The 72,089-nt window shown below is 39.2% G+C and overlaps 3 protein-coding genes and 1 long non-coding RNA gene across 4 annotated transcripts; 3 read left to right on the top strand and 1 right to left on the bottom strand.

The window, feature by feature from the left end:
- Nucleotides 1–5,693: 5,693 nt before the first annotated feature.
- On the top strand, nucleotides 5,694–7,260 carry LOC134806609 (uncharacterized). The gene is made up of 2 exons (XR_010146548.1): nucleotides 5,694–6,017; nucleotides 7,169–7,260. It is a non-coding gene; the product is annotated as an uncharacterized LOC134806609 (long non-coding RNA).
- A 32,775-nt stretch (nucleotides 7,261–40,035) lies between these two features.
- LOC134806607 (2-oxo-4-hydroxy-4-carboxy-5-ureidoimidazoline decarboxylase-like) lies at nucleotides 40,036–42,984 on the top strand. The gene is made up of 3 exons (XM_063779930.1): nucleotides 40,036–40,271; nucleotides 40,806–40,959; nucleotides 41,463–42,984. The coding sequence occupies exons 1-3, from the start codon at nucleotides 40,085–40,087 to the stop codon at nucleotides 41,641–41,643; spliced, it is 522 nt and encodes a 173-aa protein (XP_063636000.1). The 5' UTR covers nucleotides 40,036–40,084; the 3' UTR covers nucleotides 41,644–42,984.
- A 1,368-nt stretch (nucleotides 42,985–44,352) lies between these two features.
- On the bottom strand, nucleotides 44,353–46,824 carry LOC134806608 (proteasome maturation protein). The gene is made up of 4 exons (XM_063779931.1): nucleotides 46,673–46,824; nucleotides 46,402–46,560; nucleotides 45,750–45,851; nucleotides 44,353–44,618 (listed from the first exon to the last, which is right to left on the bottom strand). The coding sequence occupies exons 1-4, from the start codon at nucleotides 46,673–46,675 to the stop codon at nucleotides 44,457–44,459; spliced, it is 426 nt and encodes a 141-aa protein (XP_063636001.1). The 5' UTR covers nucleotides 46,676–46,824; the 3' UTR covers nucleotides 44,353–44,456.
- A 14,340-nt stretch (nucleotides 46,825–61,164) lies between these two features.
- LOC134806606 (uncharacterized) lies at nucleotides 61,165–69,452 on the top strand. Its single transcript, XM_063779929.1, has 10 exons — nucleotides 61,165–61,285; nucleotides 61,473–61,667; nucleotides 61,976–62,080; nucleotides 63,065–63,320; nucleotides 65,591–65,718; nucleotides 66,225–66,419; nucleotides 66,568–66,839; nucleotides 67,366–67,459; nucleotides 68,453–68,620; nucleotides 69,193–69,452. Exons 1-10 carry the CDS (start codon nucleotides 61,253–61,255, stop codon nucleotides 69,358–69,360), a joined length of 1,614 nt encoding a protein of 537 aa, XP_063635999.1. The 5' UTR covers nucleotides 61,165–61,252; the 3' UTR covers nucleotides 69,361–69,452.
- The last annotated feature ends 2,637 nt before the right edge of the window (nucleotides 69,453–72,089 follow it).

Genomic DNA, 72,089 nt, shown 5'->3' with positions numbered 1-72,089 from the left:
GCTGATCTACTTTTGGTATTGGGTGAAGCATTCCCTGTCGCTTGCCTGCTGGGGTTTTGTAATAAGAGCACTCTAGACATGACTGTACATACTTTTTGACGAACTTGTTCATTTTGGGAAACCAGTATAGAGCTTTTATCTTATCTAGAGTCTTTTCAACTCCAAAATGACCAAGTTCGTCATGGTTTTTCTTAAGTAATTGCCACCTAACCCCTTTAGGGACTAACCATTTCAATTGACCGTCTATGACTCTATACACCTTTCCATTTTTTATTTGATAGTTCTTATGAATGTCTACCACTTTGGGAGATTCAGGGTCTTCTAAAGTGCGCTTAATTCGCTTAACTTCCTCGTCAGTTCCTTGCATTGTGGTCAACCAATCTTCAGTCTCTACTAATAGTACATCGAACACAGGCTCGGGCTCTTCTAACATTGGAACAGCATTGCGACTTAATGCGTCAACATGACTCATGCGATTCCCTGGCCTGTATTCGATAGTACAGTCGTATTCCTGTAACTGTAACCACCATCTGCTAATACGAGGTATCATATCTCTCTTCGATAAGGTAGTGCGCAATGCACTACAGTCCGTTACTATGGTAAATTGAATACCTAACACATATACTCTAAACCTATTCAAAGATGCGATCACTGCCAGGGTCTCTAATTCGAAAGAATGATATTTCTGTTCTTCTGGGGTAGTTTGTCTACTATAATACGACACTGCACGCCATCTACCTTGGTCGTCCTGTTGCAACAAAATCCCTGCGATACCAGTCTTACAAGCATCAGTGTGAATTTGAGTATTAGCTTTAGGATTGTAAAGAGCAAGGATAGGTCTTTTAATTAGTTCTGTCTTCAGTGAATTAAACGCATTTTCTTGCTCCGTACCCCACTCCCATTTGCTATCTTTTTTTAATAAACTAGTTAAGGGGTTGGCAATTATGGCAAAGTTCTTAACGAAACGGCGGAAAAAGCTCGCCAAGCCTATGAATTGTCGAACTTCATGTTGATTTACTGGTCGCTTGAAATTCTGTACAGCATCAGTTTTTCTTAATCCTGGCCGTACACCTTCTTTGTTTATCTCAAATCCTAAGTAATCAATCGTCCTACAAAAGAACTTACATTTTGATAACTTTAATGTTAAACCCGCCTCTCTAATCAATTTCAAAACCATTTCCAATCGCTCCATTCCCTGTTCTACACTATGAGCTGGAATAATTATGTCGTCCATAAATGCAAAAGCTTCTTTATTTTTGAGGTCCTTGAGCATAGTATTTATAGTTTTTTGGAACACTGACGGCGCATTTGCCAACCCAAACGGCATACGCGTAAATTGGTACTGACCGTCAGGGGTGACAAACGAAGTCTTATCCTGTGAGCCTGGAGCGATTGGTATTTGGTAATACCCTGATGCAAGATCGAGGGTAATAAAATATTCATATCCTCCTAACTGATCTATCTGGTCCTCTATTCTTGGCAAAGGGTAGTGTTCTTTAATGGTTTTTGAATTTAAGGCTCTATAATCTACACAAAGTCGCTGGTCACCTGTTTTCTTTTGTACTAATAATATAGGACTAGCATAAGATGAAGTGGATTCAGTTATGATGCCACAATCCAACATTTCTTTGATCATTTGTTTTACTTTGTCTTTTTCTGAATATGCTAATCTATAAGGTCTATAAACCACAGGAGTATTATCTTTAAGCGTAATTGTCATTTCATTTAAATTAGTCAAACCTAAATCCTTCAAACTGAATGAAAAACAATCCTTGTATTTTTGCAATAACAGCTCTAATTTATTGTGATTTTCCAAATTTAATTCTGTCTGCAAAGTATCTGTTATATTTTTATTTTCCTCTACATCTATTTTATTAACTTCAGCGCAATTATTTTCTTGAAAAACATAAGCTCTCGTCAATAACTGCCCTTTACAAAAAGCAACCGGTAAAGAGTTTAAATTCACCACCATTACACACCCCTTTCCATTTACCAAAGAATAGAGACCAGGTAAAATACAATATTTATTCGTGCCAATATTTCTTATAGATTCGTTCACATACACCTTGCAAGTAAGATCAGACTCAGCCTCGATAGGTACCATATCCATACACTTAATAATTACTTCAGAGCTTACATTTAATTTCAATTTAATTTCTTCAATATCTTGTTTCATCGAAGGTAATTGTTGTAAAATTAAATTTTCATGCGTTTTGATGATTATTAAACCATCTCGCTCCGTAAAAGTATGTCCGAGTAATATAGGATGCTTTAACAAATGATCTGACACTATCAATACTTCAATCGAGGCTTTAACCGACTGTACTTGCAATTGTAAAGTGCATTTACCTATAGGCTTTATATAGCCATCGCCAAATCCTTTTAAAAACTTCAAATTGTCCGTGGAATGACTTATACCCAATTCTAGAAAATCACTATGTCTAATCAAGGTAGGTTGACACCCTAAATCTACATAGCACGTCTTCGGTTTGTCGTTAACTAATATAGGAAGAACAAACTTCTTGTCTACTTCTCCGGCAAATTTAACTTCTAACACCGACTGTTCTGCCTGACTATTTTTATTGCTATCGTTGTTTGTCTTGGCTAACCGCCTGCAATTAATACTCTGATGTCCTAATCGTTTGCATATAGTACACGTTATCAAGGGTTTTGAACATTTAAAACTCGGGTGACCAACCTCATTGCAATTAAAACATTTAATAGTACTAGATCGCGCATTATCTTTTTGTGGTTCACTCGATTTCTTGATGAACGGGAAACGCCTATCCTTTGAATCCTCAATTTTTATAGACTTTAGGTATGCTAACAACTCTTCTGGTTCATTAAATTTACCAGCCTGGGCTCCTAACCTAATACCTTTATCGTCTAACCCGTATATGATACAATCTACAGCTCGTTTGTCAGTTATTCCACATCTATTAAGTAAATTAATTTTATGATAAAAGTATTGCTCAAGTGATTCATTATGCCTTACTTTTCTGTCCAACATTTCATGTAAAAGTTGCGCGTAATTTTGAACGGTGGGAAATGTTTTTGTTAACTTTTCTTTCCATTCTGGCCAAGTGTAGTTAAGTGAAGTTAACCCTTGGTACCAGACTTTTGCAACACCACCCAATTTAGGCAAGGCATAATGAATCAATTGAGTTTCCGTCCATTTGTACAAAGTCGAACACTCCTCTACTTTCCTAATCCACGCGTCTATTGTTTGCTCTTTGCTGGCCGGATCAAATTCCGGGACCGCGTTGGTATTCATTGAAAAATGATTCTGATGCTGAGATGTAGATGAGGGCAACGATTTCATCAGATCCATGACATCTTGCAAGGTAAATGTATTAGCGTTCCTATTTAAACTATGTTTACTACTACTACTTCGGCAACTCCTAATCATATCGTCTGTACAAGAACTGGAAGCACTCACGGTTGACCGGTACTCGCGTCGTCTTTCCCGTCGACTTGTAGACGGCGTGTTGTATCGGCGGCGCCTGGTCCGCTCGCTGCTGCCCGGCGAACGCAAACGCTTCCTCGACGATCGTGCACGTTCACAGGATGAAGGTGACCGTTCCCTTAGCGCCCGAGAGCGCTTGAACGGTGTCCGTGAACGCTTTCTAAGCGTCCGTGAACGCTCCCTTGGCGACCGTGAACGCAGCCTCGATGGTCGCTTGCCTCGCGGCCGGGACCGGGTCCTGCTGCGTCGTTCACTCCGTTGCCGCGTGACATGTCGTCCTCGTTCCGGCAGCTCCTCACGGCGCCGTGCTGTCACGCCCAGGACAACTGAACCCTCGCTCATATCGTCATCGGCATGTTCCTCCGACATAATCCTTCCTGTTTCAAACAAACCATCCATTAGCTAAAAATAACCTTAACACTTTTTTTATGTTATTTTTATATTTATCAGTTAAAACAATGACTTTTAAAAATACTAGATTAGTCTACACACTATTAAAAATGTTATTAAATAATTTTAAATTACATTAAAACTGTGACCGAATGGTGTGTGGGCTTGTAAATCCCCATTTCTGAACTAAAAGCATATATTCAAGAATAGGAAATAAATCATACTCAATTTAACATAATTACCTTTTATTTTCAACAACTGAGAATAACAAATATATTTAATTACAAAATACGATAACAGAGTTACCTTGTTAACTCGTTGAACTCCGAACTAGAAGTGGCCTCCTTCAGAATGACTGGCTGTATTTATACCCCGGTGACCGATAGAAAATAATACTAAAGGAAGGTAGAATCACATTGCTTAATTTACATCTACCCGATAAAATATTCAATAAAACGAAGGTAATTTTACTTAATTTGTTCACAACTACCCATTATTTGTATGTTCTTGTAAATCGACTCAAAACAATGCTTACAAAATCTTATTTCCGTTGGCAAGATGGTAGACAAAGGACTTGAGGTGCTTTTTAAGAAGCAAAAGTGCTATATTTACTGTGGCAAAGACGTAATTGCCACTGCTACGAAAGTGAACGGCGTCTATGAACTGGACATGGCGAGTCAACCGTCACATGGATGCGAGCTAGCTGCGGCATGTCACTCTGAGGATTTGGGTGAGCGAGTGCCTGAGGTTCTATCAAGGGTTCCGGAAGCTGCTAATCTGTGTGAAACGAAGCCATCCCAGGAGTTGTGGCATCGCAGACTTTCACATCTGAACAGAAGGAGTATGGATTTACTGAAACAAGGTATGGCTAGTGGAATTGATTACACTAATGATAAACATACTCCGTGTGTAGCATGTCTTGAAGGGAAACAAAGTCGATTACCATTCCCTAAAAGGTCTTATACCAGAGCTACTGAGAAACTTGGTCTGATTCATACTGACTTAATGGGACCTATGCCAGTTTCCTCATTCAGTGGCAGTAGATATCTCTTGACTTTCATTGATGATTATTCTAGAATGACTTTTGGATATTTTATTAAAAGTAAAGATGAAGTATTGTCTGTATTTAAAACCTTTAAGAGTTTTGTTCAGAATCAAACTGACTTAAAGATAAAAGCAATTCGTTCAGATAACGGCACTGAATATGTGAATAAACAGTTCCAGATGTTTCTGAGAGAGCACGGCATCCAGCACCAGACAACCATACCATATTCTGCAGCCCAGAATGGAGTCGCGGAACGCGCCAACCGCACAATTATGCAGGCAGGACGCTGCATGCTGCAGGATGCTGGAATGGACCCGAGGTTCTGGGCCGAGGCGTTGAATACAGCAATATACATTAAGAATAAGTCACCAAGTAAGGCGGTAAGAGGGACCACACCTGAAGAGCTATGGTCAGGTAATAAAGTTAATTTATCCAATTTGAGAGTATTTGGCTGTGTTGCCTATGCAATGATCCCTAGTGAAAAACGTAAGAAATTAGATGCAAAGAGCAAAATGTATGTATTTGTGGGATATTGCGATGGATCAAAAGGATATAGACTGATTGACCCTCAAAACCCGTCTAAATGTATTAAGTCTCGAGATGTACAGTTCTTTGAAGAGAAAATGTTTAAAGATATAAAACTGAATCAGCAAAATCCTACTACTGATGGTCAGTTACATTTACTTAGTGATGGCATGGATAATACTACTAGAAATGCAGAACCTTTACTTGCAGATCCTTTGCCAGCTGATCCTATTGAGGAAGTACCTGAAGTATCTGAAAATCAATCGAGCACTTCTAGTTCCAGTTTTGTGGATGATCCTAACGATGTCACTTGGAATCCTGATATGACTACGGATCAAGGCTCCAGTGAGTATGAGGAAATGACAGACTCCGCTAATGCTGCGATTGCAATGACAGCTGCTTGTCAAGGTGCTGAACCAAAGACAATTCATGAAGCGCTGTCAGGACCTGAAAAAGAACATTGGAAGGAAGCAATTGCGGATGAGTACAAGTCATTTGAAAAGAACAGAGCCTGGACATTGACAACATTGCCTGCTGGAAAGAAAGCTGTAAAATGCAAATGGATTTTCAAAAAGAAACTTGGATTGGAAGGTCAGCTACTTCGTTACAAAGCTAGACTTGTAGCTAAAGGATTTACCCAGGAATATGGCGTAGACTACAATGAGACCTACTCTCCTGTGGTAAGATACTCAACCATACGTACTTTACTTGCCCTGGCAGTCAACTTAGACATGAAAGTTGATCACATGGATGTGAAGACAGCCTTTCTTAATGGTGATTTAAAGGAGACTGTGTATATGGAACAGCCAGATGGGTACAAAGTAAAAGGTAAAGAAAACTACGTATTCAAGCTTAACAAAGCAGTCTATGGACTGAAACAGGCGTCAAAGGCCTGGTACGACAAAATTGATAATGCCCTGAAGGTTCTCAAGTTCAGAAAATCACTCAGCGAGCCTTGTGTTTACATAAAATCGAATGATAGTGGTAACCTCATTATATTAGCACTATATGTTGATGACATTCTGATTTTCAGTAAAGATACACCAGAGAAGAAAAAGCTGAAGGAAGAACTGATGAGAATATTTGAGATGAAGGATCTTGGTCGTGCTACACATGTACTGGGCATGAGATTGACTCAAGATAAAAATAAAATTACTCTTGATCAGAAAAATTACATACAGAAAGTATTACAACAATTTAATATGGCGGACTGCAAACCTGTGAGCACACCTTTAGAGACCGGCTTGAAATTTGAAAAGGGAGAACAGACTGATCCTGACTCAAAGTTCAGAAGCCTGATTGGATGTATTATGTATTTAGCGGTGTGCACAAGACCAGATATTGCCCATGCAGCAAGCCTATTAAGCCAGTTCAACAACTGTTATTCTGAAACGCACTGGAAAGCGGCGAAGCGTGTTCTTCGATATTTAAAAGGAACAATGGATTATTCCTTACAATATGAGAAATCAATATTATCTGTTACAGGATATGTAGATGCTGATTGGGCATCCAACCCGCTAGACCGACGTTCGTATACAGGGTATGTGTACAAGATTAGCGGCTCAGCTGTGTCATGGGAGAGTCGTAAGCAAAGAACCATTGCCTTGTCTTCAACCGAATCTGAGTACATGGGGTTATGTGAAGGAGCGAAGGAAGCTGCATTCATAAGGACCTTTTTACATGAATGCCTAGGTAAATACTTACCCATTACTCTATACAACGATAGTCAGTCGGCGCAGAAGATTTGCAATAGTCAAATTAACCATAGTAGAAGTAAACATATAGACATTCGACATCATTATGTGCGGCAAGTCGTAAGTGATAAAATTATTAACTTAGAATACTTGTCTACTGATCAAATGCCTGCGGATGTTTTGACAAAGCCTTTAAGCAAGGACAAACATTTTAATTGTGTTTCTAATCTCGGTTTAAACTGTTCGGTTTAAGGGCAGGTGTTAGAACATATAAACCTATCAGGTTGTAAACCTTACGCCACGAGCTGGCGACTATTTTGTTTTGTCTGTGGTTTTCTATTTTGTCAGTTTACTTGAACAAATGAATATATATATCGTTTTTCTGTCTGCACAAATAATGTTTTACTCTATTCAATCCTGGTAGAATTCCACTCTAAACCCAATAGAACCCTTCGTGCGCGAGTCCGACTCGCACTTGCCCGGTTTTCTGATATAATTTTGCCTACCCAGTCCCAAATCTCTGTGCACGCTACTGTAAGTTAGTCTATGAATTTACTAGAGTCGGTAGTGCTGCACTCTGGCGGCAGAACATTGCAGTAATATCCCCTATTACTAGATTCCAAAAATATATAATATAATGTCCATTCCATTAATGCACAGATGATAGATAATTTTCCACTAAAAATATTCGGAGAAATAATTATAGTCATTTTAATTTTTAACAAGCAGAAACGTCTGCGACCGATGCTATTAAGCTTAGAATAAATCTAAAAGTGGAAAAATTACTGTCTTGGGTGAGAATTGAACTCACGGCCTCTGGATCGATACTCCAGCGCACTGCCATCTGAGCCACCAAGACCTCATCCATAGCCAGCAAATCTTTCCACCATATTACGGGTCAAGGGGACCCTTAGCGACATCTACCGCAAGAGTGTTGCACTTCTTAAACGGCTACCGGAGTTCCAAGTCATATTGGAAATTCACCAGTTACGATGTGCTACCCATACTAATTTTAATTTTTAACAAGCAGAAACGTCTGCGACCGATGCTATTAAGCTTAGAATAAATTTAAAAGTGGAAAAATTACTGTCTTGGGTGAGACTTGAACTCACGGCCTCTGGATCGATACTCCAGCGCACTGCCATCTGAGCCACCAAGACCTCATCCATAGCCAGCAAATCTTTCCACCATATTACGGGTCAAGGGGACCTTTAGCGACATCTACCGCAAGAATGTTGCACTTCTTAAACGGCTACCGGAGTTCCAAGTCATATTGGAAATTCACCAGTTACGATGTGCTACCCATACTAATTTTAATTTTTAACAAGCAAAAAACGTCTGCGACCGATGCTATTAAGCTTAGAATAAATTTAAAAGTGGAAAAATTACTGTCTTGGGTGAGACTTGAACTCACGGCCTCTGGATCGATACTCCAGCGCACTGCCATCTGAGCCACCAAGACCTCATCCATAGCCAGCAAATCTTTCCACCATATTACGGGTCAAGGGGACCCTTAGCGACATCTACCGCAAGAGTGTTGCACTTCTTAAACGGCTACCGGAGTTCCAAGTCATATTGGAAATTCACCAGTTACGATGTGCTACTCATACTAATTTTAATTTTTAACAAGCAGAAACGTCTGCGACCGATGCTATTAAGCTTAGAATAAATTTAAAAGTGGAAAAATTACTGTCTTGGGTGAGACTTGAACTCACGGCCTCTGGATCGATACTCCAGCGCACTGCCATCTGAGCCACCAAGATCTCATCCATAGCCAGTAAATCTTTCCACCATATTACGGGTCAAGGGGACCCTTAGCCACATCTACCGCAAGAGTGTTGCACTTCTTAAACGTCTCACCCAAGACAGTAATTTTTCCACTTTTAAATTTATTTTAAGCTTAATTATAGTCATGTTGTATGCAAGTTACCAGGAAATGCACTCATTTTATTTTATTTACTATTTACATTGATAAAAAATTAGGCTGCAGTCGATATCGATACTTCGTATCATATACTTGTAGTACATCCCTAGTGGATATGAAATATCTAATTTTCGATGTGTTTATAGCCTGCTACACCAAAATAAGGCTAAAAGTATCTAAAGCAATACTTACCGGTCTTCATCTAATGGAAATTTCGCCATAAACTTCCTTGTTTGCAATTTTCGCGAGCGTATCAATTGCCACATATTTCGCACTGAAATAACTTAGTTTTCGGTGGCATTTAAACAAAATCTATTGACTCACTGTATGTTCTTATCACGTTTGACTGTTTTGGAAAATAACGAAGGCTTTTAAAAAAGAATGAATGAGAATGAGAATGAGAATGAGAAATCGTTTATTATCAATTTAGTGGTTACATCTTTTTATTCCCGTAGGATTGTGTCGGCTAACTTGTGTCTATGGAAGATCTGTGTTAGCTGGAGGTGTTGTGTCACAAGTGTAGAGTTAAAGATGTCAGTAGTGTATATTTACTTAATTCTAAGGGGACAAGGAGCCGCTGCCCCTCGGGGCCAGCGTCTCATGTCTTTATTTGGTGCATATAAGATTTCGCCTATTCTATTATTTGTTAATAGTGGGTTATGTTCGCCGTGAGCTAGGTAAGCGTCCCCTGGTGTGTCGAGGTCTTCAATACCAAGAGCTGCGATTCTGTCCAGCATTCTGCGATTTAAATCAGCGGCGCGAAGGTGCCACGCTTCAAGGTCGCTAATTTCCCAGAGCGTTTCTGTGGGTAGACGTCTTGAGAACTGGCCAGCATTCTTGAGCGCCATCCTATATTGTCTCTCAATTTTTTGTAAGTTTGAATTGCTGTACCTTGATAATAGCTGCACCACTCCGTAATCCATGATAGGAAGGATGCAAGCTTGGATGATTGCTAACTTAACTTCTACATTGGTTTTGGCATTAAAGCCTATGATGGGTCCCAGAGCACCTCTAACTTGCTTTAACCGTTTGACAACTTTGTCTGTTTGCGGGTTCATTTTGAGCGTTTTATCAAAGATGACTCCTAGATACTTTATGCATTTTTTATAAGCGAACGTCTGGTTTTTTATCTTAACCATTGGTTTATATTTCTTCTTCTTCGTGAACATTATACATTCTGTTTTGTCAACGTTGCATTTCAAACCCCATCTATCATAGTAGTTTACAATGGTTTCTGCCGCCCACTCCGCTCTCATGGTAGCGTGATCGGGGTTCGTAGCTCTGTTTAGGATACATAAGTCATCCGCGTACTGGGATAGTTTTAGACCTCGAATCCTATCGTGACTTTTTAAAAAAGAAATTGCAAGAAATACGTAAGTAAAAGCTACGAACCGCCATGACAAGCAACAAAGCAATGTGGCTGACAGTTGACATGACAGATGAATAGCACTGACGTTTTATTTTGCTTTTTTGGCTATGGTTAGGTCACTAACTTCCATACAAAACTTTTTTTTGTTCCTAGTTGCGTCAGCCTGCGTGACACCACTAGGTATACCTACTCAAAACGTAGGTACAACAAAATTATTAAATTAGCGATAGTCGGCCCGATTCGAACTTTAAGAGAAACGATGTAGATTAGATATATTATGTTAAATTTTGAATCGGGCAGATGGTATACATGTTATCTTGTGTAATTTTCATGAATGTAGGGCCCCAGTAGATTCAATATTATATCGTTGGCATTTTTATCGAAATTACCTGAGGGGCTACCGCGAAAACCGAAATTCGCAAATTGCGGGGATCTTACTCTTTTACTCCAATGAAGGCGTAATTAGAGTGACAGAGAAAAATGCCCGCAATTGACGATTTTCGGTATTGGCGGTAGCCCTACTGTTGTGTTCGACTCGTTGATGTCTTTTTTACCTATTTCAAAGTCAGCAACACATTTTCCGTCGTGTTAAGGGTCATAAATAAAAAAGGCCCGGCCACATTCTTACAATAACCACATCAGCATTAGGTACAGTAATCCCGTTTACATAACAATAGATAAAACCTTTCCGACATCATTAAGCATATTAACGAAAACAAAACAAACAGCTTAAACGAATTTGGGTTGAAGATAACAGATTTTGTATTTTCTGCAAAACTTATCCTTTTGGTCTTAGTGACTAGATTATCGTAGGTTTTTGTTCATTTTTTGAAACCGAGCGGTAAGCATGAATTTGTTTGAACTTTCGTTATACCTGGCCGCGGAAAAGCATGGTCATTATTAGCAAATTTCAAGGCCGCTTGTTACAAATATTAGTACGGTAATTGTAATTAAGTTTTGCGACAACAATTAGGCGGTGCCGACAAAGGGATCCGTTTGAAGTCGCCGCAGCATCCGCTTTCTCTGAGATCTCTCCGGATGTGACGTGGCCTTGAGGGAGAGAGCTTTTCACGATTACTCGATAAATTCCTACCCTGACATATGCATTTTAATGTTTACGTCTACGGGATGAGTTAGTGACTCATTTCATTTGGTTAATAGTTAATAGGTAAGTACTTTTCAACAATATCCTTTTAGTATATACTTAATTGTAGAGTTTTATTAATTTATTGAATTGTTCTTTAGAGAAGTGTGAAACCTGACCATCACAGACTCAAGGAGGCCCGACGCCAGCTGAACAGGGAAATGGGCTGGACAAAGAAGAAAATAATACATAGGTAGTTCTTTAGGGAAATGTATTTACTACCCATTTGTGATGCTGCCGAGTTTTTGTATTGCGTAAGTTTATTGTTCTTTATTTTCTATTGTGCTTAGTGTTTATTTTTCTTCCGTTTTTCATTATCTAATCAAATCAATTGTAATTTTTTAAGTACCTAAATAAAATAAACTCGCAAGGTGCCGAGATATATCATTATTACATTCACTTTCGTTGAGGGGCCCAATTTGATCTACTATGTATATTTACTTCTCTGCGTGATATTTTGTCCATGTATTAGCTTTTGGTTAGGTTATTCTTTATACTGCGATTTTCGATGCAATTATTGTCAGTAAATATGTAGGTAGGCATGTCATGTGCATGTATTATTTGCAATACTTAGGTATTTGATAATGAAAATGAAATAATAAAGTTAGCTAGATAGCGCTTATTGAATATTTTTATGCAGGAATATGAGTAGGTTCCATTTTGTAGGTGTAGGTACTGTATTTATTGAGTAGGTAGGTACTTAATACATTTTATAAAAGAAACTATAGGCGCCTATCTAGTGAACATTGAAAACAACTTAGATTTTTTTTTATTTATAAATACCTATATATAAGGTAGTATCTAGGCGCTTTCAAGAACTTACATAACGTGTTCCACATATGTACAAAAATCCAATACAAAATTTAGCGCGAGCGAAAATGGACCACATACGTACTTATAGTTAGATTTTTAGATGTCCAAATTGTAAGAAACATTCGGCCAACTTAAAAATTCCAACTATACAAATGTAGAGTCAAAGAAGGCGGACGATGCAGCCTGCACTTCGCCGTTTCTTAGCAACTAGAGGAGGGAAGTAGGGGGAGTGCCAGGGCGTTCGGAGCGGGCCAATAAAGGCGCGCAGTAAATCCACGTAATTTAGAGCGCTCGTAAATAACAGTTCCGCTATAAACGGCCCGCGTACCTGCGCCGCGCCGCGCCCGCTGCTGCGTCACGCCAGAGAATAAATCAACGGACGCGGCTGGGGCATGTTCCTAACACTAGACCAACCGAGTTAACTATGCAAGTATGTACAGAGTTTTCAATGACTAAACGTGGAATCAGCCGATCTAACCGAGTTAACTATGCAAGATGCAAGGCCGATAGTACAGAGTTTGCAATGACAAAACGTGGAATCAGGCGGTCTTGAGATTAGCCGCCAAGCGGACCCCTGTCTCCCTTGGAGAACAGTGGCAAAAAAGCTGGCACAGTACTAGGAAGACGGTGATGATTGATGAATACTAGGGCTTCCAATACCCGGGATCCCGTCTGTTTAAACGCATTTTTTTATACCGGTATTTTTTTATGGAATACCGGGATCCCGGTATTTTCAAAAACAAGGAAAATGTGCCGATTATACCGTTTAATATCTAATAAAATGATTAAATTCGGCTGTATCAAGAAGATTACTACACTTCAGATGCATTTAACTGGCATCATAACCTCATTTAATTGAAACAAGATCTGTGCATATGCGTTAGATAAATATTTGGTGATGAATTCTGATTATCAAACTGCACAACGGGACTTAATCGCGTATTTAAGTTTTAAGATTTACCTCCGACGTTTCGAGTACGGCGGCGTTGTGCAGTTTGATAATGTTTAATAATCGTGAAAGTTTAAATGAATTCTGATGTTCAGGATATAATATTAATATAATTAGTTCTTAAAATTATATCAAAAAGTAGAAAGAAATGAGCAAGGAATTGTAGTATGGCAAACGAATGGGCGGCAAATATAGTGGCTGGATTATTAGGTTTAACTAAAATGTGACTGGTGAAGGCGGATAAAATGATTGCCAACCTGGAGGGTGAAATGATAACTATTGCAGATGGCGATTATTGTTTAATATCCTAAGCTAAGGACATATATATCTGGTGTTACAGTGAGCCTTTATTAAATAAAACTCAAAATTTTTAAGCAATTTATAGTCAATACCGGGATCCCGGAGTGGAGTCCGGTATTTGGAAGCCCTAATGAATACCCAATGATATTATATACATACTTCCTTGATGGAACTCGCAGTACTTAATAAGTAGATACATATATACATAGGTATGGAGATGGAGTATTACCTAATGGTCTATCTACCGCCATTGTCGGGTAACGAGTCGAATTTTATCTACACCAAGTTTAAGCTACACCTTTATATACTACTTACAATAGTTATAATGAAAACTTACAGCAATACCTCAGGCTAGTTTTAACCGAAACCACCCGAAATTCTACAGTATTATGTAGTGACTAATAATAAGTATGTCGATATTTGGAAACATCCATAAATCGGGAACAAATATCCTTGATAAACACATGCAGAAATAAATGCCCGTACCTGGATTTGAACCCGGGACTTCCTGCTTCGTAGGTAGGGCCCACTAAATTAGGAAGCCGTTATCGTTAGTGATACCTTTTTGCTGTATCATTTCTACATTCGACAATGTCCAGCTACTTAGAGCCAGACAAAACGTTTTCCATACACATAACTAAACCACACGTGCACTGGACTCTTATTCCGCCTAACACAACCCTTCCTTGGTATCGGTACCTGAGCACTATAAACCCCACGACGCCGTCTTTACGATTACGGGCACATTATCTGTTTTATCTGACCTAAAACCCAACAAAGAGATAAAGGTTTTACCGCCGCATGTAAATAAATTATCCAGGGTATTGTGCGCGCCCCGGATTGTCTAAGTAAACTTAGGATACGTAGGCCGGTCGTAAATCTCGGGGGTTGCATCGGCGTCACGCCGCATTAAGGGTTTTTATAGTCGACGTCTACGATGTAGCGATAAGTGAAATGTTACTTTTATTTTATTTGACTTGGCTTGGATTAGTCGTTTTATGTGAGAGTAAATTAGATGAAGAAGAAGGTATCTATATGTAGGTATAGGTACAGTCTATGAATATATACTTATACTTACAATAGAATTGTGCACCCGCATGGCTCAATAGTGCGCATGTGGAGAAGGTCGATGTCCAGTCCAGCTGCGAAAAACCATGCGGTGTATAACCGGTACCAGCATACAGTCCACTCCGACACAGTGGCTGCCAGCTCTGAGCCACATTGCTCCGCCTCATCTTAGGCTTGTTGTCTACAAGCCCTGCTAAAGGAAGCAAACAAAATTGCTTCAAACCCCAAGCTGCCCGTCTTCACTCTTCTCTGATTTTTTCTGTCCGCCCAGGCTACTCTTAAAATCCCGACATCCACCATACAATACGGCACAGGAACTTAAAGAGGATATATGGAGAGAGGACTGGATTGCTAACTTGCCCGGGGCATCCCACAGCTAATAAATATAACTAAAATAGACTCCGCACTGAAAGCGGGCGATCCGGAGAATTATGTTTAAGAGTGGGTGGCGAGATACACCGAAGTGCGACTGTGGAGCGTCTGTAGCACATTGTACACGAGTGCCCAAAAATAATGTACACAGGAGATCCTCTGGACTTACTTAGGCTAAGCGGACACGCAGCCCATTGGGTGAAGAACCTAGATATTCCTTTGTTTTGTAAAGCGACCATGAATTGTATGCCATACGACTAAATAAATAAATGTTAATGATGAATGATGTTATTGTGAATGATGAGATAAGAGGTTATAGTACGTATAGAAGTCTATACCGGCTGTCAATTTTTAAGGAAGTTGCGCTCCGTCACAACACCACAACACAAAGTGTAGAACGAGCCATTGCAGAAGGCGGTAGTCCCGCCGTTTGGCATGCCGTGCCGGGCTTTATCTGCGATCGCCCCGCCCAACGGCCGAACATGGCGGATGCCCGCCATGCCCGGCCTCATTCCAAGGGCTCTCTGCATAGACGAGTCGAGGGCTAAATGCACTCAGAGGACTTACTAACTCGAGTAATTGGTCTGTGACTTTGCAGTAATATAATTGCACTCGACACTCTTCAAAGTCGGCGAACAATTAGCTTAGATGGACTCGCAACTCTTTTTATAATATGTAAATAAACTATACTGGGTCAAGCAAATCTTGTGAGTAGAAAAAGGCGCGAAATTCAAATTTTCTATGGGACGATATCCTTTCGCGCCTACATTTTTCAAATTTGCCGCCTTTTTGTTACTGACAAGATCTGCTTGACCCAGTATATTACTTACCTATGTTATATAATTAACTGATCAAAATAGCTTTTAGGACTGGTGCAGAATTACCTAACTGAATTACAAGCGTTATTCATATTATAACAATTTCTGAAATATAACAAACTGTAGATCATATCGTTTGTCTCTATCTGTTATTTTAACATTAGTAGGTACCTACAAAATTTAAATTTTACGGCGCTTACTACGTTTTGGTCGCGTGGTACAGATTGCGACAGTTTAATTGTTTGGTATGGCTTCTCTATAGTAGGTAATAATAACTACTTAAATGTTTTCTATTATACAAACGGTGATCGGCGGAAAGGATTTTAGGGTTATGCAGCTTAATCCAGTGGTTTGGTCCTGACTCTAGTAAATACCCAGCAACGGCAGATTTGTTCATCTGAGGATTTTTGACAGCTGCTATATTATGTTCCGTAACTCTTTCTGCTAGGTATGGTGCACTTTGTTTAGCTCCGATATAGGACTACCACAACTGCAATCAATTTTATGTACGCCAGGAGACTGGAATGGAACAGTACTATTTATTATACTGTGACGGAACGGAATAAACGTCCCTCGATGACCTTCGGCACCCTGCGATTTTGGATAAAGGTGTGGACACCGTCTTTATACATGCAGCCTATTCACGCATACTTCGCGAGTACCTACTGTGCCAGTTTCATCTGTTACCACGTTTCCAAAGGGGTAACATGCCGGTTGTCTGCAGCCATCAAGTCGTTTCCCTCTTGCTTTCCGCCTGGATTGCCGTCAAAGCAGGGCAGCTTGTGGCGAACTGTTAGGGAGTATTAGCGACCCCACGCATAGTCGGATGGTTATAAAATGTCGGGATCCACTTGAGAGACTCCCTGATGATGAATGGCATTGTTATCTTTTGTTAAACCAAACCGATAATTACTTGTGCAAAATGAAATTCAATAACAACAACAGATTTTCATCAAGATCAGGTCGAAAATAAAGAAAATCAAGATGGCGACCTTTCCTTTTAATTTCGACTTCAGATTCGTGTTGTAGGGCCCCTCGTGTCCTCAGATATGGATTTTCATTAAGATCGGGTCGAAAATAAAGAAAATCAAGATGGCGACCGTTTCTATCAACTTTTACTTCAGATTCGTGTTAAGGGGCCTCTCGGGTCCTCAGATATCGATTTTCATCAAGTTCGGGTCGAAAATAAAGAAATGCAAGATGGTGACCGTTTCGTTTAATTTCAACTTCAGATTAGTGTTAAGCGGCCTCTGAAGTCCTCAGGTATCGATTTTCATCAGCTTCTAGTTTGTATATTCCGTGTAACTTTATGTGCTGTGTACCTAAATACTGTGTAGTAATAAACTGTACATACAAACTTTTACACGTATTTTTCAACATCTGCGACCCGACAGCCTACATCAAGATCGGCTCGAAAATACAGAAAACCAAGATGGCGACCGTTCCTATCAATTTTGACTTCAGATTCGTGTTAAGGGGTCCCTCGGATCCTCAGATATCGATTTATATCAAGATCGGGTCTAAAACAAAGAAAATCAAGATGGCGACCGTTCATATCAATTTTGACTTCAGATTCGTGTTAAGGGGCCTCTCGGGTCCTCAGATATCGATTTTCATCAAGATCGGCTCAAAAATAAAGAAAACCAAGATGGCGACCGTTCCTATAAATTTTGACTTCAGATTCGTGTTAAGGGGCCTCTCGGGTCCTCAGATATCGATTTTCATCAAGATCGGGTCGAAAATAAGGAAATTCAAGATGGCGACCGTTTCGTTTAATTTCAACTTCAGATTCGTTTTATGGGGCCTCTGAAGTCCTCAGGTATCGATTTTCATCAGCTTCTAGTTTGTATATTCCGTGTAACTTTATGTGCTGTGTACCTAAATACTGTGTAGTAATAAACTGTACATACAAACTTTTACACGTATTTTTCAACATCTGCGACCCGACAGCCTACATCAAGATCGGCTCGAAAATACAGAAAACCAAGATGGCGACCGTTCCTATCAATTTTGACTTCAGATTCGTGTTAAGGGGTCCCTCGGATCCTCAGATATCGATTTATATCAAGATCGGGTCTAAAACAAAGAAAATCAAGATGGCGACCGTTCATATCAATTTTGACTTCAGATTCGTGTTAAGGGGCCTCTCGGGTCCTCAGATATCGATTTTCATCAAGATCGGCTCAAAAATAAAGAAAACCAAGATGGCGACCGTTCCTATAAATTTTGACTTCAGATTCGTGTTAAGGGGCCTCTCGGGTCCTCAGATATCGATTTTCATCAAGATCGGGTCGAAAATAAGGAAATTCAAGATGGCGACCGTTTCGTTTAATTTCAACTTCAGATTCGTTTTATGGGGCCTCTGAAGTCCTCAGATACCGATTTTCATAAAGATCGGCACGAAAATAAAGAAAACCAAGATGGCGACCGTTCCTATCAATTTTGACTTCAGATTCGTGTTAAGGAGCCTCTCGAGTCCTCAGATATCGATTTTCATCAAGATCGGCTCGAAAATAAAGAAAACCAAGATGGCGACCGTTCCTATCAATTTTGACTTCAGATTCGTGTGGATCCTCAGATATCGATTTATATCAAGATCGCGTCTAAAATAAAGAAAATCAAGATGGCGACTGTTCATATCAATTTTGACTTCAGTTTGACTTCAGATTCGTGTTAAGGGGTCTCTCGGATCCTCAGATATCGATTTTCATCAAGATCGGCTCGAAAATAAAGAAAACCAAGATGGCGACCGTTCCTATCAATTTTGACTTCAGATTTGTGTTAAGGGGTCTCTCGGGTCCTCAGATATCTATTTTCATCAAGATCGGCTCGAAAATAAAGAAAACCAAGATGGCAACCGTTCATATCAATTTTGACTTCAGATTCGTGTTAAGGGGTCTCTCGGATCCTCAGATATCGATTTATATCAAGATCGGGTATAAAATAAAGAAATTCAAGATGGCGACCGTTTCGTTCAATTTCAACTTCAGATTCGTGTTAAGGGGCCTCTGAAGTCCTTAGATATCGATTTTCATCAAGATCGGCTCGAAAATAAAGAAAACCAAGATGGCGACCGTTCCTATCAATTTTGACTTCAGATTCGTGTTAAGGGGTCTCTCGGATCTTCAGATATCGAATTATATCAAGATCGGGTCTAAAATAAAGAAAATCAAGATGGCGACCGTTCATAGCAATTTTGATTTCAGATTCGTGTTAAGGGGCCTCTCGGGTCCCCAGATATCGATTTTCATCACAATCTGGTCGAAAATAAAGAAAATCAAGATGGCGACCGTTTCGTTCAATTTCGACTTCAGATTCGTATTAAGGGGTCTCTCGAGTCCTCAGATATCGATTTTCATCAAGATCGCGTAAAAAAAAAGAAATTCAAGATGCCAACCGTTTCGTTAATTTTTCACTGATTCTCAGATATCGTTGAAAAAAAAAAATATATTAAGCCCCCTCCAGACTATGCGCGTGAATCGCAGACAGCGAAATCGACTCCACACTCGCGTTCGCGGCTTCGCCCGCGATTCACGCGCATAGTCTGGAGGGGGCTTTATGGCCATCATTCTATCGACATCGGGTAAGCGCAAGTGTCATAGAATCCAAAAATGCCCGTCAGTAAATTTTCAAAATTGGAATGTTCTACATCGCGCTATCGAAATGTTTCTAGTCGCGTATATATACCTCCGAGTCACTTATAGGGAGGCTGGTCGGGGAGGTGGGCTTTGGACTCCGGTCGCGCTCCGGCCGCGTGCCGCTGGCATATAAACATAGTCAGTCAGTCGCTCTCATACTTCACACTTCAAGGTCGGGCAAAGTCCGATATTCAGCGCGCTTCGCGCGCTGTTACATACAGATCGCCTGCGGCGCTCTTCACACTTAAAGGTCGGGCGAAGCCCGACATTCAGTGCGCTCCGCGCGCTGTAACATATAGGGCGCCTGCGGCGCCCTTCACATTTAGAGGTCGGGCGGAGCCCGACATTCAGTGCGCTCCGCGCGCTGTAACATATAGGGCGCCTGCGGCGCCCTTCACATTTAGAGGTCGGGCGGAGCCCGACATTCAGCGCGCTCCGCGCGCTGTTACGTACAGGGCGCCGCAGGCGCCCTTCACACTTAGAGGTCGGGCGAAGCCCGCCATTCAGCGCGCTCTGCGCGCTGTTACATATAGGACGCCAGCGGCGCCCTTCACACTTAAAGGTCGGGAGAAGTCCGACATTCAGCGCGCTCCGCGCGCTGTTACATATAGGGCGCCTGCGGCGCCCTTCACATTTAGAGGTCGGGCGGAGCCCGACATTCAGCGCGCTCCGCGCGCTGTTACGTACAGGGCGCCCGCGGCGCCCTTCACACTTAAAGGTCGGGCGAAGCCCGACATTCAGTGCGGTCCGCGCGCTGTTACGTACAGGGCGCCTGCGGCGCTCTTCACACTTAGAGGTCACGCGGAGCCCGATATTCAGCGTGCTCCGCGCGCTGTTACATACAGATCGCCTGCGGCGCCCTTCACACTTAAAAATCGGGCGAAGCCCGATATTCAGCGCGCTCCGCGCGCTGTTACCTACAGGGAGTAATAAAATAACAATACATCCACATTTTCATAAAATGAAACTAACAATTCAAACGAATGTATTACAATTACTTAGAGATGTATATGGCCTCTTAATGGTCGAATTACATAAAAAAACCTATAATATTAATATAAAAAAATACAGACACAAAAACACAAAAAAAAATCTATAACATTCAGAGGTGTAAATGTCTCTAGGTGTCAGAACTATAAGATTATATAGTTTATCAAATTATCCTTAGAGATGTATATTAGGGTCTCCAAGAGTCAAAATCCTGTATAATTATAACACATTCATTGAAAGAATAGAAACATACGAGATCAGAATGAGGCGTCTCACTGTAATAAAAATTAAGTTACTAAGTATAATATAATATAGTATAACTCGTGTTAGCTTAAACATACAGCACACACCACCCACACAAACAGCACCCGTTCACGAGTAACTATGACGTGTATCTCAGCCATCGCCTCCCTCAACCTTCATTCGGTAAAGTGGCGACCTGATCAACGACGCCACCGTAAGCAAAGACTTCTAAGCGAGCATGACATGTTCAAGCTACCGGCCTACATTAATATTAAAATAGTAATAACATGTAGCTGTAAGACACAGCTTTTTGTGCTCGTATGTTACATATAAAGACAGTATAGCTTCACATAATTACTAGCCTAAATTGACTTAGAGGTGTAAAGGTCTCTAAGTGTCAGAAACATTAAAAATATAGGTATGTACAATAAAAATAAAAATAAAATAAATAATTACTTAGAGATGTATAAGGTCTCCAAGGTCCAAAACTAAAATTAAATTAAACAATGTAATCAAGCGAGAACATCATTGTGTCATGTGTCAATTCTACTGGACACTAGGATATTTAATTCACAATGTAAAAAAAATAAACTATGTTTATTTAATTCTTTAAGGGCTTTGCCCACAAACTGTGAGATCGCGGGCTTTGAGGACGCCAAAAATGCTTTTAAAATTGCTTGCCCAGGCAAACAATTTCCAGACAACCCAAATTCACAAAGGAGTTGGGATAATGTTTACTGTGATTTAACTTACAATACTCTCCTAAACAACTGTACAGGTCCAGACCGCGCGAGGCTTTTGGCGGTCGGAGCCCGGGAAGCCGGTTACTGGCTACATGCCCATCCTTCGCCCAATACTGGTACTTTCTTGGATCCGGCCTCCCTTAGACTGGCGACTGGTTTGCGACTCGGGGTTTCGGTGTGTACGCCACACATATGCTCTTGTGGCACGGACGTGGACCGACTGGGACACCACGGATTATCTTGTCAAAAAAGTGCAGGCCGTTTTTGGAGACATGCGTCGCTTAATGACATAGTCCGTCGGTCTCTTGCCACCATCAATGTGCCTGCTCTTCTTGAGCCGACTGGCATTATCAGAGATGATGGCAAGAGGCCCGATGGAGTGTCCTTAGTTCCTTGGAGCTTGGGACGGATGTTGGTGTGGGATGCTACCTGCGTAGACACACTGGCACCGTCCCACCTCCAACGGACTACTGTAAAAGCGGGCGGAGCGGCGGAAAGCGCCGAAATTCTAAAACGTAACAAATATAAGAGTCTCGGTAGAGAGTACCATTTTGTACCATTTGGAGTTGAAACTATAGGTCCATGGGGTCCCAGCGCGCATAAGTTGTTCACAGAAATCGCGAAGCGTCTGGTTGACGTAACTGGTGACCGAAGAGCTGGCGGCTACCTCGCACAACGTATCGGCATTGCGATACAGCGAGGAAATGCCGCCAGCATCCTTGGTACAATGCCTCAAGGGCCTATTTTAGATTTAAGCTAGTTATTAATTTCGTTTAGTAGTGCCACTGTATATATATTGTATGTAAATAAATGATTTTTACTTTAACTCTTATTATTAATGATGGGACATTTTTCCGACGAAAGTATTACATGGATATGATTTTATTTTATTTTGTACAGAATTGATATACCTATTAATTTTTTTATCGAGTTTTATTATCGAGGTTTTAACATTTCTATTATGATTATGAAGTACGGCCACTTATAAAATATCTATCGAACGAATGTGTCAACGTCAACTCTTGTCTTGCACTTGTCTCATTGACGTTCCCATCATTATTTTATCCATCAAATGAACACGTACAATGTTTTGTACACGTACACGTGAATTGTTTATCCATAACAACATGTGGTTTTATTTTAAACAACATAGGCTTATCCATGTTCGTCATGACGTTGGATGTCAAAATGACATAAAATGCTACCGCTGTCCGATCATTACTTATTATACTTACTATATGAAATCAAGCTACCAGCTTAAAGGCATCTCTATCGTTTATAAAATCTTTTACAGTGTAGTACGCCTTACTTATCAAGGAGCGCTTAATGTGCGACTTAAATTTCTGAAGTGGTAAATTCACTATATCAGTAGGGACTTTGTTATAAAAACGTGTACAGTTTCCGACGAAAGACGTACCTAACCTTACGGAGGCGGTGGGCGGGCACAGCAAGTGTGAAGAGCGCCGCAGGCGCCCTGTACCTGTATGTAACGTATGTAATGTATGTACATCGCGCGTGAATGTCGGGCTTCGCCCGACCTTTAAGTGTGAAGGGTGCCACAGGCGCCCTGTATCTAACAGTGTGAAGGGCGCCGCAGGCGTCCTGTAACAGCGCGCGGAGCGCGCTAAATATCGGGCTTAGCCCGACCTCTAAGTGTGAAGGGCGCCGCAGGCACCCTGTACGTAACAGCGCGCAGTGCGCGCTGAATGTCGGGCTTCGCCCGACGATTAAGTGTGAAGGGCGACACAGGCGCCCTATATGTAACAGCGCGCGGAGCGCGCTGAATGTCGGACTTCTCCCGACCTTTAAGTGTGAAGGGCGCCGCTGGCATCCTATATGTAACAGCGCGCGGAGCGCGCTGAATGTCGGGCTTTGCCCGACCTCTAAGTGTGAAGGGCGCCGCGGGTGCCCTGTATGTAATAGCGCGCGGAGCGCGCTGAATGTCGGGGTCCGCCCGACCCCTAAATGTGAAGGGCGCCGCAGGCGCCGTATATGTAACAGCGCGCGGAGCGCACTGAATATCGGGCTTTGCCCGACCTCTAAGTGTGAAGGGCGCCGCAGGCGCCCTGTACTTAACAGCGCGCAGTGCGCGCTGAATGTCGGGCTTCGCCCGACGATTAAGTGTGAAGGGCGACACAGGCGCCCTATATGTAACAGCGCGCGGAGCGCGCTGAATGTCGGGCTTTGCCCGACCTCTAAGTGTGAAGGGCGCCGCGGGTGCCCTGTATGTAATAGCGCGCGGAGCGCGCTGAATGTCGGGGTCCGCCCGACCCCTAAATGTGAAGGGCGCCGCAGGCGCCGTATATGTAACAGCGCGCGGAGCGCACTGAATATCGGGCTTTGCCCGACCTCTAAGTGTGAAGGGCGCCGCAGGCGCCCTGTACTTAACAGCGCGCAGTGCGCGCTGAATGTCGGGCTTCGCCCGACGATTAAGTGTGAAGGGCGACACAGGCGCCCTATATGTAACAGCGCGCGGAGCGCGCTGAATGTCGGACTTCTCCCGACCTTTAAGTGTGAAGGGCGCCGCTGGCGTCCTATATGTAACAGCGCGCAGAGCGCGCTGAATGTCGGGCTTCGCCCGACCTCTAAGTGTGTCTGTACGTAGCAGCGCGCGGAGCGCGCTGAATGTCGGGCTCCGCCCGACCTCTACATGTGAAGGGCGCCGCAGGCGCCCTATATGTAACAGCGCGCGGAGCGCCTGTGGCACCCTTCACACTTAAAGGTCGGGCGAAGCCCGACATTCACGCGCGCTGTTACATACATTACATACGTTACATACAGGGCGCCTGCGGCGCCCTTTACACTTAGAGGTCGGGCAAAGCCCTGTACGTAACAGCGCGCGGAGCGCGCTGAATGTCGGGCTCCGCCCGACCCCTAAATGTGAAGGGCGCCGCAGGCGCCCTATATGTAACAGCGCGCGGAGCGCACTGAATATCGGGCTTTGCCCGACCTCTAAGTGTGAAGGGCGCCGCAGGCGCCCTGTACGTAACAGCGCGCAGTGCGCGCTGAATGTCGGGCTTTGCCCGACCTCTAAGTGTAAAGGGCGCCGCAGGCGCCCTGTATGTAACGTATGTAATGTATGTAACAGCGCGCGTGAATGTCGGGCTTCGCCCGACCTTTAAGTGTGAAGGGTGCCACAGGCGCTCTGCGCGCTGTTACATACATGGTGGTGGAAATTTCCACCATAACATTGTCCTATGAATGAAAGAATTTTGAAGGAGGAAGGAATTTGGAGGTGATTGATATTTATTTTTAAAACTGTCAACTTTCAACACTAATCCATTTACCGATTTCATATTTAAATTTACGCAGTATTTTAATTAATAAAAATGACATTTGCGTTGAGACGAAATGTCGGAAAACTTGAACAAAAAAAAAAAAACCAGAAGTTGATGATTTTTAGCTTGTGATTTTGGTGGGCGTTTTTTTCGGGGTTTGTAATTGTTTTATATTTAAAAACTGTATCATAGGTATATCATAAATAGCGTACCTTTCTGATGGTAGTACGATTTTTCATATACATCTTAGGGGCTGTCCATAAATTACGTCATCGTTTTTTGACGATTTTTGACCCCCCCCCCTAAAATCATCCAAAAATCCCCCCCGAATGACCCCGTTTCCTCCTACGTCATGCTACCATCATCCGATGTCCAGACCTCCCCCCCTAATTTGAAATGACGTAATTTATGAATAGCCCCATACTGAATATTATTGACCGAAGCGAAGCGAAGGTCTACGTTTTGACTCGGGCATTTTGCTTTCGTATGTCCGGATGTTCTCCTCTACAGGTCGCAATTCTTAACCGATTCTCGTGAAATTTTGTGACCGAATTTTATGACTAAATAAAATTTTTTTGTCAATCCGGTTTTTGGAAATTTTGAAAAATGGCGGAGTCGTGATACCTGGCGCCTAAACAAATAGTCGTATCGATATCATAAGAGTTTTTTCTTTTTGATATATGTTTATAGATTAAATGGCCAAAAATTCAGAAAATTTGTATCTCTGGTTTCGGCGGTATTTAGATATTTAGTTTTTACTTGAGAATGAGTAGCTAAATTTCGTCAGCTTTAGTAAGAACTATCATGGCGCATTTTGCAAACGTTCGCTTTTTTGTTTGCATCGGGAGGTCCCTGGTTCCATCCCCAGTAATTGTATGCTGCTACATAACTTTTTGTATTTTTTTATACTTAAATTTCGTATCAATTGTTGTTTTTTATTTTATTTTTTTATTTTGAAAAAATGAAAAAAATCGTATTTTTTATTTATCAAGCGCGGGCTAAGCGCATTCGTTTATTTTTTGCAAGAGATGATGGCTTTTTGCGCTTTAAAGAAAATTTGATTCTTGAATATACGGCGCCATACCTTGGGCCTATGCTCGTCTAGACGGCGACACCATTTTATATTTAACAATTTTTACTCATATCAGTAAAAGAACATGGGTCAAAATCATATGGCGTTCTAAAAATAAAAAAAATCATTTATCCATACATATATACATTTATTGATTTTTTTTTCATTTTCATTTTAATCCTGTATCGAAAGATGGCAGTAAATTTACTGTGACTACAAAATTTAGTATGACAATAACCCTCTACTACATATAGAGACCGTCCGCGTTGGAGGGTCTGCCATCGTGTGGCCTGAATCGGAAACATGTACATTGCCAAAACAAGTTCTACCATCTACCGTTCTTGTAGGTACGTTTCCTTATGCATAGTAGGTTCTGTCATCTTGTGGACTACATCGGAAGCATAAACGTCACATTTACGCCTCGCGCCAAAAATCTGACGGCTCCTATGCTACCCCCTATAGTTCACGCGCGCCCACTATAGGGACCGTGCGCGTTGGAGGGCCTGCCATCTTGTGGCCTGAATCGGAAACATATGTGCACATGTACATTGCCAAAGCAAGTGCTACCATCTACCGTTCTCGTAAGTACGTTTCCTTGTGCATAGTAGGTTCTGCCATCTCGTGGGCTACATCGGAATCATAAACTACATATCTACGCTTCGCGCCAAAGATCTGACGGCTCCTGTGCTGCCCCCTATACACTTTATTCTCTTTAGATTAGATATTTAAATTCTTACTCGAGAATAAGTAACCAAATTTCGTCAGCTCGTCTAAATGCTATCATAGCGCAGTTGGAAAGACGCTTACAAGCAAGGATATGGGATAGGTTAGGAACTTAGGATAGGTTCGATCCCCAGTAAATGCAAATTTTTTTATTTATTTTTTGCACTTAAACATCGTATTGCTGATTGATCAAGCGAGCGCGAAGCGCGAGGTAAGCGTATTCGTTTGAGTTTTTGTTTGAAATTTTTTTTAGCGATTTTAGTTCAAGGGCATGGCTGTTCCAGGAGTCAATTTCCACTTACGTTTATAGCATGGGCGGTCACCATCCATAAATCGCAGGGGTTAACATTGCCTAGGGTAGTGGTCGACCTTGGGCTCAGGGAACTAGCTGTAGGTTGCTCGTACGTTGCGCTTTCCCGGGCTCAAAGTCTAACTAACAATAATGTTTTCGGGCAAAAAGAAAAAATGATGCAAAGAAGGAAGAAGGGTTAAAGGTATTAGGTTTATAAAGTAAAAGTAAAGTAAAAAGTAAAATTTTATTTTTGAAATCTGGCAATTACATAATGTATCAATTTTTTTGGATCACACTAGGCTAAGCCTGTCCCGTGACTCCACGTTTACGCATTATGTTAAGAGCAATTAAATATGTAGTATTACATTGAATTTATATACCTAGTTACAGTTAATACATTAAAATTTTAACTTATATACAGTGCAAATAATTATCAAGTTCGCTTATGAATATGAAGATAAGATGTCAGACATTCGTAATTTCAGAATTAAATAGATTAAAAGTTTCAGGTACATTTTTGATTCTCAAAGTAACAATTATTTACTATTATTATTATTTTACTAGGAGTACTATTACTATTATTATTATTTACCTTTAATGATTATGACATCTGCTTATTCAGTGACAGATGCTTTTAAAGTCTAAACATTAAAGTGGACGAATAGAATACTTAATGATTTTAACAATAACACTTAGACTTGATGGACGTTAATTACAAATGTTGGTTTTGTTGTAACTTGTAACAGCTCTAATTACGCTGGTCAATCCATAAACTCGACTAGCCCAAAATGCCCAAGTCCGTCAGCACGCACCTCGCCGCGGCTGCCCGGCGCCATTTATATCCCTAATGAAAACCACTCTTATAATTAATTCACAGCAATCACATGAGCCACGGCACAGCTTTTATGTTTATTGTTTCCATATCATTTTAAAGCATACATTTTGATTTCTCCAGAGTGTCACTGTAATAATATTTTATTTGGTAAATGTTTGGTTAGGCATTATCGTCGGTTGCTGTTATGATTATTGCTTAATTGTTACGCAACTTTTCACTTAATTAAAGCCTAGTGTCCAGCGGAGTTGCATAATTTAGGGTGGAGCGAAATCCAAAATTCTTGAATATAGCAATGGAACCCCACTAAAAGGATGTCTAATTTTTTATTATTTAAGGAAAAAATAATAAAAAAAATCTTAGTATATACTTTTAGCCCTCTACTATTCGATTATATATAGCAATATATGTATATATTTTTAATAAATTTCATTTATGCTTATTTTTTTCATAACAAGTTTTATTCATTAAATGACATATTTTTGTTACAGATATACTCGATTTCTATTTTATTTTTGTTTATAGCGTATATTTTTATGACACGGTAAAACCACATAAATAGGGGTTTTATGGAAAAGGCCCTTTAACCCGGATATTGTACACAAATTGGAGTTTACAACTTATAACAGAACCGTGAAAACTAATTTGAACGTGATAAGATAATAAAAAGAATACTAGTATAAGTAAATATATGCCTAACATACGTGTGAACATGACCCAAAAAGGGCGTAAGCGACGCCGAAGGGCGAAATTTAACGTTTGTTTAAACATGTAAATAACCCTTTTTTTACACTAAAATGATACTTTTCGTAATCAATAACATCGTTACTTTGACACAAGAATGTCTAAAAAAAATAACTCATAAATTTTTTTACACTGTAGCATTTTCCTTGTTTTGCATGAAATTGGTGTTTAATATGAAATTTAGAAATTATATTATTTCATAAATATAGAAAAAGGCACAAAACAATTTGGTAATAACTAGTGTACGGACAAGTGGTGGCATTTTGAACAGAGCGGGAAATGGTGTCGCCTAGGTGCATTTTATGATTGATGAATAACGATTAAATGATTTTTCGAAAACATATTTATTACACTTTTTAATTCTTATTCAAGTAGTGCCAAAGTTTATTTATTTATTTATTTATTCAAGTATCTGCTGCGATGTTTACCTAATTGTGCTAACACAATTATTTCACATGATATACAGTACACGCTATTGTTATCGTTATAAATACAAGATTATCGTATGGTTCAATCCACTTCAAAATTGACGATTCTGGTGGGTCATTCATATTGTTTCATTTACATTTCTGCTGTCGTGCTGTTTTCAATTATTAGCCTAGCGTATTACAACAACAAATATAGCAAACAGTTGTCTAAATCGACAACATCAAATTATTTTGTCGTATCTACAGCTTATTAAGTTTTTGGCCAGTAATTAATTAAGGTTGTTGTATATGGTTAAAAAGTATATTGATTGAATGTGAGAGAGCAAGAGAAATAGATTTTATAAGTAAAGTAAATGTCATATAAAATTTGAATTTATTCATTCAATCATAAAAAGTTAGTAGATACCCAACTAACATTAGGCGCTAAATATAAGGGTTAAAAGAGTTCTACATAAGCGTTGGTTTACTCCAGAGGTTATATTGATGTTCTAAAAATAGGAGTTATAGCCGGCTATAACTCCCTAATACCCCCGGATTGGGCACAATTTTTATCACCTTGGGTTGTAAAACGGCGCTACAATAGAGAAATAAGAGGTATAAGAGCGCTAAATTAGTGTTGTAACAGCGTTGAGTAACTATTTGAGTAGTAATGTAGGGCCATATAGATGATACTTTGAGCTTTAGATGGTATATTAGCATTCAAAGTCAATATTTGTAACACTCAAGAAGGTAATTGCGCATTTTTTCCTTAGCCCTATCTGTTTTGGTTGCAATGTTTCCATTTTGTATTATTATTCGCAAGCTTGCACTGTGACAGCTTGAAGTGAAATGTAATGGCGGATAAATAAAAGCAAATAATTATTTTAGTTCACTGATGCCGGCGTTATCTGCGGATTTATGATGGCGAAATTAATTACACTGTCAATAACTATATGTATTACTAACAAAATTTTAAAGGGCCTCTGATCCTTTGCATATTTATCTGAATATAATATTTTATCACTTGTGGTCCACCGTATTTAATTTTCGAAAAATTGCACAATATACGTGCAATCCGGTTTTAAATATAATAATACTAACATTAAGCTAATATTGAGTAAAAGTATCGATTTTTATTAAGTATTTACGTTCTACTTAATACTTTTTGTTTTGCTTATTGATTCATCGGTCATCTCAACATGGCGCTATAGGCTTAGGTTGTAAGTAAGACTCTATTAACAGTATAAGATGTACTAAGGTATTGAATAGCGCTCGTCTGCGACTACATGATCTATAATAGTGACTCGTAACTTCTCTTTTCGACTGTAAGTGATACAAGAGAGTTAAGTAGCGATTGCGATACACGGAGCTATAAAAGACTTTTATCGCCTGTTTAGAACCTTAAGTGAAAATTGCAGCTGCTTATTACTCATATAGATGTTAAGGTGGTAGAATTCACTTTGAGCTATAATACTAGCTGCTTAAGATGCATTATAGCGGCCAAAACGGCTACTGTGGATCTTAACGCTATACATGGACCTCTTAAAGACCTTGATATCACCAGAGCCTGTAAGCTTAGAATATGTAGCTATTCTACAGCCGTTCTATGTCTTTAGGTGATAAAATAAGTGCTAAGTGTCGCCTAATTGTTTGTTGGGTAATAACGACTCCATTTTCAGCTCTGTTCAAAATGCCACCACTTGTCCGTACACTAGTAATAACTTATTATACGCTTATTAAGTATTATATAATTTCAATAAAATGTATACGTATTAGTGAAATTGTATATTTAAATAATTGATGAAAATTTACCTTTATTAATTTCTTTAAGGGCCGAGTAGAGGGCTAAAAGTAGTGTTGATTTTGAAAATTGATATAATCACTATAATCTACATGACAAACTGCAAGTTTTTGTACCGGTTCCACATTGATAATCAAATTTGATTTTTTTTCGATACAACGACGCTCCACCCTCAGAGATGTGAAAAATACTTTATAAAAAGTATTTAAATACAAAATACAAATACTTCCTTGATATACTATTTCAAATGCAAAATACAAAATAGTTTTTGAATTTGTATTTAAAATACAAAATACGAAATAGGTATTTTCAAAATACTTAATAAAAATTCAAATACTTTGCGATAAAAGGTACTTACTCTGAATAGTGAATACCTAGTCTGAATTAAAAAGTATTACTCGGAATTTCCGAGTTGAAAAGACTCTCTTTATTCTTTGAAAACAGTGTGTCAATCAGTCCTCTATCTAAAGTGCAAATTTCTAGTTGTTTGCTCATATTAACCGGTAGGATGGATGGATGATGGTTTTAACGGCCAATTTTTAAAAGCATTAATTTAGATTTGTAATGTTTTACAGCTAGTATAATGCCTCTCGTTAGTGTGATGAAAACGTCTCGTTTGTGTTTCACCAGGGCAGAAAAGTTTGTTCTCCTCTCGTGCCTTGAAACCCTCGCAACACTCAAGATTCCACTTTTTTAACCACTCGCTACTCTTGTGGTCATGTGCGACGTTACTAAACAGATTCAACAGTACCATGTTAAAAGAATGAGAGAGTTGCCAGGATTGTAACATCAGAAGAGATTGTAACTCCTACCTACATAACCTACTATAAAGTATTTTGTATTTTGAAAATAGGTCCCAAAAACTATTTCAAATAAAATACAAAATAGTTTTCTTCAAAAGGTATTTAAATACAAAATACAAAATAGGTATTTTGCATTTTGTACCCTATTGCATATGTCATAGTTGATTAGGGGTCATAGCTACTATTTGGTTTATTTGAGGCCATAATTATTTCTAGTGCTGTCCTTTAGGGGTTACCTTAATGGGTAGATAGGTATATGGAAATAAGATAGACCCTTCTATTTAATTATATCATTCATTTATAAAAAAAAAAACAATGTTCTTAAATACAGCTCTCATATACAGGGCGCCTGCGGCGCCGTTCACACATGATCACACATGGAAATATTAAAAAATAACTTAATAGTGCTGGACCGATAAAGATTTTTTTATAGTCTAATATAGTGTCCCACTGCTGGGCAAAGGCCTCCCCTAGACTTCCAATCTTCCCGATTAACCGCAGCGTCCGTCCAGTTGTTGAGAAATGCGTCCAGGTCGTCCCGCCATCTCCTCTTAGGCCGACCATGCTGGCATTTACATTGTGGCACCCACTCCGTGGCTAGTTTAGCCCACCTTTGTGGGTGCATACGTCGTACATGGCCTGCCCAGTCCCAATTTATCCTGGCGGCGATAAATAATATAAAATTAAAAAGGTTAAGGATATCAAGTCACAGTTTGGCGACTGGTCTGGCCTAGTAGGGAGTGACCCTGCCTATGAAGCCGATGGTCCCGGGTTCAAATCCTGGTAAGGGCGTTTATTTGTGTGATGAGCACAGATATAATAATATCGTTGTCTGAGTACCCATCACAACACAACCTTCTTGAGCTTACCGTGGGGCTTAGTTACGTGATGTTAGTGACGTGATGTAGTAGGGCCAGTAGGGGCTTAAATGAGCAGACAGCTACGCAGACATAAAGACAATTAGCGACTGGGCGACAATGCAATTAGCGCTGATCTCGCCGATATCCCAAGAGCAATTATCTCGTTTTAAACATCTCGCGATGTTGAAATTTGGGGGCCTATCCAAGATGGCAATCGTTCATAGAAAACACCAATCAAACAAACACGAATTTCTGAATAAGTCCAGCTATCGTCGATTATCGAGGAAGCTTTAAAATACTAAAGAAAGGACATATAGCACGCGCGCGTATGCGCTTGCGATAGATAATAAGGCAAGGCTCGGAACCGGTTTTTTTGAAAAACCCGAAATAACTAGGCCAATATTCTTAATTATTGTATGGTCTTTACGTAGGACTGAATCATGTATAACAATTTAGTATTATTAGATTGTCCCATTAAAAATGAAATAATAAACCATCAAAGAACGAAACGGAACGAAATAATACCGGTATTTTTTGTATGAAGAAAAAACCGGTTCCGAGCCTTGCAGGCGGGTCAATGTACGAAATCCCTCATGCTAAGCGTCCATTCTTTATAAATAACTAATACCTACGTAATGATATTCTAACCGTACCAATTTGACCGTATAGATACCGGCGAGGTTCGGCCATTATACCAAATCAGTCCAGCTAACAAGCGGCCAATAGGTTTAGGAACTCGTTTCCGATAATGTAAAAAAACTACATACATAGGTCCATGTTGGATTAAAGCCCTTCGTTTTTTGTGTCGGTCATGGGCGTCGTCTAATCCAGGTAGACGCTGCGAGGGTACTGCCACTCCCTAAATTTAAATTCAGTACGAGTAGGTACAGTCGCCATCACTGCCATCCGATATATCGGAGCGGCCGAGGTGCTCAAATAAATATCTGAGCACGCACTCTAATGCCTTCACAATAAAGGCGAGTTATGCTAAAAACTGTGTTTTCTTAAATAAATTGACAAATAAAAGATATCTGTGAGCAGGCGAAGGTGCTTGGCCACTCCGAATCTGATGGCGACTGTATCTGATCTATCTATAGTAATTAAGTATCTGTTTTTAAAAACCGGCCAAGTGCGAGTCGGACTCGCGTTCGAAGGGTTCCGTACATTACCCAATTTTTAACAATATATTTTTATATGTGAGTTAAACGCGAATGAATCGCCTTTGAAAAATGGGTATCAAAAACTAAGTAATTAGTCCGACTCACGCTTGACTGCATATTTCTAATAGGGTTTCCTGTCCTATAGGTATAAGAACTATAATGTATACTTTTTTTCAAAATTGTAGACCCAATAGTTTCGGAGATAAAGGGGTTTTTTTGGCTTTTTTCTTAAATAACTTCTAAACTATTTATTCTAAAATTACAAAAAAAAATATGTGAGATACTCAAAATGAGCTCTTTCATTTGATATGTGTATGTAACACGATAATTTTTTAATTTTCTCCCCCCTATAAGTGGCCTCCATGTTTAAAATTCATTTGTTTACGTAAGATGTCTGCCTTTGGGTCACGAATTTACATAGGTAAGTGTACCAAATCTCAACTTAATTGGTCCCGTACTTTGGGAGAAAATGGGTTGTGACAGACGGACAGACAGACAGACGCATGAGTGATCCTATAAGGGGTCCGTTTTTTCCTTTTGAGGTACGGAACCCTAATAATATTTAAATGGTCCTTCCATTCCATGAAGTTATCTGCCGTGACTGCCGTTGTCTTGTACAAAACAAATTAGGTACCATAGGCTTAAAACGCCGAAAAAATAATCTTATAAGTACCTACCTACACCCTACACCTACACGACATAAAATGTTTGTACGTGACAGCATGTGGAATGCTACACATGATAGAGTTAAAGACCAAGAAAAGAGTGCAGAGATTTTGATAGCCCACGCAGTGTTATTTTAAACGTCAAACTTCTATGAAATTATGACGTATAAATAACACTTGCACTGCGTGGGTTATCAAAATCGCTGCAGACTTTTCTTGGTGTGCATGGGCTATCAAAATCTCTGCAGACTTTTCTTGGTCTAACTCAGGGGTCACGAAATGGCGGACCGCCGACCTATTTTATTTATTTTTGCTAAATTTATTTTATTAATAAAAGCATGTGTAAACGAGCTAACTTCGCCCATCACCAAACTAGTCAACCAATCATTTAGTGAATGTAGCTTCCCGGAAAAATTAAAAATAGCCAAAATAAAACCTGTCTTAAAGAAAGGTGGTAAAACAGACAATCCCTCTCACTATAGACCGATCGCGCTGCTACCCGTTATTTCAAAAGTTTTTGAAAAATGTATGACAAACCGCATCTACAGTTTCTTAGAAAAATACAATTTGTTAAATGATAATCAGTTCGCATTCCGTAAAAAACGTTCTACCACCCTCGCAGCTTTTAACTACGTGCAAACAATAGTTGACTACTTAAGAAATAAGCATTACGCAGTGGGACTTTTGTTAGATATGTCCAAAGCATATGACAGAGTGTCACACCCCATACTGTTACAAAAATTAAACGCAATAGGCATACGCGGTAAAGCGCTAGATTGGATGAAGTCATATCTCACGTCACGACAACAATATGTAGAAATAGAACACCTTGAAAACCAAACCAGAACATTACACAATATCCAATCCAATATACGATATATCGAGAACTCAATCCCACAAGGAAGTGTCATAGGGTGCATCCTATTCCTCATTTACATAAATGACCTTCCAAAATCCACTGAACACAAAGTTGTTATGTTTGCCGATGACATATCGATCTTATTCCAATGCCCAGATAACAATAGCAGCAGTTCCTACATACAACAAACTTTTAACTCAATAACTCATTGGCTCAACGATCACAATCTCATAATAAATAATGATAAATCAAAATTAATCCAATTCAGACCAAGACAAAAGCAACCGCTAAACCTCAACACTGTAATAAACAACCTAAATATTGAAGAAGTACCCGACTGCACCTTATTGGGCCTTACACTGGACAGCCATTTGACATGGAAAAAACATGTAGAAAAAATTTAAAATAAACTTGCCCGATTTGTGTATGCACTTAGCGTATTGAAGATTGAAGTGTAGCACTATACCTTAGAGTGTGCGCTGGCGGCGTATCACTCGCAAGCAGTCGCATGGCTACGCTACGGGCTTCTTTTGTTGGGCCACAGCACCGACATTCAAAACGTTTTCATCATGCAGAAAAAATGTATCAGGATCCTAGTAAATATACATCCACCCCACAGCTGTGGACCACACTTCAAAAATCTTAACTTACTGACCCTCCCCTCTCTGTACATTTTGGAAGTAGCTACATTTGTCCGAAAAAACCTACATTTATTCCAATTTTGTCAAAACCCTCGACGTCAACACTACATAGAACTCCCGGACCCTAAACTAGAAATATACAAGAACGGACCATACTACAGAGCCATAAATGTTTATAATAAAATCCCCACATATTTAAAAACAGACTCAAATAATATAAACCGCCTTAAAACTATGCTAATGGATAAATGTTACTACTCAATAGCCGAATTTATGGAGGATGATACTATGTAAATAAATAAATAGTAACTTGTACATATAATATAAATATAATTGTATTATATTATAACATATTTTATATTAATACAAACAGTAATAAGTACTTAAAACGTAATGTAGTAGTCCTTGTTTATAGGTAATAAGATTCAAGTATTCGTTAGAAGAGGCTGTTACAACTTAAAAGTGCAATTTAGAAAATGTATAAGTATTATAATATCGAAACCTAAGTATAAGTCAGTAGTAATAATAACCAAAACTGTGAAATTGTGAACCATCAATTTTTGCTACACCCTTTCTAGGGTCCATGTATATAACATCTGTACTATGGTATGCAAATAAAGATCTCTTATCTCTTAAATTTATAAACTCAAGTAGAAACTAGAAACGGACCGCGATAGTCATTTTATTTTAAGAACCGGACCCCTGAAGAAACTAATTGGTGACCCCTGGTCTAACTCTACCTACATTAATGGTATGAATGGGGAAGTTAAATTTTCATTTATTTTGTAACAGGATTAATCATGAGTCAGACAAATAATAATATAGGTATGAAACACGACGCTTAAATAAGCATGCCAAATCGAAATTGCTATTAAAACAGTTTGCATTTGTAATATTTCGCGAGAGGAGTCCCCGGGGGCCATTTGTCGCGGCGGGGCCCCGCGGGGCCCGTTAGCACTCTGATTTATCCCTCCTTCGCCACCGCAATACATCTGACACATAAATGTCTCTTTGCTTCCTTTAAGAGGACAGAGGAACGGAGCCCTTTTTCTGATTTGAGAATTTTAGGTGATTAAATCACGGACATAGATTAACGGACTGAGTAGTTCGCAAAAGTGAGACAGAAAGAGAAGTCAAGTTAGAGGATCGCATCTCGTTTTGATTATGGGAGCAAAGGCGTCATTAGACAATAACAACTTTAACAATTAGTAAATTTATGAAAAACTGTACGTAACTATTGCGAGGCGGGAGACACAGTCCTCTTGTTTGATCCTCTCTCTCGGACTGTTTTCTCTACATTCTAGTCTCCTATGCTTAACCGTCTTGCTCGGTAAGTCTTGGCAATTTTGATTACAGGCGTCCGAATGTTACGGATATAAAAGCTCTTTCTATAATTCGGACACGAAAAATTAACTAACTAGTTTAACCTAGTTAAATCTTTACCTAGGTAAAGGTACTAAAGGTATCGATATGTATACTGCCTAGGTTATTCTAGGTTTTGACGACCAGTCTGGCCTAATAGTGGGTAGTGACCCTGCCTATGAAGCCGATGGTCCCGGGTTCAAATCCCAGTAAGGGCATTTACTTGTGTGATGACACAGATATTTGTTCCTGAGTCATGGTTGTTTTCTATGTATTTAAGTATTTATATATTATATTATATACAGGGTGGAAAGGCACGACGATCCTTTCCGGAAATGGGAGATAGTTTAGCCTAAGCTCTATATTTTCTCCATAGAAACTATGTTAATATGGGCAACCGTTTCTAAATTATGACCTTTTAAACATCCACGCAAAAAACTACTTTGTTCTAACCCTAACAGCTGACAGGGTCAATGAACTTACTTGTAAACAATCAGTATTCGACAGGAAATTATGCTAATTTGTTGCCATCTAACCATTTTTAGGTCTGCTTACAGCACGGTAAGAATCATTGCAGGATTTTCGCTTTCTTAGTGGTTCCACTTGTTCAATACTTGAATGAAATAGTTATGTTATTCCTTAATATTAATAATACTAACCACAACATTGTTTACAACGACAGTTCAAATGGTGACATTGACAACCACTCAAAAGTACGCAATCGTCTTATAAATATCTCTGGTTTCCTTGACTGATAAAAAGGTTTTAGTTTCTTAACACTTTTCACAAAATTATTTTCGAATAATTGGAAACTATTTAAAATAATAAAAAATAACATGTAGGTAACATAAAAAATTACATGTAGGTTGTGTTAGTTGCACCAAATGAACTTGCAAAAATGAAATACTAAGAATAAATCAAGAATAAATACTTCTTCAATACCAAACTAACAAACCTTCTTGCGTGTAGGGGCTGTCCATAAATTACGTCATCGATTTTTGACGATTTTTGACCCCCCCCCCCTATAATCATCCAAAAGTCATGCTTCAAAAGCCCCCATTTCCTCCTACTTCATGCTACCGTCATCCGATGTCCAGACCCCCCCCCCCCCCTAATTTGAAATGACGTAATTTATGAATAGCCCCGTAGGAAATAGACAAGACGTCTGATGTTTGAAATTAAATTTTCATTGAACTATACTTATTGAGTGTCATATTCTTCAAATAAAAATGTTAGATGCTCGTGGCTATTTAAATTTGTGGGGCTGTGTAAAAGATATGGTGTACCAAACCAAACGGAATGTGAAACTGCGGACGAAATGAGACAAAGGCTAATTGGTGCTTTCTGCGGAGGATAAATGACGAAGAGCATACACTATATCGCATGTGCATCGACATACTCGGGTACGGGCTGCGGCGGCGTTGTAATACACGGAGGTACATTTGAACACCGTATGTGAAAAGAAGATAGTATTAAATATTGGAAAAAAGTAATTATCTAAGAAAGTAATAAAATTGTTTGTAATATTTTTGCATGCATTTGATTTATTTGACATTTATGCGTCATTCATACATAATTGCGATACTGTCAACGATCGGAAAAAAGTGTAAAGTCCCGAGCTTTCCCGACGGAGATCCTTAATCTAGCCGTCATGTGCACATGCTATAGGGTTATCACCACAGTTAAAAAGTAGTATTTTTGCAATTTTTATTTTTTACTCAATTAACGATTCTTACCATTACCAATAGTCTCTGTATCACTTAAACGACCTAATACTTCCGGGAAGGATCGTCGTGCCTTTCCACCCTGTATATGTTACCGTAAAAGCCCGAAGTACGGCAAAACCTAGGTCTTACCGGTAAATCCTAGTTTTTACCGATGCCGATCGGTAAAAGCCCGAAATGTTACATCTTACTAGTTTACTTCGGGCTTTTACCAACACTGATATGGTAAATCCTAGGTCTTACCACGGCGACTGGTAAAGTTTGAATCCATATCACAATATATTGTGATATGGATTCGGTAAAACCTAGGTTTTACCGGTAAATACTCGGTTTTGCCGTACTTCGGGCTTTTACAGTGACATATATAGGTATCGTTGTCTTAGTACCCACAACACAAGCGTTCATGAGCTTACCGTGGGGCTTAGTCAATTCGTGTGAAAAAAATGTCCTATAATATTTATTTATTTAGGTAGGTATACTTACATTTTGTTGAGAGGTAATTTAGCGTAAACAATAATATGAGGTAGGTTAAGTAACGTATGCCGGTATAGGTATAAAAAAAAGATACATAATAATGAATATTATATTAGTGAATGAAAAATCGTGAGGAAACTTGCATATGTATAGTCGCAGTACGATAGATAAAGCCGTTATATAGTTATAACCCTAGGGATATAATTATATGTCGTAACATAGTTATACGAAAGCGATTCATTACTATCTTACTAGGAATATAACTATAATACTTACGTCTTTAGTTTAGTGATATAGTTATGTTACTGGATTTACTGGATTAAGTTTAGTGAAATAATTGTAGGTAGGAGTGCGACGGTGCGGCGGAGGTATAGTTATATCCCTAGGGATATAGGTTATATGCCGTATTACTACACTAACCTACAATTATTTCACTAAACTTAATCCAGTAATATAACTATATCACTAAACTAAAGACGTATTATAGTTATATTCCTAGTAAGATAGTAATGAATCGCTTTCGTATAACTATGTTACGACATATAATTATATCCCTAGGGTATATAACTATATAACGGCTTTATCTATCGTACTGCGACACTACACTACATTACATACCTACATACCTACAATTGCGATAATATTCAAAGTTGTGGGTGAAATAGGTACTTAATACGCATTGGTCTAACGTAGTAACAATACCTAACTATTTATTTTATTTTTTATCGTGAACAGACGAGACGCTCTTACCTCGCCGATTTGAGCAAAGATAAGCCAAAACTATCTTCCCCATTATCTAACTATATTTGAACTCTTAACGACCTGTTCGATAATAAAATAAGTATTCAGATAAGGACCGTCAGTCAGTCAGTGACAACAGTCGAGTACTTTAAGCCATGTCTTCTTTAATAACTGTGTCCGAGGTAAACAATATATCTGAAGACCAGTTTGAGTGGATGTTTGGTAATGTGATAGAACTGTGTACGGAAGCTGCCGCTATAGTGAAGACGAAACGGCCATTTACGAGTGTAGACGAATTGTGCGAGGCGTTTGCATCGTATTTGGATGAGATTACTGAAAACGGTGAGTCAGCGATATAAAAAAAACCGGCCAAGTGCGAGTCGGACTCGCGCACATAGGGTTTCGTACCATTACACAAAAAACGGCAAAAAAATCACGTTTGTTGTATGGCCCCACTTAGATATTTTATTTTGTTTCTAGTATTTGTTGTTAAGCCCATTTCACACTCGTGCGCGAATCGCGGCGCGAAGCCGCGAACGCGAGTCTGGAGTCGATTTCGCATATCAGCGAACTAGACTCCACACTCGCGTTCGCGGCTTCGCCCGCGATTCACGCGCATAGTCTGGAGGGGGCTTTATAGCGGCAACAGAAATACATCATCGGACTATGACGGTTCATGAGTTACAGCCTGGTGACAGACAGACGGACAGCGGAGTCTTTGTAATAGGGTACCGTTTTTACCCTTTGGGTGCGGATTTACGGAACCCTAAAAACCGTTAAAGTGTTACTTTACGATTCGCCCGTTTCTAATTATTAAATAGAAAATTTTTGTCACTCATGACTCATTCGTTAAAAGTGCGTAATCTATGATTTCAGAAAAGTTAATGGTTTTGAAACTGCACCCCGACCTGGCCGGCCAGCTGGCGGCGCGCGGCGAGCTGACGCGCGAGTCCACCGCGGAGCAGCGCGCTGCGGGCCTCGACCGCCTCTCGGCCGAGCAAGTGTCTCTCATAGGCTACAGAAACGAGAAGTATGTATCTGTACTGGATAGCCGCGTACTGACTGAGCTAGCAGCCTCTCGAGGCAGCCTCATGAGGATACTCCTCGGTCAGTCAGGAACGTGCCTCCTCGCCCGTGCGTGCCGCGGCTCGAGCCGAGCGTTCTCGGTTTTTGTCAAATGGCTATGTGCGAAGTTGGTGGCGGCACTGGCGGGGGTAATATGTACAAGCGACGCCAACGCATAACGTGGTGAAAATATGAATCTTCGTGCGACATAATTTGTTTTTCGTTTCCGAAAGTCCAGGCAAGGCGACTTCAATATAGTTACTAACGCCATCTATGATTGTATACTAGCAACTCTAATTCGAGAACCAGAGAAGTTTGTTGGTTGGGTTGGTATGCTTGTAGTTCCATCATATTCCGCTAAGAGCGCCCTAATCTATGACAAACATTTTTTTTTTATATTTTAGGTCGTGTCTATAATATTATAGACAAAGAAATATTATTTATTCTCATAAATAAATACCTTTACAGATACAAAGCGAAATTTGGATTCCCTTTCATCATATGTGCGAGAGAAAACAAGGTTGATTCCATAATAGAGGGCTTACAGCAGCGCTACAACAACACCCGCGCCCAGGAGATACAAACAGGCATCAACGAAGTCAAGAAAATCTGCAAGTTGAGGATTCTCGACATCGTTAAACAAGAATGATTAACAGTGAATCATTTTTCTTTTCACTCGTTGCCATTTTAAACCCTGATTTTATGGCATTTATTTATCCAAACATGCATTTTTGTGATAGTTCTGTTATGAGCCCTTGCCACAATGGACCAAGCACGATAATGTCGATAATATAAAGTGCTACTAGAGTTCTTCTAACAAACTCTGCGGCTGTCCCATATCAAAACCTAGTAAGTGACAAATTTCTCCAAATTTGTTTTTTTTTTTTTAATGTTATTTGGACCCACCTATTAGTAAGCCCTCACCCGATTACAAAGACACCTGCTCAAAAATCGGCATAAATAACAGAGATTTTGACACCTCCAAACCTAGTAAGTAGCATGTCTAGTGACGGTTTACCATTGTAAAACTTAGCAAGTCACAAATCCCATATCAAAACCTAGTAAGGGACTGAGTGAGACATACTAGGTTTTAGCGTGGTTATCCAGCAGGCTTACTAGGTTTTTGAACTGGGTATCCATGCATGGCAGACGCGCGGGGCACCTGCCCCATATTAAAACCTGTGCCGAAAAAAAAACTGTAAATTTCAAACGGTTGTAATTTTATTTCTAAGCATGATGACGACGGCTTTCTTATCGCATTTAAAAGTCCTATTATTAGATTATATATTTTAGTGCAAATAATTCTGGTTTTACGCCATGCGACGTTACACCGCTGAACAGAAGAGTTCACTGAAATTTGGTCTGTTCCAAATGGCAAGAAAATTTTCAACATACTCCATGCTTGCTTTCGATACGCTTAAAATAACCTCGTAGATTCGTGCATTTCATAATAACCAACGACTAATTTAGTAATTTGTCACTTGAACAGAGGTCTCGAAGCGGCAGACCTCTAGGAACAAGTGACCCATCAGAAATATTGTTAATAGAATTTGCGCCCGCCCCCGCATGCCCGTTATATTTATCGTGAAAAATTGGGGTAAATATTCGGCTAAAGTGAAACGAACTATAAACCAAATACATAGTATTTAGATTCGTTCAAAAGTTAGGATAGCTAAAGTAACCGAAAATTTGCGTTATTAATTTCTAGGCAAAGTCAAAAAGCATACAATTTCCTTCGTACAAAAAGACACATTTTTAATAGACGATGAGTAAAGTAAGACCACCATACGTCCTGCAGTGCCGTTCTCTCGACTATTAATGGGTTCAAATCAAGAGTGTATTAAAAGAGAAGGATAAAACAGCCAAAAACTTTGACATATCCAGCATGTGTTGGGATGGTGCAGGCAAATATGAAAAACGGGTCCGTAAGTAGCTGTCACTGAATGCGCTAGGAAAAAGCTGCCTATCACTCCTACAGAAAATAGAATAATAAGAAAAACTGATATTCATTTAAATTAAAAGTAGCTTTATATTCTAGTAATCCTAAAATCCTTATCAAATGCATCAATTTTTCATTTGAAGATTACAGGTTTTTTACGTTACACCCAATTACAAGAGCTGCTATAAGTTACAGTATGCTACTGATACAGATAAAAATAATTCCCAGTAGTTACCACCATCTCACCCACTAGGTTTTTATCACCAAAGTTTAGTGGTAAATACCTTGCGGGAATTTTTTTCAGTTGTTACAGTGGTAAAATGTGAGAAAAAAAATCTCTGTTGTTATAACTTGGTGGTAACTAGTGGGGAAAACCCCGAAATGTCTTGAATGTTGATAAGTGATACCTACACCAGGTTCACACCTAAAAAGAGCACTTACTAGCAGTGGCGGATTTGTAGTCTTTGCCGCCCTAGGCCCCAGGCCCTGTAGCCGCCCCTTTCTCATCACCCATCATTTTTAGTTATTTCTTGTTATCATCAGCGAATTTTTTATCACAATTTGCCGCCCCTTATATCTTGCCGCCCTAGGCCCGGGCCTACTTGGCCTTAGGTTAAGGCAAATCCGCCACTGCTTACTAGGTATTGGAGTGGGAATATGTAACACTAAACATCGGTGCTCACATTTTCAAAGTTAGTAAGGGGCATTAAAACGTGTATAAATACAATATTATTATATAATATTGATGTTGATACATGCAATAGTTACTAATCAACGCATTCATGTACATTTTTTATTAAAAATTAAAACATTTTTTGAGGCTGTCACATTTTATGTTTTTACGCTCTCCTGTAAAATTTGGTCTGAAGCACTTACTGGGTTTTGCTATGGGACAGTCGTCTGCTATACTATATGACTATAGGGACCTTGTGCGTAACGGTTCTGCCATCTTGTGGCGTAAATTAGAAACTTAAGCTTGACATTTAAATTCCGCGCTAATAATTAGGGGGCTCTTGGGCCTCCCCCTACAGTTCATGGACGCTCCCTATTGTCGCCTAGTTGGCGGGACAGAATAACAAGAAATACATAGCTGATTCACCGATAGACCAATTTTGTTTGTGTAAAGTGTAATGACGTGAAAATCATGGTTAATGATTATGAACCGTCATTTATAGGAATGTTAAATATTATAATTATTATAATATTAATTTTTTTGTGATCAAATACTATTTGTACTATTCATTTTTAATAAATACAACACTACTATCAACATGTGAAAGTTGTTTGTGTTTTATCCTGTTTAAATAAATAAAAAATCTTTAAAATACATACTTTTATTATATTTAAATACAAACATTTGAATAAATAGACAACCGTGTTATAAAGTGGGTATCAGCTATGGGGGAAACCAAATTACACCAAAACTAAAAAGGCCCACAATGGCTTGAATACCTACTAGTCCTAATGCAGACGCCTTTTAGTTCAGTTGTTTGTTTAGTTACAAATTAACATTAAGAAATATCTCACAGGAGCCCAAGAGACCTTTCAACCACAGCATGGGGTTGACCGGCAACTTCACACAGGTCTGGTGTGTTGAGGATGTCTTCGAAGCCTATTTCAATGTCTCGGCCGGTTAACACGTCGCGCTGAAGGTTAGAGCTGGGCAGGAAAGGGAGTCGGCCCACCTGGAACAGTAAAAAACATGTTATGTAAATGCTGGAACTATAATTTAAAAAAAAAGGAGCATGTTTTGCCCCAAGTAAGTTGTTAGAGGCTTATGGAATTTTGAGAAACTACAATTTCTATTTAGTAAATCATATTATTATGTAGATTTAGAGGTTTTTGTAATATCTCCATCATCTCTACTTAAATTCAGAATTGAGAGTAACTCGTCCCTCGACAGGCTTTTCTAAGTTCTAGAACTTTTACTATGGTAATGGTAAGTGCTGAGCAGGACAGGGCCGGATAGCCTGGAAAAGCTCCTTATTACTGGCCGCATGGCAAGGAAGCGTAGGGGTGGACGTATGGCCACACTTTGGGCGGACAGACAAACGCCACATTGCAGGCTAGCATGCACTGGGCCCAAGACAGAGCGGCTTGGAGAGCGCTGGTGAAAAGTGTCCACATTCGTCACGTCCCTCAGCCATGAGGATACGACAAAGAAGAAGAATGGTAAGTTATCACCTACGTAACAGGAGAGTCGTTAGTAGTTTAACCCTTTATAATTATATTATAGGGTAACGGTCTCAAAAAAGACCATTTTATAACTGAAAATCATCTTTTTATATTTTTTTCTTGTACAGAATTTTTAGAACTATAGATTCGCAACGAGGCTTGAATTGAGGATTTTTTCCAGTCTTGCCCGAAAGGGTTAAATGTATCTGGTATAACTATATACCTAGGTTTTAGTTATTACGAAGTATTGTCATTCTAAGGACAGCTGCTTTTAACGAAGATAACAACATATGGAGGTTTGGTTTATATGTATTGCTTAATGTCTATTTATCATTAAAACACAATTCAATTGAAACAAACTTGTTGATGCAGTGATTGCTTGAGCTATTTATTTATGTTTCACACCTTGCCTGTGCCACATAAAGCACAAGAGTTTTAGAAAAATATGCTACAAAATGATCAAAAATTTGGACAGGATCCTTATCACTAGAGTTGTGCCATTCTCATGAATGTTCTTCCTTTTGCATGTTCTCGCTTAAGAATATTTCCCATAGTAAATTGAGAATGTTCTCAAGAATGGTACAACTATACTTATTACACAGACAAAAGGTTAATGATGTTCTTAATAGAAAAAAGACTACCTTATTCACAAAGTTCAATTCCATATTGAGTCTCATTGGTGCATGGAGGCCCTGGATGTTTCGGAGCATTGCCATATTCATTTTTTCTTCATTCAAGCGGTACTGAAAAATAAACAAGAAAGGGTTACTCAGGTATATCCAATTACAAGCTATGTGGTGTGAAATAACCTGCTTAATTTAATGACTTTCTTTTTAGATTGAAGGGAAACATTGCATAAGGGCAGCAGGCAACCCATTATTATAAAACCTCTCAGCAGAGGACGTTAGTTGGGTGACATGGGAACTACTATAATATAAATTCCTTATTACTTACTTACGACAAGTGTTTGAATTATGATAGGTTATATTTATATGTAATGTCAGGCGTGGCTCACTCCGCGATTTCGTCGCTTTGCTACAGGTAGCTAAAAGTAAATCCGTTCCACACCAATTTTGGGGAAAGCTATAAGCCGCGCGTGGCGCTGGCGCCACCTAGCGGCCATATCTGTGCTGATCGTAACAGACGCGTTTTGTTAGAGTGAGTCTTCTGTACCAAGTACTATTATTTATTCTGTGGTAATGTAACATTCAATCCATAATAAATGTATACTTAACAAAAATGTGTAACAAAAAATATCAATTACAAATGTGCGATTCCGTTTAGTGAACTTACATTACGTTCAGACACTTCTAAAGGATGTGTGATGCCGACATTTGCCTTGGTCGCTCCCAGCCCTGCAGTGAATGGATCAGGGACTCCGAACGGGCCTTCCTGCACTTTGACGTCGCTGCCGACCTCTGGCTTCACTTTCAACGATGGCAGACCGAAACTCTAAAAAATAAACGCATTATTCCATTACTTCAACACAAGAAAACATAACCAATATGATCATGAACACAGTTTTAGTTTTATTTATATGATGCATGGAAACTAAACCGCTAACCATTTTGTAGTGTTTTTCAGTCTAGCAGTTTTATAGAGTAAAATAAAATTTGACAATGGGTAACGATCTAGCGATTGTAAAGAAACAAAAATTGTTCGGCTACTACAAGTATACAACGACAAAATCGAGCTCAGCAACTTAAGCAAAATTTTGTCAATTCACGACGCCGATTCGCCGCTCTCATGATGCTCTCATGTCAATGTCATCTCATGTCAAGTCAAAGCCGTAACAGACGGGCGTACCGACCGGACCGCGACCATGGTCCGATCAAAATATTTTTTTCCCGCTCTCACTCACAAACATAGAGTCAAGCCCCCTCCAGACTATGCGCGTGAATCGCGGGCAAAGCCGCGAACGCGAATGTGGATTGTGGAGTCGATTTCGCTGTCTGCGAAAATCGACGACACACTCGCGTTCGCGGCTTCGCGCCGCGATTCGCGCATGAGTGTGGAGGGGGCTTTAGGCGAAATTTTTAATTCGGTTTCCGTACAGTATGACAGGTGGGAACGGGACGTCTCTCTACAAATGCATAGCGCTGTCTCGCTTTCACATTGCACATGTATTCCGTACGGAAAATTTAGTTTTTCTGCGGCCAGTAATTTATAAGCCCTTACCTATATACTTACTTTAGGCCTTATTCGTACGAGCGCTTTTTCAACACGCGTTCAAAAAGCGCTTCAATCCGTTGGCACGATAAATTCGATTTAACGACTGACATATAATCTCCTTTTGCCTTCTACATATTGTCTATCATAGATTTATAAGGCATAGATTCCTAGTTCGTACACCCCCAGTGAAGCCATTTCAAGTGCGACGTCACGTCACACTCGCATCATCGTATTCGAACGGCCCTCGCAGTACTCAAAGTCAAATCGGTGTGTGTACACCTCCCGTTTAAAAATCAAAAACTACAGGAAAGATGGTTGTTTGTACAGTGAATGGGTGTCACAACACATCATATAATAAATACAAACCGCTTAATATTACATTTCACGCGTAAGTATCGAGTTTAATGTGATATTTTTACATAATCGTAAATACAAAAATCCAAATTTTCGTCAGCCGCCATTTCTTCTAAATGTTGCCAGTGTAGTGAATATTTTTTCCTCCAAATGGGACATGACGTCTACATTCTAAAATAAATACGCTCCATTAAATTTCATTGTATAATTATAGAAAATTATAATTAAGTTAATTATTTAGGTAAGTATTTACTTTTTTCTTATTTTTATTTTGTGTCATGTTCGTTTCAGTTTTCTGACTGATCTACTTCTGTCTGCGAGATGGAAGGAAAAAAATAGACTAAATCGGAATGACGCAATATGGAAACATTGGAAACGGACTAAACACAGTCGAATATGCTCTGTCCTATTTAAATTTATTCTTATTATTTTATGCACATTTGTTAAATAAATAAAAATAGTAAAAACTTATCAGCTATTTATTTAATCCTTATTTCACAAAGTACAGAAATGCAACAAATCCCAAAATAAACAAAAAGCTTTTGCTACAAAATCGAATCTACACACTTCCAAATTATTAATAACCAAGTGTGATGTTGTTAAAATTCCCCTACTTTGAGAGAAGTAAATGAATACTGGCAACATATTTTGTATATATGTGTGTGTTTGCTGAGCGTAAAACACGAGCGTTCCACGCACACATCGATCGTGTTTCGGCTTCACTTTTGGCAGGTTAGCCGTATGGAGACTATCCGTCTATGCGTTATTAGTTTAAGTTGTCTATGATATTGACATACGTGTTTTAGAAACCTAATGTCTATCCTATATGTCTAATTATCTTATGCATACTTCTAGTTAATTAAAGCCAATTTCCTTTGGTATTTCGTTTCTATGTATCAATTTAATTAACTAGAAAAATAATGACGGATCCGAAGAAAGAATCAGATGATAAGTCATCGCATTTATTATCGAGATATCTTCGACCGGAACGGTTTGACGTTGAACCTACGGCCCCCGCGGCTGGAGATAAGTGGTTGCATTGGCTGTACACCTTCACTAGCTTTCTCACCGAACATACTTCCACCGATGCTACGGATTGTGACGTCTAGGTTCTGTTGTATTACAAGGTGATAAATAAAACTCAGTTGGTCAGTCAGGTGTGCTCCGCGACCCGCCTGTACGCCATGACAGTTGACAACAGAATGTCGACTTGCAGGTAGTTCGCATTGCACTTTTATTGTATAAACGTCACATCTCTTCCTTTTTATAATGATTTATTTATTTTATTTTATGCGTTAGCCATGCAACAATAGTTCAGTCATCTCACATCTGTTTATCTTATAACAGCTAGGTTAATTTAGATTCTAATTCCGACATACTACCACCGGTTCGGAAAACAGCGTTAACCTCAGACCCGAGAAGAACCGGCGGAAGAAACTCGGCGAGGTGTGGACATATTCATTTCTCAACAGTTCAACAATAAACATTTTTTAACAATATAACCTTGGAATATTTACACTATTCCTAGTATCTCTCTCAGTTGCTTAGCGGTCAGCTGGAAGAGATCCTTTAAAGGGATGAGTTCGCCTTTGTACACATTTATTCTATTCTCTTATTGTTATGTACTTGTTTAGCGTAATAAAGTGTTTTAATACAATTATGGTTTTACTTTTACAATATCAGTCTCTCTCCTTCTCCTTTTTTCAGTTTTGAATTTTGAGTCTGCTTTCTTTTATTCAAATTGATAATAACTCGAGGTTTAAATATCTTACGAGTTTAACCTTAATTGATACATATTTTCTTTGGATGCTTACACTTTTCTAGGTATTTTCATTAGCGTTCAAGCTATATACACGTTTCACACAATTAATACCTATTTCGTGAATTTCCAATAAAATTGTAACATACAGGTCGCTTTCCAATAACATCTCGTACATGTACATTATTTATTGGCAACAACTGATTTCCTCAGTTTTACTTGGCTGTTTGATAGGTAATATAGTATAATATATAGATATAATGCAATTTATAATATACGTAAATGGTCCAATGTTAAGTAAAGTAAAAAGTCATATCAGATATCACAACCTATTTAGTTTTACTGGTATGTTATTTACGCAAACCATGATCTATACAAATAGATTTCTATTACTCGGGTAAAATGATGTAGGTACCTACATATTTGACCGTTATTATTATAAATTGCATTGGATACATTATTTTATTACCGTTTTTTAATTATAATACTTGCTGAATACAGTATTGACCTCAATTATATTCAAGTATTGTATATCGACTGTACTGTTAATCTAGCAACTTAATGTTACTTATACAATGAATGATATTATTTATGTTATGAAAACAACTTTAATCCCTGCTTACAATTGGAAGTTGATTTTAGCCTTGACTATAGTCTACAGTAGCCCTTGACTACAATATACACAGCCTTAATTTGACCATGGTTACAGTCACATTAATATTTTTTTTATAGACATTTTGCTTCCCTTTCAATTACTTACAGATATATTATAGAGCAAAACTAGCACCTGTGTATGTTCATTTTGATGGTGGCATATATTGTTTAACTCTAATTATGTATATTTTACAAGGAACCAATGGAATTTCATTACCATGAACACGGTTTCACCGAGTACATTTTCGAAGATTTACTTTATTATTATTCCGTTGCTTTAATAAAACCCTAGGCCATTTTGGGTTTTAGTTCATACTTGGTACTTAGTACCTGTACGATAATTAAACAACGACTTAAGTAAATAACTCTTTGATAATATATATGTACTCTTTCAAATATAGAGGCTCGATCTGCAACCTCAATTTACAAGGTTTGTTTGATTTTGTTAGTTTCAACCTCAACTAGGCAAACTGCAATTTGGTGCAATCAAGATCACGTCTGGTCCTTACGTTTTTATACGTACACAGTATAAATTTCCCACTAACGTGCCTTTTTATTACACTTAATTAAAACGCATCTCTATCTGGGTAACTGTCCGATATTGACGTTCGTATGTGTATGTTTTCACTATTAGGAACAAGTCATATATAAAGTAGCGCAGTGGGAGTGCAAGGTTTCACGCATCGTCACTGATTGGTACTTTGTATTTTTTTCAGCATTTACTTTAGATACCTACACAATGTGTGGCATTGTGACGGACCCAGCGTCTATTTATTTACCTTAAATTGACCTTTGACCTGATTGTAAATTTATAGAATTACTATTGTGTTCTTTTGGCACTAAAATTAGTTGATTGGCTTTAGGTAATTTATTTATTTTTAAAATTATTGTGTTCTTTTGTCACTAAAATTAGTTGATTTGCTTTAGGTAATTTATTTATTTTTGGACTTTAATTTAGTCGGCCCGTCGACTTTTATCGGTACTCATTTAGTCCTAGTGCAGCTTTGCATTTTGAATTGGCCTTTGTAGGCACATTTATCACATGCCGGCACATTTTATCTTTTAGGGGGAAGGCGGCGCCATTATCGCAATCCTGTCTACCTGTTTGTTATGTTTGCCCAAAAACTCTTTCAGTTGCCTCCTAACATTTTATCAAATTTGTTCCCATAATCACTTGTTTATTGTAACTGAAACCCCTAGATTCAATATTTTCCTTTAGATCGGCGGAGGCTCAATTTTTCGCATTGAAATCACATTTAGAATCATAAGGAATAGATTAGATTAGAAATTTCCAAAGTACAATTCTTGTTGCATCAGTCGAAACATGAATCGTTCATACAAACTCTGTTTTTGCGAAAAGTATTCTTGTAATTTGTCGACAGCAACTTTAAAAATGTCCATTACGCTAGCTTCTGAAACGTGCGTACTTGGAAGAGTGCTCGCAGATAGCAGGCACACGACACTCAGGCACATTCTAAAGCGGACAATTAAGACATCATTGTAATACTATCCGTAAGTAAGCACGGAACATGTGCGTTAGGTAAGTACCTTCTAACTACCGAGTTTCTGTACTTAAGGAGTTATCGAAGTAACCTAACGTGTAACAAACAGAACAGGTAGACACATATACATAGGATTGGACCCCAAGACATACATTAAAGTTCAACGAGTCTTTGTGACAATAACCTGAGTTTCACTCCTTAACGTTAATTATAGTCACATATTACTAACAATTTAAATTTTATGGAATTTTTCCTGAGCTATATTTATTTTTAATTCTGAAGAACTTATCATTTGCACTACATGGGCCGATATCCCATGCAGCACTCGCGGAGTTTTCACTCCAATGGTATTTCCTTATTCGGACTTAGGTTCCACTCACGGAGTCTTCACTCCAATTGTAGGTATTTATTTATACGGAACTCGTATCTTGCATAAACTATACATTAATACCATTGTCTTTTCAGCCTATGAAACTCGACTTTATAGTTTTCATATTTATAGGCAAGGTTGTGTCAATGTCTAGTTAGTTATTTTAAATACACCATAGTCGGCATCAGCAACCCCGCCCCACCACCATAACCGCGGTACTTGCATTTGAAAACTCGTTTAAATAATTAAATAAAGAACTTATTTAAGGAGGACAAGGTAAGCATTTCATGAGTTTCCAAATGTAATCGATCACCGCGCAATCATTGCTGGCGCGGCAGAATTATTAAGCATAGCCATACCTTCCCAAGGCCCACGGTCCTACCAGCTGTAGTAGGTACTTTCTAAGTTCGGTGGAAGAATTTTTTACATTTATTCGGAAAATGGTTTTTTTTATTATAATTATTTTCAACAAAATCTGTTTACTGCACACATGTACGACTCTAGATTCTTCAGACTCTCAAGACTCTTAGACCCTTTAGACTTCTTTAGACTATTTAAACTCTTACAATCTTTAGACTCTAACTTAGATTCTGTAGTCTCCTTAGACTCTTTAGACTATTTAGACTCTTTACTTTTTAGACTATTTAGACTCTTTACTCTTTAATCTCTTGAGACTCTTTAGACTCTTTAGACTTTTTAGACTATTTAGACTCTTTAAACGCTTTAGACTTTTTAGACTATTTAGACTCTTTAGACTCTTTAGACTCTTTAGACTGTTTAGACTCTTTAGACTCTTTAGACTCTTTAGACTCTTTAGACTCTTTAGACTCTTTAGACTCTTTAGACTATTTAGACTATTTAGACTCTTTATACTCTAGACTATTTAGACTATTTAGTCTCTTTAGGCTCTTTAGACTATTTACTCTTTAGACTCTTTAGACTCTTTAGACTCTTTAGACTCTTTAGACTCTTTAGACTCTTTAGACTCTTTAGACTCTTTAGACTCTTTAGACTCTTTACTCTTTTAACTCTTTAGACTTTTCAGACTCTTTTCACTCTTTAACTCTTTAAACTCTTCAGACTTTAGGTTCTTTAATCTAACTTATTTTTATTTTTTATTTCCTTATACATATATTATGTGATGTGAAAAGCAGTATGGGTCACATGGTAGCAAAATTATTTTCACTTTGGGCGTTAACACTTGAATCCCTCACTACGCTCAGTATTCCATTTTAATACCTCGCTTCGTTTAGGATTCAATGTTCGCCGTCGCCGTAACCATGACATTTTGCTCCTTAGCGACACAACCTAATGTTTAATTGAAGCAGAGTTGCATCTGTTTTGGTTCGTTCCATTTTAAACAAAACAAAATCAACCCTGAATCGTACACTATAGATTCAAATTTCAATAGCAAATTTCAGACTTTTTCCTTGTATGGCTGGGCCCCAGGAGGGTGAGTGCAATATTAACACAACAACATTTACAACCATAAAAGTATTCCATTTTTGGAGAATACTCGTATTAAGCTTAAGCTTTACGACAAATTTCACCGACAGTATCAGTTTGTTTACTTATTTTTCCTTTTGCATTATAGAAACAAGACCCAGATAATATTATGCTGATTTGGTTAAATAATTTAAATGCATATCTAACTAGCACACGTAAGCTAAGTAGCACCATGTTGTATAGCAGATGATCTGTTGATTTTTATTGAGTCTGACGCTAAATAAAGCGTACACTTATTATTTATTTAGGTAGATGACTTCTGGTTAAAAGTGTTAACCCTATTATGTGAACTATTATTAAGCATTTGTCGTTAATTTGATACATTTGTGAGCTAATAATAAACTACAGCGCACCCAGATATTGTTTCAACAACCGTTAACGCAGACAGCACCACGTTGGTATACTTAGTTACCTGTAGTAAATTACCGGTGAACAGACATATTCAGCACTACACAGCAATATGCGCGACAGTTTATTTATTATACGTTATAACTTTACTTATTTATAACTTAATTATAGTTTTACACGCTTCCTTAAATACACAGTCGCTATAAAAGTTTTATTTCTATTTTATAATAACTTATTTTACTGTATTTGGCTTAATTTCTGTTCACCGACCCGTTTCTTGGAAAGGTAAAAGCATTAAATAGTATTTAAACTGAATAAGACGTTGAAATGTGCCCTATAGTAATAATATTAGCGTAAAAATAGTTCTTTTCTCGATCAAAATATAGTTTAAATACCAGAAGTGCACCTTATAAAGATGTTTATGTGCTCAGAGGTATAAATTAAGTCCACAATGGGTCCATCATACCTGTGCTATTTGGGTCATTCGTCTCCCTCCCTTTTATTGAAAAAATAATTTCAAACTGATAACTTTTTGTCGGTTATTTAGCAACTACATCGATTTTTTTGTTTTTTCTTACGTTCTTTATCCTCGTCGCCATTGTGACGTCTAGGTTCTGTTGTATTACAAGGTGATAAATAAAACTCAGTTGGTCAGTCAGGTGTGCTCCGCGACCCGCCTGTACGCCATGACAGTTGACAACAGAATGTCGACTTGCAGGTAGTTCGCATTGCACTTTTATTGTATAAACGTCACACGGATAATATAAAATTAAAACTGCTAGCGAACCATTTGTCATCTAGTATTTTCATCATCATCAAGGACTGTCAAACCTATGAATCTGCTATTGCTCTCTTAGACAAAGCCTACGTAAAACCCCAAAATGAAATATTGGCTCGCCACGTCCTCGGGACAAGAAAACAAAAGCAAGACGAAAGTATTTCTGAATATTGCCGCGCCTTGCATCTTCTGGCGCAAAAGTGCAATTTCAAGTCCGTCTCAGCTGAAGAACATAAAGAACAAGCTGTACGATACGCCTTTATATCTGGTATCCTGTCGCCTAAAATACGGGAACGTTTGTTAGAAAAATCATCTCTATCAATGGACGTAGCTTATAATCAGGCAGTAACCCTCGAAACAGCCGAAAAGGACTCCGAAACTATGGGTGTTAACATCCCAAGTACATTGAATGCCTTGTCAGTACTGCCTTCACAAGAAGCTACAAATACTCACAATGCTGCTGTCCCTGCTGTCCCTGTACCTCAACCACCAATACGGCGTTGTTTCTTTTGCGGTGGTAAGGTACACCAAAGAATAAAGTGTCCTGCTTTCCACGCTCACTGTCAACTATGTACCAAGAAGGGACACTTTGCGTCAGTCTGCCGGTCTCGTGGCTCTCCCTCCACGAGCAATGCCATCCCGAGTCCCATCGGAAGCTTACCATCTCAAGATTCCTACGAAACCGAATATTCTGCTGCAAGCCCGTCGAGCCTACGAAAAGCTACGGTCGCCATAACTATCAACGACATTCGCGCCGACGCTCTGATTGACACCGGGAGCTCCAAGAGCTACATTGATAGAAACATAGCACAATTAATGAAATTACAGCAATATCCGCACAAAGAAACGATTAATCTAGCATCTCTAAGCAACACGTCACAAGTAGAAAGCATTTGTTTTGCTACGCTCCAAATAGATAATCACACATATAAGCAACGCCTTCTACGCATAGTAACCAACCTATGCGCGGACGTCATCGTCGGCCATGACATACTCAAAACTCACTCCAAAGTCGAGCTCGATTTCGGAGGGACCAGAGAACCGTTACATATTTGCGTAATGGAAGCATCAGTACCGCCAGCATCTGTCTTTACGCACTTATCTGCTGATCTTACGCCCATCGCTATTAAATCTAGACGTCACAACAAAGATGATGAAGAATTTATTCAAGCCGAGATATCTAAACTTTTAAAAGATGGGATTATCGAGCCAAGCGTCTCTCCTTGGCGCGCTCAAGTACTAGTTGCTGGAGGTGGATCTCATCGAAAAAGAATGGTCGTCGACTACTCTAGAACTATCAATAAGTTCACATATCTAGATGCGTATCCTCTGCCTCACATTGAGTCGATAGTTTCGAAAGTAGCGAAATTCAACCACTTTAGCCAGATTGATTTGAAGAGTGCATACCATCAAGTCCCTATTCTTGACAGAGAGAAAATATATACCGCATTTGAAGCTTGTGGTAAACTCTGGCAATTTAAACGTATTCCATTTGGCGTCACTAACGGAGTTGCGGCTTTTCAACGCACTCTCGAACACATAATTGAAAAAGAACATTTACAAGGCACCTTTACTTATCTTGATGACGTCACAGTCTGCGGTAAAAACAAAGAAGAGCACGATAAAAACATACAACAATTCATGGCCGCTGCTAAGAAGTACAATCTCACACTAAACGAACAAAAATGTAATTTCAGCAAAAGTTCCATCAGCCTCCTTGGATACACTGTCAGGGACAACGTTATTGAACCAGATAAAGACCGACTGGAGCCTCTAATAAAACTACCGTTACCGCGCAATACTGCAGAATTGAAGAGAGCTCTAGGGCTATTTGCTCACTACGCTAAATGGGTTCATAACTTTTCGGAAAAGATTCAACCTTTGATTAACAATTCCAACTTCCCTTTAGACGTAAATGCACAGTGTAGTTTTCAACTTCTTAAATCTGATATTAAAAAGGCAGCATTGGTTGCTATTGACGACAAAGAAACCTTGACGGTGGAGACTGATGCATCAGATTATGCTCTAGCCGCGACATTATCACAAAATGGTCGACCGGTTGCGTTCTTCTCGAGAACTTTGTCGGACTGCGAGCGCAAACATGCTTCCGTCGAAAAGGAAGCCTGTGCTATCGTCGAATGCCTTAGAAAATGGCGCCACTACCTTAATCACAGACATTTCATCCTTATCACTGATCAGAAATCCGTAAGCTACATTTTCGACCAAAATCATACTAGCAAAATCAAAAACGACAAGATTGAAAGATGGAGGCTCGAACTGTCATGCTATAAGTATGATATTATTTACAGACCAGGGGCTCAGAATACTGCTGCTGACGCTCTTTCAAGAGTTTGCGCGTTTATGAACAATAATAAGCTATACGAATTGCACGATGCGCTTTCTCACCCTGGGATTTCTAGAATGTATCACTGGATCAAGCTAAAGAATTTACCATACAACTTAGACGATGTCAAAAAGATGACTGCTTCATGTCGCGTATGCGCAGAAATCAAACCACGCTTTGCCAAAGCAAATGGCACTTTGATTAAAGCTTTATCGCCCTTCGAACGCTTGAATGTAGATTTTAAAGGACCTTTGCCTTCGAACACAAACAACAAATATATTCTAACAATAATTGATGAATTCTCACGCTACCCTTTCGCATACGCATGTCCTGACACATCTTCGGCGACTGTCATCAAGTGCTTCAAAGAACTTTTCTTCGAATATGGCCAGCCCTTATATATACATAGTGACAGAGGATCCTGCTTCATGTCGGAAGAAATACAAAGTTTCCTCAAGAAATGTAACATTGCCACTTCTCGCACTACTCCCTACAACCCTCAGGGTAACGGGCAAGTGGAAAAGCTTAACGGCACCCTCTGGCGAACTATACAGCTGTCCTTAAAATCGAAGAACCTGCCCATCGAAAACTGGGAACAATTCTTGAAACTTTCTCTCCACTGCGTACGATCGCTCCTTTGCACTTCGATAAATGCCACTCCACACGAGAAGCTATTTAATTTCCCTAGGAGGACACCAGTCGGCGAGTCGCTTCCATCATGGCTCGTTCCGGGACCTGTCTTACTTAAGAAATTTGTTCGATCGAAAACAGACCCCTACGTAGAAGAAGTCGAGTTACTACACAGTAATCCGAACTACTCGTATGTACGACGACGTAATGGCCAGGAGTCTACCGTATCTAACAGACACTTAGCGCCTCTTCCCTTATCGGTTGATGAAGGCTCTATACCCGACGGAACGGCTACTGATGGAGGATCTGATATTCCCACATTAGACGAAGAACAAGAAAATCCTGTTGATGCAGGTACACTTAATAATGACCAAGAGATCTACAGTACTCCACCACAAGAAGCTCCGCCTTCACGCATCTTCCGTAGATCTACGAGGTCTAAGAAGATGCCTCAACATCTTAACGACTACATCCTGGATCCGAACGAAGAAATCATAGAGGGGGAGAATGACATATAATCTCCTTTTGCCTTCTACATATTGTCTATGATATTGACATACGTGTTTTAGAAACCTAATGTCTATCCTATATGTCTAATTATCTTATGCATACTTCTAGTTAATTAAAGCCAATTTCCTTTGGTATTTCGTTTCTATGTATCAACGACCAACGCTAAAAGTCGAAAATCCAACAACGCTTGATAAAATCGTCACCGCCGTCGTGTGCATAAATACACATATATCCCATGTATCTCATATATATTATATAGTGTCCGACCGAAGGTTCGGTTTCGGTTTCGGTTTCGGCCAAAAAATCATGTTTCGGCTGGAGTTTCGGTTTCGGCCAAAAACCAGCCGAACCTTTCGGCCAGGCCGAAACTTACGAAATGGTACTTTGGACAAAGACCAAAAGTTGGGGAATTAAGTAGGACAACAATATGAATACCTACATACCGGGTGTGGCCTGTAACATGAGCAAATAATTAAAACATAGATTGTACTCCTCAAACGGTGACACTTTTGTTCAACAACTTTTAAAAATTATGAAGTATTTAGACTCCCTAGCTTTCATACAAAATAAATATTATCTTTAATGGACGCCATCGCCACGCCATATCATTGTGATTGACGTTGCTTGTCACGCCTTAAACATAATAAAATTCGCAATACATTGCGTCTTAGAATAAACTTTAAAGTGTATTAAAAATCAAACCCCAAGTTATTTTTAAAAATCGCTGAATAAATGTTGGTCAGTATGTGGAGTACAGCATACTGTTTAATTTTTTGCTCATATTACAGGCCACACCCGGTATACTGATTTATGTATAGGTACAGAAATTAATTGGTTTATTAAGTATAAAATACAATTCCACTAATGAGGGCGCCACTGGACGGTCGACGCAGTCTTAAGAGGCTGGCAATACCTATAACGCGCACACTGTCTAATTGTATCGGAGTGAATGAGATAGCACTGTCGCATGTTACTGGGCCCTGGGCAAGAGAATAATAAGAAAACTCATCATCTTCCTCGCGTGATACCGGAATTTTTGCCGAGCCGTGGCAATGGGAATGGGAGCCTGGGGTCCAATTGACAACTAATCCCAAGAATTGGCGTAGGCACTAGTTTTTACAAAAGCGACTGCCATCAGACTGATATTTTAACCCAGAGAGTAAACTAGGCCTTATCGGGACTAGTCCGGCTTCCTCACGATGTTTTTCCTTCACCGAAAACCAATAGTATTTAAATATCAAATGATATTTCGTATATAAGTTCCGAAAAACTCATTGGTCCGAGCCGGGGTTTGTACCTGCGACTTTCGGATTGAAAGTCGCACGCTCTTACCGCTAGGCCACCAGCACTTAAGGAAATAATAAGAAAACTATTGTAATAAAAATAAACGTGGATTATTTGTGTAATATTACTCGTTAACGGTTTAGGTATTAAATATTTACACATTGTGATTTAAATTTCAGATACATAAGTCAAAAAAACAAAGATATTAGAACCGTTGAATGGTAATTTTAAGCAGGGCCGGATTAAACATGTCGGGGCCCCCAGTATCAGGTCGGCCCGAGTCGAACGATGTCTTTTTCGCTCTTATTCACTCACTTATTCAGTCATTTTCCTACATACCTCTAATGGTAAATTTTAAGCGAGGCTAAAGGCTACGCTCAACTAGTGCCGCAAAGTTGATTTTCTCAATAGTTTATATTTTGCGAGGCTGAACAGTTGACAATTGATTAAAACGAATAAAAAACTCTTAAAAGTGTCCCCAGTACAGTTTATCATACGAATGCTCGACCTTAGCCTCACTTTTTACCTCAATTTACCATTGGTTTGTGTTCCACATTTCCTCTACATCAGCTTAGAATTTAGCCTCGCTGCACCATGCTCGGCCTGCGGTCTGGCTTTTTAATACAATGGTCACAATGGACATTGGTTGGAGTCTGTGCTCAACTACTTATCCTGAAGCCTGAAGCACGGCTTTGACTTCGCATGAAAGTTCGCCTCACTGGGGAACTTCGGACTATAAGGCCCAGTTGAAGATCGGTACCCGGCCTTGCGATATTTATGAACAAAAAATTTCGCGCTCGCTGCGCTAGGGTTTATGGTTGGTTTTTTAGTTGACCCTATATCTACATGTTAGCTTGACTGGTGAATGAATAGAGTTAGACCAAGAAAATTCTACAATGATTTTGATAGCAGTGCAACTAGTGCAAATGTTATTTATACTTACGTCATAATTTCATAGAAGTTTTGACGTTTAAAATAACACTTGCACTGCGTGTGTTATCAAAATCGTTGCAGAATTATCTTGGTCTAACTCTAGTAATTTTCTTAAAAAACTGCTTAAGTAACATCAATTTCAAGGACATTGGGTGTTGACAGCCCCATAATATGTGTGTAAAAGCGGTTTTATGACATTTTTTCAACGATTTTAACAAATCTACAAAAGGTTCGGTTTCGGTTTCGGTTTCGGCCGAAACTAGAGCCAAAGCCGAACATTCGGTTTCGGTTTCGGCAAAAAAACATGTTTCGGTCGGACACTAATATTATACTACTCTATGATGTATCCATTTGTGTCATTCAAACGCTTTTTTAACGCGCGTTGAACAAGCGCCCGTGCGCATAGGCCTAACCGGTCATAATAAGGTAATTAAACCTATACCTACCTAGAGATTTTGAAAAAGTTATAAAGCTCCATCGACAAACCTATCTGCCTTAAATTTGACACATATCTTTGACACATATTAGGTGCATATTAGACATGAATCTAGGATATACCTGGATCTGGCATGAGTGGTGGGGGTAACTGACAGAACGGGATAGTCTTATGTATCTTTAGACTCCTCCACACTTGGGCGCGAATCGCGGCGCGTAGCCGCGATTCACGCGCATAGTTTGGAGGGGGCTTTTCAGTAGGAGTAGCAGCGAAAGAGCTATTATTGTTTGTCCTTGTCACAGTCTCACATTTTATTTGTTCCCCACCTTTTTTTTAGTATGGATAATGGTGGGCATCAAATGAATTCGACCAATCACAGTGTCGCATTTGCTGCGCATTTGCGTATGTTTTGTCCCTCACCGAGGCACGCGTATACCACTTCTATATGATCCTACCTTCTATGATATTAGACCAATATTAGACATACCCATCTATCGTCAACTTTGATTTGTTATATATTTTATCAAGCGTGTTAAATTATTTAATTATTTTTATAAGTTTAAAATGGCACCGAAAAATGAAGCATCGATAAAAATCGTATGTGATATTGATACCATTATTTCTACTAGATCATTTTCTATATAGTCTTATCTTATCGGAAAGAGAAGAGTCGTGGAATGTATTAAGCCCCATACATTCAACGACTCTTCTCTTTCCGCACAGACTCTACCTATATTTTGGCCACGCCGAATTTATAATTTGGATAATGTTCCAACCGTCTCAGGATCCTGTCCAAGAACTAATGCGCATAAAGTTTCGCGCGAAATGCCAGTTTCGCGCGCTCGGACGGCTCGTGCTCGAGAACCGGTACTGGCTCATAGAGGGCGTTGACGAGTACGAGGGTTTGGACGACGTGAAGCGGCGGGTAGAGCAAGCCGTTAGGGGCAAGCATAAGAAGAAACAGTTGCTGAACATAAACGTTAGATGTCACTTTTGTTCCATGTCTTTGAGTGTAGATAGATGAACCAAAAATTGCACTGTAGTAGTATGAAATTACACGTATGGCAGGGATTTACGTATAAATGCCGTTAAAAACCCGTAGTATAAAATAATATATGCTTATCTTATAACTGTCAGGAACAACAATCTCTGTAATATCTGTGGTTTGTGTTTCTATGGAACTGGCATACCTACCTATCTAAAGCTGATCTAAAGACATCTGTTTTTCTTTAAACGATTGTAGAGCCATCTGCGTTAAGCTTTGCGCGTTTATGCTATTTTTTTCAGGATAAAGCATTACTGAACAAGTTTGCGGAAGAGCGAACACCGCAAGAACAGCAATATCTCTACCGCATTTTGGGTGGCTTGAAGTGCTTCAAACGTTATCCTAATGTAGGTGACTCTTACTGTGATGGTAGATTTTATTTATACTTAAGTAGATATGTTCGGAACGTTTCGTTCGAAATGTTTGTTAGAGAAATTAGAATCTCGTTGTGTTGTTTATTGGGATTAGTTGTTTTTTGTTCGAAAACTTAAAGTTTGATAGGATTTATTTTATGACATAAGGTATGTAGGTACGGCAGGTACTTACCTTAATATGTACCTATGTAGTCGCGAGTTACGAGTTAGGGCCGATACAGACGGACTGCAAACCCACTGCAATTTGTATGGAAACTGCACGCAAACTGCACGCCAACTGCAACGTCGGCGGGCAGTTCCCATATAATATAAGTTGAAGTCAGGTTGCAGATCGTTCTGTACCGGCCACCTAATATGCATGGTGCCGGCCCTTAAACGGAGTCGCGTGCTAAGCCTTCCACCCAGTTAGCTTCCTTAGTCATCATCATCATCTTCCTCACGTTGTCCCGACTTTTGCCACTAGAGCCTGACGGGGAAAAATGTAATATTTTAATCATCATCTTAAAACATGGAAAACTAACTGCCTCGGGCGAGACTCGAACTTGCGACCCCGGGATGCCAGCCCGGCCCTCCACCGAGATTAATAATTACCGAGACAGGCCGGTTAATAGCGAATATTTCCACCATATCCTTCATATCCGGCTTAGGGCCGGTTCAGACCAACTGCAACCCGACTGCAATTTGTAGGTATGGGAACTGCACGCCGACTGCACGCCAACTGCAACGTCGGCCCTTAGAGGACGGCTAGTGCTAGTGATATCTACCATAAGAGCACACTTCTTAAACGGCTACCCCCTAAGGCGCATATGAGTCATACAGGATATGTAACAAAAATATTGGGGATCCGTTTAAGGGCATATTCGGTATCGTGTTCTGTTTAGGGAAAAGTAGATATAGTTTTCAAACTTTTCTGCCTCCTACTGCCTTGCAATTGAATATTTTGACTTGATATAAAAGCACGTGAAGAGAAAACTCGCAGCGGCGACATACTTCAAGTACTACGGTCCGAATCGCGTGATCGTGCGTCAGCACCACGAGGCCCACGCCATGTACTTCGTGGTGACCGGAGACGTGACCGTCAGCCAGCTGGTGTACGACGAGCTGCTGCAGCAGCACGTGTCGGTCGACGTCGGCACCATGGCCGCCGGAGACATGTTCGGGGAGGTGTCGCTGCTCCATAATATACCGAGGACTGCTACTGTCACCACCAATGGTAATATGTTTTAGTGTTATTCTATTTTTTTTGTATTTTGGTCCATTTTATTTAAAGTTATACAGTCAAGGTATTAAATATCGACACGGACAAAGTGCCAAAAATATGTGTACGCGACCTTGTTGCCCATACGTACCTACGTTAAGGTGGTGTGTAGATTTTTTTTACATTTCGTTCGTGTCGATATTTTAATACATTGACAATTTTTATTCTTATTTCGATAGATTTGAGATCGTTTATGTTATTTCTTAAACGTGGATGACTGAAACATGTTCTGATGTTTATCAAAGTAGGTATGTAGACTTAATACGATTAATTCTCAAAAACCATTAATTCTTCTTTTCACCCTCTATCATTTGATTGGCCTTCGTTTGGTCCATCCATACTGTACGCGACACTTTTTATAGCTACTTAGTACTTCTTATACTTATCTAAAGGATGATGTTCCGCTCCCATACAAATTTGGCCCAACACTCGCTAAACATGGGTGGTATATTGTTAGGCTCCAAACATGAAATGAAAGTCCCGATAGTTATTAGAAATTCACGGACACTTCACAGAACATTATAAAAGCGGAATTTATCTACGATTTTGAGGTTAGGAATTCTGCCTTGTATCGGGCCATGTTAAATATTATTAAGCCTTATTACAACAATAAGGTGCCGTAAATAGTGTAAACATATCGATGATATTGGACGTTTAAAGGCTGTCAAGGAACAAAAAACGAATGAGTTGGTACAGTCAACGGTAAAAATATGGGCGTAAACAACTTACTCAAAAATATGTCCCATAGTTCTTAATTCACTGACATAAGAGTTATGGGACATATTTTTGAGATGATTTGTACACCCATATTTTTAGTGTTGACTGTATTAGGGTAATACATTTTTGATATAAAATAATATATTTAATACGACTTCCTTAAATGAATAAGACATAGCATGCGAACCGGAATAGACTATAACAACTAGAGCTGTTTTATAGTAAAAATTGTTATAGCATCCAATGTAAAACCAATCACTTAAGTAAACATATTTACTTTAATTCCAGAGAGAGAAGAAATACAGTACTTAACAATCACAGGATTGTTATAATGAATTCGATAAGTAGCTCATTCCAAAAAAGAATGTTTCAAAAACAAATGTTTGCCTAAAAGGCACTTAATAATAAACTTAATTTATTTCAAAGAAGTTAGAATTCCTATTTTGTAGGTTTATCATATAGGTAATTTATGAAAAAAAGTTAGATACTTATATTATATTTTTCCCTTTATTTTAATGTATTTTTAAGTCTTAACTACTTTCGTGTTATTCATATTCATACCCTGATATCAAATAAGATTTTATTAAAAAAGTTAATCAATTTTAAAGAAGTAAAAAACGACTTCAGTGGGGAAAGCCGGTGAAAGCTAATTGTAAATTGGTGCTCTTCTAGATTTCATACAATACTATCAAATAAATATGTAATAATTAATGTGAAAACACAATCCATAGCGACTCTATTCGTTCCATATTCGTTCGCTGTTCACTTTTGAATTAAGTCATTTGGGTATGTTACAATGAAAGTCATTAGAATAAAAAGTTTTTACTGTATCGCAGTTCTTTTTGCAATTTTGATACTTAGTGCTTAAAACAGTATGTCGTTAGTGGTATGAAGGTTTTTCTTTGAAGTGAGCGTTATTAGCATCAACAGGAACATCGTAGAAAAGTATTTTGCTGCCATACTTTTTTGTTTGGCTCTGGCCCGTTCACTGGGCTCTGAACGTCCATTTATGAAATCTAATGGCGTGGGATGTGTTGATTTGGTTTAATTACTCTTTAACTTATTTTCTTTACTAACAAGTGTCCGTTGGAATCGAATATATGTATGAGATTGTAAGAAATATGATAAAATTTATCGTATATATAGCATGCTTATCGAATCGCAGGCCAAATTCGGCATGATCCTTTATCAAGAGCAGAAGTACTTAAATAAAATTCAGCTAATTACAGTGAACACATTATTTCCTTTCAAGACATCGCTGCAAGTCGACAGTGTCTTGGCGGTCAATATTTGTTTGCCGTTACCAAGTAACCAAATGTGATGGTTAACTGGGGTTACAATACAACATACTACGGTTTTACCTGAATACCTACTCAAATAATTAATATATGTTACATACAGTTTTGATTTTCTATATCGTTAAAGTTACCAAACTAATTTTGGTGCAATGTAAGGTTCCTTCACGGGCGACCTTTTCTCGAATCTCATCGAAATTTGTTTTACCGAAGGTCACTGTGAGTTGTTGGCGTTGATGAAGGAAGACTTTAAGAATGTACTGCAGGAGTCATTGCAGAAGCAATGGGACGAGGTGCGACGCGCCATGTCAGCGTTTACTTACTTCGATAGTTTCGATGAGGTGAGATACCTACTTAACTACCTAGCCTCTTAAGGTCCCATAGTACTAATTAATAATTCAGCCTGTATATACCTACCACTGCTGGGAACAGGCTTCCTCTCATGCGCGAGAGGGATGCGGATTGGGGCCTATACATACAACTTAGAATTTATTCCGCAGATGTAGGTACGCAGGTTTCCTCACAGGTACGCAGGTTTGTCATGCGGTCTAAAAAGCACGACCTAGAAAGGCAGATTATCCTGGGTCAAATAGAGGGCAAGCGAGCGCAAGGAAAAGCACCCACGAGATGGTCTGATGTTGTGAAGAGGGTGGTTGGCGGCAACATGCAGTACGTGACCCATTTGGCCTATGATCGCACACTGTGGAGACGTAGCATACATGGTCGCGATCCTCAGCAGTGAGGGACCGAGGAAGAAGAAGAAGGTTTCCTCACGATGTTTTACTTCACCGAAAAGCTAGTGATAAATATCAAATGAATTGTACTAAAAAAGTTGTTACTACATCAGGTAGCCCGGCGCGAAGGCTGTATAGTAGCGAAAATGAAGTCATACGAGCGGAACGAGACTGTGCTGGGGGACGGAGCAGGAGTGCCGAATTTCGTGTACTTCGTACTGTCCGGGCGCTGCCAGATGATTGAGTCGCTGCAGGTTATCGTCAGTAAGCACCTCAGCCGCAACAACTATACGTTGTACGATCCCTATGTAAGTACCTACCTGCTAAGGGTTCCCAACACTTCCAACTATTCATGTCCATGTCATGTCCTAAATTTATTTTACGAATATTTTAAGCACTTGAACAACTTTTTCGGGCGAACCAAACTTATAAATTTAATGGTGACCATATTTTTAGATACCTGAAGAGGAAAGTGAAAAAGATTTGGAGGAAAAATGGTTTGCCGCCTATAAAAATAGGAGAAGAAGTACTTTTGAAGATAAATCTGAGATGGAAGCAGCCACATCTCAGCATAGACCGAGCAAAGGGGTTTTGAGAAGCAGTCGCTTGTTGAAATCAGAAAGTGAGAAAAAGGGAGAGCAATCGGTCACACTTGTGGATGTGCCACCGAGCAGTGAGGAAAGCACTCAGAATTTTCTGCTTCCTAGTCAACACAGGCAGTCTGTCAGGTTACTTTTTCTTATACCACTTATCAGGCAGTATCGATTTATTAAGATTTTATTAAGTACTTCACTTTAAAATTAACAGTTTTGATGACCTCGTTAATACAATGATTTGCACACACTGAAGAAATTGAACAGTTTAAGCGAATCATGTCGCCCCGCCCAAGAGCGAGCGGTTTGTAAAAATGCGCGAGTAATTGTATCTCAAGCTTGTATCTCAAGCTCATTATTGTGAATGTGAACCTACGATTATTAATATTAAAGATAAAATATTTTTAAACTGCGCGCTATTTATTCCCCAGAGCACCCGTAGGCCCGTACCTACTTTCATAGACGTAACATACAAATAAACACGGCAAAAGTAGGACCGACTTTCGTTGTTTATTGTAAGTTTCTACGTAGGTATCATGCGTACGTAACATGCGTTTCGATTTTAGACGCCACTACTTGAGCGTAGGTGGTTTTGATTCCCCAACGCAGTCTCTATTTTCGAACATCTGAATTGACTATAGAATTCTTAATGATATTTCAGAGTAAGTGTGGCAGTCCCCGCCGATTCACAAGAGGATTCCAAGAATAAGACCGAACAGCTGCGATCAGCTGATTTAAGAACATGTTTCATGCAGGTTAGCCAAGCTCCGCTGTCATTAACATCCCAACCGGAACATAGTGAAGTGTTTTCAGAATCCAAGACTTTTAGTTAAGGACATAAAGCTGTTTCTATAAAAATAATACGAAATTTCGTAGAAACAAACCTTTAAGACCTTAATTATACTTTATGAGCATTAGCTCCATAAAATGCATCTTGGTCAGAGAGAATGACTTAGCCGTTTGCTAATCTGCTGGAAAGACTTCTTATTGACTTGTCCCTAACATAGTCTAATAAAACATGGCCTTCTATTCCCAGAGTGACACAGGCCTACGTCACAACAACATGGCCGCTATATATAGCGCTATCGCATATTATCATATAGCGCTGTCGCATGATGACGTAGGCTTGTGTCAGTTAGGTGACCTAGAAAAGACGGGAATGGAGTACCAGGCGGAGTATATTATTATACCATGGTCCCTAAATTTGGCAGTGTCCAAAATGCTGTAAGGTGCAGGGGGGTAATTTAGACTGCGGGGAACTTAATTTAGACTAAACGAAATATCTTCCATCTTTTACATTATTAACTAGAGTGCCATATATGTCCAGATAGCAAAAATATGTGTTGTTGTTGTGTGTGTTGTGTCTGACTCTAGTTAATAAAGCCGAAGCATATTAATTGAGTACCTGCACCGCAGCGCAGGTAATAAGGTGTGAAGTTTCGCCCTTAATATCTGTTTAAATATTGATCCTAACGAAAATGCCTTTTTACCTATAATGTTTGTATGTACCTAATGTACACATAGAGTTAAAACCAAGAAAAGTCTGCAGAGATTTTGACAGCACACGCAGTGCAGGTGTTGTTTTAAACGTCAAACTTCTATGAAATGATGACGTATAAATAACACTTGCACTGCGTGTGCTGTCAAAATCTCTGCAGAATTTTCTTAGTCTAACTTCTATGTATGAGAACATTTTTATGCGGGCCAATACATATGTTTATCTATCTGTACCTTAACTCATTCTGCAGGTATGCATCTTCAACCCTGGTTCTACGTTCGGTTTCGGCGAGAACATGCGCGACCGGCGCATCGTCGCGGTCACGCCCGTCGACTGCATGCTGCTGCCCAAGGTCTGGCTGCTGCAGCGGAACACTGCCAACATCTGGACACGGATACAGCACTATCTCGAGAAGAAGGTGACTTTTAGTCAGGGCCCGAATACCGGTATATTTTTCATAAAAACGAACCGGTATTAAATTTCGGTATCACGGTTGTTTATGTATATTTTTGCACTTAATTTAACTAATCTGATCAATCATTATCCTTACCTAAATACTATTCTATAATATCAAATAAATATTGTGAATGGTATGATGAGATATTTAGATTTTTAGTTATACCGGTAACGATGCTTTTAGTCAATATAGTCTTGCCCTGCCTATCTGTCCTAAGAAGCAGTTTTACAAGGGTCATCTTTGGGTCGCTGAGCTGTAGGTATCAATGGGGAGACACTCCTCTTTTCGGGCAAACTCGGCTCAATTTCGGCTCAGCATTGTTCCGAGCAATTATTAGAGTTGGCATCACTTGACGTCCTTTTGCGTGCACGACCACAGATATGAGATAAGATAAAGACTAGAATTTTGACAACAATGAAAATGTAGCAATCACATAATTCTGAGCCTTTCAAACAAGTCGGAAAAGTTACTTTCACAGTCTTAGGAACGTAAAGCGGTGGGTAAACAAATGTGTATTACAATTTGTTTCGCAGATTCCCAATAAGCGTAAGCTGTTCGAAGAGTTGGTGTCGGCGCGCCGCTGGCAGGAGTACCGCGACCAAGTGGTGTCGGACGTGGTGGCGCGCTCCAAAGCTGTCAACTTCACCACTGTGCACGACGTGCCTTACTCGATACGCCTGGAGGAGATGTTCAATATTTAAGCTTTTTTTTTAAGTGTAATTGTGTAATTTCTGTTTGGTAATGAATCTAATTTTATTTTAGTTAATTTTCAAATAAATGGTATTAAATTGTATTTACGGTTCATTGACACGTGCTTGTGAATGTTTTTTTGGTTTGTTAGAGTATTTTACTGCTCGGACTCTTATGATTCCACTGGTCTCTGTCCCTAGCAATTCCCTGTCAATTACTTTCGAATGCATCCTGGTCCTCTCGTCACCTTCGCTTGGGCTTGTCTGGCCGCCTGTGACCGTCGTGTGGCAACTACTAGAGAATTTAGACGTCTAAATTCTCTTTGCAACTACTAAGTGTTCAAGCCAGGATAAAGCATACTCTGTGCGCATATGGCAGGAGTGGTTGGCTGCGTCCCTTAGATCGGTAGCGAGCTTTAGGTCCATTCATAAGTGCATCCTACCCTATTAATTCAGTAACTTTGTCGAATTTTGTAACCTGGCTCTTTTGCGTCAAATCCTATTAGTTACTTCTGATTTTTTGCAGACTTATTTATGATGTTAGCCTAATGAATAATACAAGTTTGTGACTTTGAGCACCGAACGCAAATTTGTCAAATATCGAAAAACCCGCGAAAATTTCGGTTTTCTTTTAGATTTGGGCGATTATAACCCTAAAGGACTAGTTTTTGATAGTGCCTTCTCAGGGCGTATTTAAAGTGGACTAGATGGGCTACAGTAGGTACGAGACTAAAATTGTCGCTGTACATTTAAGACGATAGGTAGGCCCAATGCCCTTGAGCGTCTAGGTGGAGCTAAGCGCTCTGTACCCGCACCACCTGCTTACCCCGCTCACTGCGATAGTATACGTGAATTTGTATCGCTGCACCGCCACGAGGTTCAAAGAATAAGATACAGCCCAGAGGCGCGCAGTTGGCGCTATACTCGTATAATCTTTTGTTTGCAGATATTTTGTTGTTTGAGTATGAGTAGATCATGCATTTAGTTGAGGTCGTAAATTACATTTCACGGTTAATGCGACTCGCGTCCCGCTTAATACGCCAAATAAAATTATATTATTATTATATATTACTTACCCATCCCGTTACACACCGTGCACGTTTGTGTAATTGACATAACCGTCGTATTGGTAGAGTGTCATTCCCCTCCGGTCGACTTTGGCCACTTCCAAATTTGTCTCTTTCCATCAAACTTGTCCACTTCCTAATTCGTCCACTCCAACATCGTCCTTTTCCTAAGTTGTCACTTTATAGATTCCGAAGTTGACTACTTCCTAAATTATCACTTCCCTATTCGTAATTTCCTAACATGTCCATTTCCAGAATCGCAAACTTCCCAATTTGTTCATTCCTACAACATCCTTTTCCTTGATAGTCAGCTCCCTATAGTGTACAGTGACTGCTTGCCAACAGAAGGACTGTATGCTTATTTGTCACCGCCCTGAGGGTACGGGGACTGTTTAACTTCTTACTTAGGGGTCATCCATTAATTACGTCACACGAATTTCTAGGTTTTTTTACCCCTCCCCCCTCCTTGTCACACTTGGTCACATTTGGCAAACCCCTCCCCCCTGGTGTGACGTCACATTTCTTCAACGAAATATTTTTCTCAAAAGAAATATTAGTAACTAGACGGGCCCGCAGCTCCGCTCGCGTAAATGAAATAAAGAGTGTGTCAACCCTGCCAGGGTTCATAACGGTGATAGGGATTTCTTATTTGTACCCGTTATTTGGATAACTTAATACGCAAAATATCTGAAAAAAATTATGTGATTTGATAAAAGGCAAAATTATACTTTTCTAATTCATAAATATGTTTCTGACAACACACTGACATCCATGCAGGACTTAGTTTCAAGTCCCAATGTACGTTACACGATTTTTAGGAGCCGAAATGGTTAAAATACTCGTAGAACCTTATATATGTGGTATTATCTATGAAAAGGGACCTTATTGTCGATGGCGCTTACGACACTAACATCGATGAGCACTAAACGTAGTAGTTTAAAATTGGTGATTCTGGCCCATTTTAGTTATTTTGATTTCCAATTTAGCAATTAAGTTTCTTTGATTACTGGAACATTCAATGTTGCTGTCTATCCAATGCGGAGGTCAATTTATGTTATGTGACGCTGATGAACTTATCAGTCATCGGGTTTAAGGTCCCTTTGTAGTTTTTTTATAAATAACTCGTATACGGTGACTTGTAGCAATAAATGTTCTGACACATAAGTAATCTACATCAAATTGTCTACATTAAGGCGCGGTGTGTAGTAAAATGCACTTTTTTGTCACCATATTTACAGACTTTTACAAGGATTTCATGCATTATTTTCTAGTATGTATAACTTCAGTCCTTGAACTACGTTATTGCTTGTCAGAAACACGACGGCTCATTATTTTCTCGATAGAATCTTAAGTTGAAAACATGCCTAACACAGTCTTTATTTCCTTATGTTAGAAGTACTAGGACGAAAATGTATATGAAACTTACTTCAGTCGATAGCTTTTAAGTAAATCTTCATTATTGCTTGTCCTTTTATCGATACGTTAATTTTTTCATTCATCATTTGATGAATTCAACATTTTGCCTACTAAATTACACCCTACGCGGCAATACCTTGCGCCTATTCCTCACGCCAGTACGCCCGTGACCACTGTCAGCGTCGGACCTGTGCTAGTTTAGCGGACGTTTCATAAAATGGGTAATCACAGTATAAATATGCAAATATGTTATACACA

This window comes from Cydia splendana, chromosome 3 (assembly GCF_910591565.1).
Source record: "Cydia splendana chromosome 3, ilCydSple1.2, whole genome shotgun sequence".
Classification (NCBI taxonomy): Eukaryota; Metazoa; Arthropoda; class Insecta; order Lepidoptera; family Tortricidae; genus Cydia; species Cydia splendana.
The sequence above is the reverse complement of the archived record's forward strand: the minus strand, read 5'-3'. Positions and strand labels throughout refer to the sequence as shown.

Bases quoted from the DNA above. Each gene is read 5' to 3' on its own strand.
- LOC134806607 (XM_063779930.1), top strand. From the start codon at position 40,085: ATGTCTTCTTTAATAACTGTGTCCGAGGTAAACAATATATCTGAAGAC. The intron at 40,272-40,805 runs GTGAGTCAGCGA...CTATGATTTCAG, and splicing joins GGATGAGATTACTGAAAACG to AAAAGTTAATGGTTTTGAAA. The intron at 40,960-41,462 runs GTATGTATCTGT...ATACCTTTACAG, and splicing joins ATAGGCTACAGAAACGAGAA to ATACAAAGCGAAATTTGGAT.
- LOC134806608 (XM_063779931.1), bottom strand. The intron at 45,852-46,401 runs GTAAGTTCACTA...TTTATTTTTCAG, and splicing joins TAGAAGTGTCTGAACGTAAT to TACCGCTTGAATGAAGAAAA. The intron at 44,619-45,749 runs GTAGTCTTTTTT...TTACTGTTCCAG, and splicing joins AATTGAACTTTGTGAATAAG to GTGGGCCGACTCCCTTTCCT.
- LOC134806606 (XM_063779929.1), top strand. From the start codon at position 61,253: ATGGCACCGAAAAATGAAGCATCGATAAAAATC. The intron at 61,668-61,975 runs GTTAGATGTCAC...TATTTTTTTCAG, and splicing joins AACAGTTGCTGAACATAAAC to GATAAAGCATTACTGAACAA. The intron at 68,621-69,192 runs GTGACTTTTAGT...TTTGTTTCGCAG, and splicing joins AGCACTATCTCGAGAAGAAG to ATTCCCAATAAGCGTAAGCT.